Genomic DNA, 70,124 nt, shown 5'->3' with positions numbered 1-70,124 from the left:
AATCTGAAAAATGGGTTAGGAAACTATAGTGGAGAAGTGAAAAGCAAAAGGTGATACATTCTTATATTTCTGTTTTTACTTCTAGCGTAAGAAGTCTTTTTAGGCCTGAGAATTTTAAGATCATAGATTTAAAAAAAATTTTTTTTTTCAATATGAACTGGTTCAATAAGAAGTAGCTTCTTTTTTTAAAAAAAAGATTTATTTATTTTTATTGGAAAGTCAGATATACAGAGAGGAGGAGAGACAGAGGAAGATCTTCCATCCAATGATTCACTCCCCAAGTGACTGCAATGACCGATGCTGCGCCGATCCGAAGCCAGGAGCCAGGAACTTCCTCCAGGTCTCCCATGTGGGTGCAGGGTGCCAAGGCTTTGGGCCATCCTCGACTGCTTTCCCAAGCCACAAGCAGGGAGCTGGATGGGAAGTGGGGCTGCTGGGATTAGAACCAGCACCCATATAAGATCCCGGTGGGTTCAAGGTGAGTACTTTAGCTGCCAGGCCACGCCTGCCTGGCCCTCTTTTTTCTTTTTAAAGATTTCTTTATTTGAAAGAGTTACAGAGAAAGAGGGAGAGCCAGAGATCTCTGGTTGGGATATTTTGCTCCTCAATTGGCCACTTTGGGCTGAGCCGGGCTGAAGCCAGAAGCCCAGAACTTCCTCTGCTGCTCTCCCGTGTGTGGCAGGGGCTCAAGAATTTGGGCCATCTTCAACCACTTTCCCTGGCACATCAGCAGGGCACTGTATCAGAGCTGTGGTGTCCAGGACTTGAACCTGTGCTGACATGGTAAGTTAGCATTGCACGTAGCAGCTCAACTTGCTGCACCACAGCTGGCATCAGGAAGAAGCTTTGTTTTTTTTTTTAAACATTTACTTATTTGAAAGGTAGAGTTAGAGGGAGAGAGAGATTGATCTTTCATCTTTTGATTTACTGCCATAGCGCTTGGCCTGATCAGGAGCCCGGAGCCCATGTGTGTGCAAGGACTCGAGGGCTTGGGCCCGCCTCACTGGCTTCCCCTGGGCGGGAGCGTGGAGCTTATTTGGAAGTGGAGCAGCTGACGCTTGAGTTGGTGTGCATAGGGGATGTTGGTGCTAGTGGTACTTTACCCACTATGCCACAGCACCAGCTCCCAAGAAGTAGTTTAAAAAACAGGCTTGGTTGTTTTGTGTAAGAATAAACCCTGATATTAAACAAATTTTCTGGGTGTGGCAGTTAATTAGATTTGATTTTACTTAAATTCTGTGAATTTCTTGTTTAGTATTTGTGTCTGAGGCCTGGGTTAGAATGTGAATCCCACAGCCACAGGAACTGAGTTAGTGACGTTACTCACACATCCCTGCTGTCCTTGCCCTGCCTGAGTTATCCCTGGGTCACGCGGGGGCTCCTGCTGTCTGCGCTAGCATGTGGAAAGCTCCTTCCTGGGGCTTCGTTCCTGTCGGGCCAGGGCCACTGTCCTGTTTTAAAGGCTTTGGCTCGTTGATGAAGGGTGATGAACTGTCATCTGAGAGTATTCCTTTCCAAACTTTACTTTTTTCCTCCTCATTTGGATTTTTGTTCTCCCCCTAATGTGCATTGGAAGAGTTTGAGAAGACTGAGGTAGACTCATTGGAACGTGCAATACTGACTTGACTTGCCGTGGTTGTAGGAGGAGGCCAAGCAGATTCAGAATCTGCAGAAAGCCGGCACCCGCACAGACTCCAGGGAAGATGAAATCTCTCCTCCTCCCCCCAACCCGGTGGTGAAGGGGCGGCGGCGGCGGGGGGCCATCAGCGCTGAAGTCTACACGGAGGAGGACGCAGCGTCGTACGTCAGAAAGGTAGCTGATGTCTGAAATGAGGGGATGCTGTGTACTGGCGCGGGAGTCGTCTGCCAGTGGGTGACTGGATGCCTCTGACCCGCGGGGCAGGCTGTTCTCGGTCCTGGAGCTCAGGCCTTGTAGTCTGTTGTCAGAGGACGTCACTAGGATCAACAGCAGGTCTACCCTGTGGCAGCTGCAGGCAGAGCCCCTTTCGAACTGTCCCGTTGTGGCTTTTAGACCTTTGTCCTGTATTCCGGTGAGCTTGGTTTTCCTCAGTCCACTCTGTGTCAGAGTTAGCGTGAGGAGCCTTAAGGGAGAACTCCATCATCCTGGCACTTAGAGCTACCACAGTCTCAAAAAGGACTCACTAGTTCAAAATGCTTAGTTTTGCAGTAAAATAATGACCCGGTCAAAGTGTTTTTGGTTTCTAGTTGTTAGTTGGGAACTAATTACCATTCTTTTTTTTGTTTAAAGATTTATTTAGTTTTATTGGAAAGTCAAATATACAGAGAGGAGGAGAGACAGAGAGGAAGATCTTCGACCTGTTGATTCACTCCCTAAGTGACCACAATAGTCGAAGCTGCGCCGATCCAAAGCCTGGAGCCAGGATCCTCTTCTGGGTCTCCCACATGGGTGCAGGGTCCCAATGCTTTGGACTGTCCTCGATTGCTTTCCCATGGAGCTGGATGGGAAGTGGGGCTGCTGGGATTAGAACTGGACCCATATGGGATTCGGTGCATGTAAGGCGAGGACTTAAGCTGCTAGGCTACTGCGTTTGGCCCCCCCCAGTTACCAGTCTTTAAATTCGGGCTGACTGTAGGTGCGGAGATTAATTAGTCAATATTTAATGGACCTTTGCAGATCAAAGGATATTGTAAGTGTGTTATAGTGAAAATATTTAGTCAAAGCAGATCTGTTTAAAAAGAATAATGTGACTTGGCATTTAATGGAAATACAGGTTCTTGGAGTAAACATGAAATGTTTTTGGTTTACAGAATTGCCGTTTGACCTTCAATTCTGTTCTAGGTTATACCGAAAGATTATAAGACAATGGCTGCTTTGGCCAAAGCCATCGAAAAGAATGTGCTCTTCTCGCATCTGGATGACAACGAGAGAAGGTAGGTATGGGTTCTTCTCGCACGGTTTTTCTAGCAAGGCTGTGGTCCTGCTACTCGCACCGTTGCCTTTTCTTCCCCTTGTTTGTTGAAAGGCAGAGTTACAGGGAAGTGGGGAAACTTGAGCTTTCATCTGGTGGTGTACTCCCCCAATGGCTGCACCAGCTGGTGGCGGCCAGGAGCTTCTGCTGAGTCTCCTACCTGGGCTGTTTGCTGCTGCTTTCCATGGCCAGTATCAGGGACCTGGAGAGGAAGTGGAACAGCTGGGACTTTAATCATTGTCTCAGGGAGTGGCTTGACCTGTTATGCCACAGGGCCAGCCCATTGTGAATTTGAAGGCTCTTAATGACTTTTCTCTTGTCTTGCAGTGATATTTTTGATGCCATGTTTCCAGTCTCCTTTATTGCTGGAGAGACTGTCATCCAGCAAGGTACGGGCAAGCATTGTGCTTACGGGAGAGCAAGATCTCCTGGGAGCTTCCTCTGGTTTTGTTGTTTTGAAGTTTGTTGGCCTCTTTGAGTGTAACGTTTCCTCCTGTTAACATCACTGAGGGTGAACCAGATATCTGCATTCCTCATCACGCAGCCCGTCTGTCAAGTTCTGGCTTCTGTGAAGGCTGACCTTTCCGCACACAGACACTGACATGGGTTTGATCTTTTGGGTATCAGTCCTCTTTTATTCTTCTTGACATTTCCATAGGTCTTGTATATAAACAGTATGTTTTGCAATTTTGTGATACTCTTTTACTTTAAACTTTTTCTAGTGTTGTAGAGGCCATAGCAGTTAGTAACTCTGTGTACAGTGTAAGGCTTTTTTGTAAGATTTACTTTATTTGAAAGACATATTTACAGAGAGAAGGAGAGACAGAGAGAAAGATCTTCCATCTGCTGGTTTACTCACCAAATGGCCATCCAGCTGAGCCGAGCTGGATCCAGGAGCTGCGTCCACATCTCCCGTGTGGGTGCAGGGTCCCCAGGACTTGGGCTGTGCTTCGCTGCTTTCCCAGGCCAGAGTAGGGAGCTGGATGGGCAGCGAAGCAGCCAGGACTTGGAAACAGTTGGCACTCTGAGTTGAGTTAAGATGGCTTGACCACTTGGGTCACAGAACCAACCCCTGGCTTTTTTTCTTCCTAGAGATATTCTTCACTGAGATGCCTAAAACACTGATCAGTTTTCTTTTCTGGCTTTTAAAATATGTTATATTTTGTTTTCTGGGAAGTTTGTGTAAGTTTATAGCACTGTTCTCGCAACAGTAATATAAAATGAGTATTTGTACTGATTTGAGGATTTGACTTAGTTCCGTTTGAAATATGCTTCTAACATTTTTTTACTTTCCTTTAGGTGATGAAGGGGATAACTTCTATGTGATTGATCAAGGAGAGATGGATGTAAGATTTAATAGTGGCAAAAATACATAGATAATCTTTAAAAATATATAAATAATAAAAATGTGTAGCACAGTGCACAAAGCATAGAATTTTTTTTTTGAAGATTTGTTTTTATTGGAAAGTCAGATACACAAAGAAGAGGAGAGACAGAGAGGAAAGTCTTCCGTCCGTTGATTCACTCCCCAAGCGGCCACAATGGCTGGAGCTGAGCCGATTTGAAGCCAGGAGCCCAGAGCCTTTTCCAGGTCTCCCATGCTGGTGCAGGGTCCCAAGGCTTTGGGCCGTCCTCGACTGCTTTCCCAGGCCACAAGCAGGGAGCTGGATGGGAAGTGGAGCAGCTGGGATTAGAACCAGCACCCATATGGGATCCTGGTGCATGCAAGGCAAAAACTTCAGCTGCTAGGCTGCAGTGCCAGGCTCCGAAGCACAGTATTTTTGAATATGTAGTATTAGTATTATATTACCTGTTACCTTATCTAGTGATAATTAGACCAGGTAGACCATAGGCACCCTTCTTTCACCTAACTCAACTCTTAGAAGTCAGCTGTTTTGCCCTGCTGTGTACCAAGAACGTGTGTGTGTATGTGTGTGTGTATGTTGCATTTTCAAAGCAAAGTCTAGGATTCTGATCCTGTTAAAGAGATTTAAGGATTTTTGATTCTTAAATGTTTATGTATGTGGAATAAAAGCACCTTGCTGACAGCAGTCATTTGCTTTTAGGTCTATGTCAACAACGAATGGGCAACCAGTGTTGGGGAAGGAGGGAGCTTTGGGGAACTCGCTTTGATTTATGGGACACCTAGAGCAGCCACCGTCAAAGCCAAGACTAACGTGAAGTTGTGGGGCATTGACCGGGACAGCTATAGGAGGATCCTGATGGTAAGATCCGTTCTGGTCTGTGGAACTAATATTTGACTGTCACTAAATGAAAATGAGAATATTCCTTGCTTTTTTAATTAAAAGATTTGTTTATTCTTATTTAAAAGATTTTAGAGAGAGAGAGAGATCTCCCATTCCCCAAATGACCACAGTAGCCAGAGCTGGACTGTCTGAAGCTGGTGGCCAGCAGTTTCTTCTGGGTTTCCCACATTGGTGCAGAGGTCCAAGGTCTTAGGGCCATCTTTGCCTTCCCAGGCGCATTAGTAGGGAGCTTGATTGAAGTGGTACAGCCAGGATTCCTGAACTGGTGCCCATATTGTATGTTGACATTGCAGGAGGAGGCTTGACCTACTATGCCATGGTACCAGCCCCTATTTCTTGCTTTTGATGGTGGAATATTTTGCATTACGTTCAGGTCAGCATTATTCATCGTGTCATTTTAGTAAAAGACGAAAGATTTATACGATCTGAAGAGAAACCAGAGTATATCATCGTGTCATTTTAGACAGTTATATTTTGGCTAGAAATAACATGGCAAACAAAATGTGTGCATGTAGAGAGCCATTCATGTTTAGAAGCTGAAAGAAGCATCTTTCCTGACTTTACCCCTTAGGGAGAGCCTTGTAAGTGTAGAGTGTTACTTAGGCCTTTGAAGTGGCAGATGGCCTCAACTGTGAAAGTGGATTGGCAGCATGGCGCGTGTCCTCTTGTTAGATGAAGAAGTAAAAGAATGAAACAATTGAAATGTTCTTAATTTAATTTGACTGTGGATATTTAAGTCCCATCTAATGACATTGGGCACTTTGAAGAGTTTTCTTAAATTTATGCAGTGGCCATTTTAAAGGACAGTTTTGAGTGCCCTGTGTTCTTTTCTTTTGTATTTGAAATGTATGTGTGCGTGCATGTATGTACATTTTGAAGTCTTCTGTACATCTATCCCAAATATAAATAAATTTGAAGAATGGGTGGGTAAATGGATGGAGGTCTTTCAAATTCACAGAAAATGTTGTTTTGGTAAAGCTGCATAGATTTCACAATTTTTTGCACTTTTAATTCTGTTGTTCCATGAATTTTTGAAGTTTCCTGTATACCTAGTCATCCTCTGGGCTGCATGAGGAATTGGTTCTAGGTCCCGTCCCTACACTCTGCTGTCAGATACCACAGTCGTCAGGTATCAAGTCCCACGTAGGGCGATGCAGCATTTGCTTGTCAACTGCATTCTCCTGTAGATTCCCGAGCATCACCGTCTTAGTGTAGGTATAGGGTTACTTACACACAGTCAGTGTGAAGAACATGTGGGTAGTTAGGTTGTAGTGTTGAGGGAATAATGACAAAAAGTATGTTTCAGAGAAGATCTTAAAAATATCTTACTATTTTTGAACCACAGATGTGGGACTGCAGATAGGGAAGGCCAGCGGTGTTTACATCCTTGTTTACACATGTGGGTGTGTATGATTTGTTGGAAGGGGTGTTGGGTGCTAAGGCAGTTTGAAAGCAAGGGAAAGTGGTTCTAAGAGAACAGCTTGTCCTTGTTGGTTTCCTCCCAGGTGCATTTAACAGTTTGTGGGTGAGACAGCTTAGCTAGGTTTGGGACCTTGCGGTGCTTGTTGGGGAGGGGGTTGTACAAGCAGCTGTAGTGTTCTTCCTGTCGGTGGGGATTGGTGCTGCAGGGGAGGATTCTAGCGCAGTCACATTTACTGCTTGGTGGTATTTTGGAGAATTGATCATTTGCTTGATAACTTCAGCAGTTGCTCGTATAACTTCACTTTGGTGATACACCGATTGCATGCTACAGGCAAGGTGCTAAGAACTTTTACAGAGCTGACCTCACTGTCTTCAGCAAGAAGACAAGTAGTCAGAAATGAGGAAGCAGAGGAAGCAGCAGCCAGCTTTGGCTTGTCTACTTTTAAATAGATTTGAAACTTGATCTGGATTACTCTGCGGCATTACCTGGCACTGCACGTTTTGGAGCTATGAGTTGTGTTATCTGTCACTTGCAGGGAAGTACACTGAGAAAGCGGAAGATGTATGAAGAGTTCCTTAGCAAAGTATCCATTTTAGGTGAGTTTTGGAAAATTGAATGCAAAATTTTTACATCGAAATGTTAACAGTGAGAACCTGTGGTGTTTTATAGAAATTCTAGTTACTCATGTTTTTGTTTATTCACAGTGCTGAAAAACTAATGGAATTTTTATTTGACAGCATTAGGACGTTTTTAAGTTAAAATGATTTTAAGAGAATAATTTATGGTGATTTGGAAGGCAGGTTTACAGAGAAGGAGCGTTCATTGTCTTCCCAGCTGCTTGTTCACTCCCTAAATGGCTTCAACAGCCAAAGCGGGCCATTCTGAAGCCAGGTGTCTGGAGCTGCTTCCAGGTCTCCCTTTTAGGTGCAGAGTCCCAAGCACTTGGGCCATCTGCTGCTGCTTTTCCAGGCACATTAGCAAGAAGCTGGATGGGAAGTGGAGCAGCCAGTGCCCATATGGACGCCAGCACTGCAGGCTGAGTGAGGCTGAAGCTACTACACCACGGCGCCAACACCTAAAAACAGTTGAGAAGTGTTAGCTTTGCTAGAATATGACATAGCTCAAAGTAGAAATGATTGGTTTAAGGAAAAGCTTTTTGAGAATGTAGGTGCTTTTCATTCTTCCTGGAGAGAAGGAGAGACTGAAGGTATCCTTCCTGACCAGATGTTCACAGTTGTTCTCTGTGTGACTCTGTCCTTGATGTTTTATGGTTGTGCATCCTGATTCTGGGAAGTGTCTGCAAGCTTCCTTTGAACAGTGACCCCTGTGTTGAAATTCCCAGTGAAAGGCAGATTCATAGGATCTAGTCTGTGACTCTGTTACTAAACACTTGGATTGACTGAGCCTGTGCATGAGAAGCAGCAATGATGGCTTCGTAAGGTAACAGTCTTCTGCCATTGCTTTGTTACAATGAGTTAATTTGGCCTTTGCTAGTAAAAGTAATTTTCTAGCTTTATGTAGTTCCAAAAATAAATTGAGCTAAGGATTTAAGCAGGTAAGTTCCTTCTGTAATCTATGGAAGAGACAGGCAGTGATCTGTTACTTGTAGGCTTGATTGCATGGGCCATTTTTGCCACTGGGTACAATTGTTAAGCTGGCTGGTGGACCAATGGGGTAAGGGTGTAAGGGCCGTCTGCAGGTCCCGGGAGGATGCTGCTGAGACTAGAAGTAGTAGAAGACAGGTGCCGTGCTGCGTCTGAGACACGTGTGCATGTCCATGAGCGTGGCCGTTAGCATGAATCCCTGCATGGTTTTGGTTGCGACATTGTTAGCACTAAGCAGTAGAGTCATTCTCCTGATTGTTGTCTTTCAGAATCCCTGGACAAATGGGAACGTCTCACTGTAGCTGATGCCCTGGAGCCTGTCCAGTTTGAAGATGGGGAGAAGATCGTAGTGCAGGGAGAACCGGGAGATGAGTTCTTCATTATCTTAGAAGTAATGACTCTGCATTTAATTCTTTTGAAAAGTGTACTTTAGAGGGGAGAAGAGGGCTAATTCTGATGTGTAGTTTTAGTCTTAAAGATTATCTGAAGTTTTATTTTAAAATTAAATCTTTTACTTTGAAATGCATGTGCTCGGTTTTGTGCTAGGCCTCTCTACCTTTTAAATGAGTTGAATCAGAATTCTAGATGTGCATGTCTGGTGAAAGCTAATGGCTTCAATTCTGAAAGTCACTTTTTTTATCCTCACAAGCCTTGGGACTGTACAACAGCTCCTCTGGTCTGCCAAGCAGATCCAAGTCGTAGATTTCTGTGGGTATGACTTTCTCATTGCTGATTGACTGTTTAACTTCAGAGGTTGGAAGTCCCTTAAAGTGGTAAATAAATTAGCCTTTGTGGCTCTGCTGTTTCTCTTGCAGAGGGGCCGGAGGACAGTAGGTAAATGAATGGGTGTGGTAGTCCTCAAAAATGTTATTTATGGAGCAGGCAGTCAGCTTGACTTTGCCTGTTTGCAGCTTGCCAGCCTGCGTTGAACCTCATTAATGCTAGCTCAGCGCAGACTGTTTGCAGGGGAATGCTTGCTCCGTCCCGGTCAGGGCTGCTGTAGTGACTGGTGTTCAGTCATCCTTTATCTAGGGACATGGGTGAATGAGATAGCCACTGAACCCGTCCTCATTGTGGAGAGTAACTGAACTGCACAGGAGATTTAAATTGCCACCCCGCGTTTGAAAGTACCCCCTTAATCAGCTTTTCTGGTGGTGTTTTTTTAGGGGTCAGCTGCCGTGCTACAGCGCCGGTCAGAAAATGAAGAATTTGTTGAAGTGGGAAGATTGGGGCCTTCTGACTATTTTGGTATGTGTGGATTTTCTCACAATAAATATATAATTTCTGAAAAGATTTATTTTATCGGAAAGTCAGGTTTACAGAGGGGGAGAGACAGGAAGATCTTCCTTCCGCTGGTTCACTCCCCAACTGGTCGCAGTGGCTGGAGCTGAGCCAGTCTGAAACTCGGAGCCTGGAGCCTCTTCTGGGTCTCCCACGTGAGCGGGTGCAGGGTCCCAAGGCTTTGGGCTGTCCTTGACTGCTTTCCCAGGCCCCAAGCAGAGAGTTGGATGGGAAGTGGAGCAGCTGCGATATGAACTGGCATCCATATGGGATCCTGGGCACGTGCAAGGCCAGGACTTCAGCCACTAGGCTACTGTGCCGGGCCCAAATACAAAAGTTTCTTTAAGTTACTTCTCACTGAGATAACTACTGTCTTTCATAAGTTTGTCTTTCCCCCCAAATTTTATGTTTTAATTATAGCTGTTTTGGCTTTCAGAGCTAAGTCCAGTTTTGACCCCCTACTCAGTTTGTTATTAATTCTCATATTTCTTACAGATTAGTTGGTTTTATGTTTTCTGTGGGAGTGGTGTGGCCTGTGTTACTAGAGATATACCTACTTGGTATCCCTCTGGCTTTGTGGCCCTCTCTGAGCTGTGGCCCCTGTGTTCCCCAGTCTTGGTCCCTGTGGCCTCCAGCCAGCTCCTGACGGCCCTGTCCCTTCCCCAGGTGAAATCGCACTTCTCATGAATCGTCCTCGCGCTGCCACCGTGGTCGCCCGTGGGCCCTTGAAGTGTGTGAAGCTGGACCGACCGAGGTTTGAACGTGTTCTCGGCCCATGCTCAGATATCCTCAAGCGAAACATCCAGCAGTACAACAGTTTTGTGTCACTGTCTGTCTGAGATTTGCCTCCTGTCCCCCCCTTCTCCTCCCCAAGCCGAGCTTTCTCTTGCAGACTGCTTTCTCCCTGTTGGCAGCGCCAAGTGGCCACTGGCATTGCAGCTTCTTGTCTCTTTATATTAAAGTTGCTGTTACCGCACCATTTTTCATTTGGGGCATTACCTGAATGCTCAGATACAAATAAATAGAAAGACTTCTCTTGGAGATTTTGCTGTTCCTGCTTCTCTCTGTGCAATGTTCGTAGTATTCAACCTGGGCCGTGAGTGCCATGCTTTTTTGGTGAGGGGAGATCCCAGCACCAATTGAATTATCTTAGAGTAATAACGTCACAGTGCAAGTTTTTTTTGTTAAGTGACATAATTTTCCAGTTGTAAGCATACTTAGACTGTGGCCACATGTGCTGTATTTCTTTATAGAATAAATGATTTCTCATTAAATGCTAAGGATTAAGAAAAATGGTTATAGAAAAATCTTAGTATAGTAGAAAAGAGGTTTGACTGAAGTTAAAGTAGCTTAAGGACAGAGAAATGCCCATCTGGCTAATTATGAGATGGGTGTGATCAGTCAGGCTTCCCACTTTTAGCCAGGTTTTGTGTTTGCCGAGCTCCTTTGCCTGGTTTTGTTTGTACCTTGTTACTGTTTCCTCTCCAGTTCTGAAAGCTTTTTCAGTGTGGCTGTCTATGCCTGCCTTTCAGAAAGCAAACCGAATCATCGACTGCTGATACAAGGTTGTGATTTAACTACAGCTGCCTCACTCAGAAATTCTGATCAGACACTGATTTACCTAGCTGGTGCCAAAATGCTGACCATCAGATGCTGAGTTGGGAGAAGGAACTTGAGGTCTACACCTAGGGTTGTTAGCTTAGAACTTCTCATTAAATTATGACCTTCAATTCACTCCCTTGAGTGTTTAGTTAAATTCTGATTCCAGGAGATGGAATCGGTTCAAAGTGGAAGCAGATGAACAAACATCCCAACAAAGATGGAGGTGATGTTGCTAACGGGAGAAGCCAGGTGACAAAGTTCAGTGTCAGGAACTTCCCCCATTCAGTTTTCTGGGCCACAAAATTTGGAAAGACTTTTTTACTTGTTCTAACCTCTTGTCTCTGTGTCAGAATTTCTGGGGCGCTGGGGCGTGGTAGAGCGTGTCTGTGCCGTGTCACGTTGGTCTTCAGGGCCGTCCTCGCAAAGTCTGAGGTTGACTTGTCTGGTTGATTCCTTTTTTCTTTTTTTTTTTAAGCTAGAGTTTTGAGTCTTAACTGTGTTTCAGTATTTTTCAACCTTATGTGTTACATTATTCCAATGATACTTAACACTGTATTTTTTGTTATTGTTATTTTTTGAAACAAAAGTTCAGCAGTTCCATAAATAATAGGCACTTTGTTTTCTTTGAGCTTTATGTAGACTGTAAAGGGTTACATTAGGGAAGACTGCAAACTTGCTCTGGTTAGTAACCCCTCCCCCACTCTCTCCTAGGTGGTTTGAATTGGTCATAGTTTTTATTTTATTTTTTTCCCTGTAGAGTCAGAAAGCTTTTAGAGTGCTACTAAGTGCAGAGTAAAATCTGGGAAAAAAGGTTTTATTTGCATTTCAGTTTGAGATAGAAAGCCACTGTGTTACAGAATTTTTAATTTCCAAGGTAATCTACATTGAGGATTTTCTGATTTGTACTTTGTGTTTAGCTGTCTTTTTATATTTGAAAATTAAAATCAAGTTCTGTTCTTATTCACTTAAAGCTCAATTTGATATTTGTTTAAATGCCAAAAATGTACTTAAATGAGTTATTTAGAATGCCATATAATTGCACAGTTTCATATATGTATATGATCATGTCCATGTATATTTAATAGATACATATACTGCTTTCTAAATGAGTTTAACTCAGAAATCATTTGGCTTGCTGTTTACTCCTTTTTGTAGTTTTAAGCTAAGATGTTTAATGATAAGTCTAATTTGAAAATGATCACATTTAAAGCTTTATCTTTGTGCAGTCGAAGTCTATGTGAGACCTCCCTGTTGGCATACTTTGATATTCAGGGTTTAGAAGTCATTGTTCTGGGCTTGGTAAGTGAATTACAAGATCTCCTGCTCTGGAAAGTATCGATGGCCAAAGGACCATTTTGTAATGTTTCCTGGTTACCAGTCTGATTATACTGTGTGCTAATATGCTCTTCTGTTATAGATTTCCTAATGGTAGGTCACATAATAAAAAGGTTAAATGGTTTAAATTCTTGAACGAATCAGTTTTTCTTCCTAATCTTCTTTTCATCACCTGTCTCCCTCTAACGGTTCTCGTAACGGTGAGAATGAAAAGTGAAGTCCAGGATCATTGCTTTGAAAGAGTACTTGGCGTTGTTGTTGCTTTCAGTTCAGTTGATCGAAGAATGAATCATGTAGCAGATTTATCTACTGAGTCGTGGAGGGAAAGATACAAATGAAAACTAAAAGGTAAAATCTGGTTTTATTTTTATGTGTAGATACACTGAGTAGTAAATTTTATTAGAAAATTAAGTTTGTAAGATAGCATCAAAAATGACAAAATTGGGGTAAAATAAGCTTTTATTGGTCTCACCAAGCGTAATATCCATAATTTTTTAAGCAGTTGGCAATCAAGCTTTGATTAATATCTTAGTCCATAATTTTTTGTCTTATCAATGGAGAATTTAATCCACTGGTATTTAATTAACAGTATATTTGATTAAGTGTACCTTTAAAAAAAAAGGTTGTATGTATTTTTTCTGCATGTTTAACATTCTGTTAGTTAATGATACCAACAAGGGACAGGTTAGAAGATGATAGAGAATAGAAAAGAAATAAACAAGAGACCTGTTGTTCCTGGAGTATAAACAAAGGTTGTACACAAGAATCAGATTCTAGCCTCACTCTTGTACCTATAGGTTACATTTTTTGTGCTGTGTGTGTTGTAAGAGGACAACTGATTGGAGGACAGTGGATTAAATATACAAAACAGAGGCTTCCAGGCAGGGATGTGGAAACAATTGATACGGGTTCAGTAGCTAGGCTTAGGGGAACTCCCGTAGTTTCAAGTCAACTTCCACTCTTTGTTGAGATGTAAATATCTCAATCCCACCTCCCTTGTGCCTACAGGACAGTCTAAAAAGTCTGAGGTTGTTAATAAACCTAGGCTATTGACAGTAGTCCACACGTGTTGTTACTGTTATTGGCTCTGTGCGCCAAGTCCATCGTTGCTGGATAGTGAACGGTGTGTTATCACAGATTATAGAAAAAATATATTTGTTTTACTAGACTTGACTTATTTCGCTAAGCATAATGATTTCCAGTTGTGCCCACTTAGTTGCAAAAGACAAGACCTCATTCATTTTTCTGGCTGAGTGGTATTCCACCGAGTAAATGTGCCAGATTTTCTTTATCCAGTCATCCATCGATGGGAAAACATGGTTGATTCCATTTCTTTGCTATTATGAATTGAGCTGCTATAAACATAGGGGTAGGAAGTAGACTGTGATGTGCTGATTTCATTCTGTTTGGATGAATTTCTAGGAGTTGGGATGCCTGGCTGCTATGGAATGTATTTTTAGATGTCTGTGGGATCTCCATGCTGTCTCCCGTAATGGTTTCACTGCTTTACAATCTCACTCAGCGGTGGATTAGAATGCATTTCTGCCACATCCTCACCGGTATTTGTTGTTGGTTTTCTTTTTTTTTTTTTTTTTAAAGATTTATTTATTTTTCGTTACAAAGTCAGATATACAGAGAGGAGGAGAGACAGAGAGGAAGATCTTCTATCCAATGATTCACTCCCCAGGTGAGCCGCAACGGCCAGTACTGCGCCGATCCAAAGCCAGGAGCTAGGAACCTCCTCCAGGTCTCCCACACAGGTGCAGGGTCCCAAAGCATTGGGCCATCCTCGACTGCTTTCCCAGGCCACAAGCAGGGAGCTGGATGGGAAGTGGAGCAGCCGGGGTTAGAACTGGTGCTCATATGGGATCCCGGCATGTTCAAGGCGAGGACTTTAGCCGCTAGGCCACGCTGCCGGGCCCTGTTGTTTTCATGATAGCCATTCTTACTGGGGTGAGATGAAACCTCATTGTGGTTTTAATTTGATTTCTCTGGTGGTTAGAGATTCTGTGCATTTTTCTTAAATCTGTTGGCCATTTGAATTTTATCCTTTGGAAAAAAACTTCACATCCTTTTCCCATTTCTTAACTGTTTGTTTTGAGGTTGAGTCTCTTCACTTCTTTACAATCCTGGATATTAGTCTTCTGTATAGACTGTGAATATTTTCTCCCCTGCTGTTGACTGCCTCTTTTGTTGGTAGTTTCCATTGCGGTGCAGAAATGTCTTAGTTTGATGTAATCCCGTTTGTTTCTGTTTGGATTTTCTGTGCTGTCGCAGTCTTTTCCAAGAAGTCTTTGCTTACGCCTGTGTCTTGAAGAGTGTCTTCGATATCTCCATTTTGTGCTGTTAGGATGTGGGGCTAGATCCTTGATCTATTTAGAACTGATATTTGTAAAACATGTGAGGCAGGGGTCTTGTTTTATAGTCAACAGGTAGATCCAGTATTCCCAGCCCTAACCTATTCACTGGTTCACTCCCCATGGAGCTGCAGTGGCTGGAGCTGAGCTGGTCAGGAGCCAGGAGCTTCTTGGTCCCTCATGTGGGTGCAGGGTCCCAAGGTCCTCCACTCCCAGGCCACAGCAGGGAGCTGGATGGGAAGTAGAGCAGCTGGGACACGAACTTGCGCCCACATGGGACCCTGGTGCATCCAAGGCGAAGATTTCAGCCATTGGGCCATCATTCAGGGCTCATTAAGAATGGCTTAGATATTGAAATTTTAAGAGTGGAATGACGTAATGTCAGTTTTGAAAATATTGCTCTTGTCTCCAACCTGCAAGTCATGGCTGTAGTTTTGTTGTACTCTGGCAGTGTTTCTGTAGGTGAGCTAAGAGAATGTCGAGGAGCAATGGCTTGTTGACCATTTGGCTTGTCCCCAAAGCCATGTGTCCTAAGCTGCCAGCGCAGGAGAAGTCTTCAGTCTCTCCCTTAGCTAGAGGATGTCAGTGTAGAAAACTGAGATCGTTGTACAAAGACAGCTAACACTGGTTTTGTTACGTAACTTTTTTTTTTTTTAAAGATTTATTTATTTTTATTGGAAAGGCGGATATACATAGAGGAGGAGAGACAGAGAGGAAGGTCTTCCATTCGATGATTCACTCCCCAAGTGAGCCGCAACGGCCAGTGCTGCGCCGATCCAAAGCCAGGAACCTGGAACCTCCTCCAGGTCTCCCACACGGGTGCAGAGTCCCAAGGCTTTGGGCCGTCCTCAACTGCTTTCCCAGGCCACAAGCAGGGAGCTGGATGGGAAGTGGAGCAGCCGGGATTAGAACCCGCGTTCATATGGGATCCCGGCATGTTCAAGGCGAGGACTTTAGCCACTAGGCCACGCTGCTGGGCCCTGTTACGTAACTTCTGAGCTCTGACTTCATCATAGCTCTGCCTCAAAACCATAGGAGTAATTTAATTTTGTTCTGTGAAAAGCTCCGTGTTGCTCAAGTAACTTCGTTGTTTAAAAATCTGTAGCTGTGTCGTCACCGCTTCGCCGCGCCCCGCCCTTTGTCAGTCCTTGGCAGGCGAGAGCAGGGAAGGGGAGACCTGAGGCCTACAGTGCCTTACAGTGAGTGCATGTCCTTGCGGAGGCTGGTCTCAGTGCCACTTCCCCCCGTTTTGTGCTGTCAGTGATGTTGCTATTTAAAAGGCCTCGGTTATACTGCCGAAGTGCTGACTGTCCGTAGCACGCGTGAGAAGGTGGTGACGTGTTGAAGGTGAGAAACGTACATGTTAGTTTCATCCAGGCCTGAGTTACGCCGTCAGTTTATTACTGATCATGCATCTCAGTGATTTAAGGTATCTATGCAGGGATGTAAAGCAAGGTGATGTATTGATTGGTTGATGGAAATGTGACTCTGGGCCCCCAGGCCTTCATGAACCTTCCATCTTGTATTTTCCCTGTACATTGTACTCCAATGTTTGCTAATTTTGTGTCTGTGACTTTTAAGAATGTGTAATTACCGCATGCAAAGGAATTAATGGTATTTTTCAGTCTTCAGACTGAATTGGCTTCCTGACGCTATGGGAGGCCGATGGACTTTGCCAGACCGTGTCCCCGCGTACGTACTGCACATTTCCCTTTCATTTTCAGTTTGCTGTCAGTAGTCACATGAAACATTTTCATGTAGAGTTGTTTTAAAAATAATTTATTTTGAAAATGCGCCCTGGCATCACAGCCAGCTGTTTTACGTGCTGTGCCACAACGGTGATCCCAAGAAAAATTACATTTTTTTTATCAGAAAGGAGGAGAGACAGGAAAATCTGCCTCATCCACTGGTTCACTCCTCCAAATGGCTGCAAGGCTGGAGCTGAGCCAATCCAAAGCCAGGAGCCAGGAACCTCCTCTGGGTCTCCCATGTGGGTACAGGGTCCCAAGGCTTTGGGCCGTCCTCTACTGCTTTCCCAGGCCACAAGCAGGGAGCTGGATGGGAGGGAAGTGGAGCAGCTGTGACACAAACCAGTGCCCATCTGGGATCCTGATGCATTCAAGACAAGGATTGAGCCACTAAGCTATTGCTCTGGGCCCGGGCAGCAAGGTGTAATGGAGTAGGGCCCCTCTCCAGACAGTCTCAGCTGGAATGCCTAGTTTACTTTCACACTGGGTTTTCTAAGGGAGGGAGGGAGGCTGAGAGCACCTGTCGAGTTACCAGGGGTGCGCACAGGGTTTTGTAGTGTGAAATTTGGGGCTGCTTCTGAAGCATGATTAGATTCCTTTCTTTTCTTTTTTTTTTTTTAAAGATTTATTTTATTTTTATTACAAAGTCAGATATACTGAGAGGAGGAGGGATAGAGAGGAAGTGGAGCTGCCGGGATTAGAACCAGTGGCCATATGGGATCAAGGCGAGGACCTTAGCCACTAGGCCACGCCGCCAAGCCCTTAGATTCCTTTCTAAAGAAACTTGCCCTGAGGCCCCTCATGCACACATAGGCTAGATTTCTAACTTCCTAACATGACTAAAGCACCTTGCACAGGTAAACAGTCAGTGGTGGTGGTGTTATCCCAGAGACACTGTGTTCCAGGACTGTGTACCAGGACTGGGGGGAGCAGAGTAGGTGAGAAGTATGTATTTATTAAAAATATATATATATATTGGTTTGTTTGAAAATGTATGTTCCCCAGAATGGGCCAAGCTGAAACCAGGAGCCAGGAGCTCCATCCAGGACTCCTCCCGGAGTGCGCATCAGCAGGAAGCTTGATTGGAAGCGGTAGTGGGCCCTGATCCCCGTCCTTAGAGGATTCACCTTGCCTTGTCCCAGTAGCTGTCCTGAATACTGTGGGGATGCCTTGGGTGACTTTTCTAGCCCTTGTCCTCATCCAGCTTTCTCTAGTCCCATCTCACCGTGGTTATTAAAGAGAAGCTGGTCTGATGAAATCAGGGGGTTTTGCTGGTTTGTTAGTCACTCCAGTGAAGGAGCAGGTTGGTGTCATTTGTGTCATGCTGTGAAGGAAGTTTTAAATGGTAACAAGTCAGGAGGAGGAAGATGGAGGAGACGGGCAGGTGTCCACGTGATGTCCTTTTATTTGATTAGATGCAGTTAAAACCTCTCCTGGGAATTGAACTCTCCAAGTTTGACCCGTATCCAGACCTCCAAGTTGTTTAGGAGACAGCCTGCACCCTTGATGAAATGAAGGATTTCTGGGAAAGGTGGAGCCCTGGCAAGTTGCTGTGGAAGTAGTGCACCAAGGAGCGAAGGTCAAGTTCAGTGCTCCCACGTGCTGTTTCAGACCATGCCCTACCTCCTTCCTGAGTTTGTGACTTGAGTCCCAGCATTGAGAGATAACTTCCTCAAGGAAGTGCACCCTGGGGGCCACCACTGGCTTCAGGTGGATTTCTGAAATTTGGCTTCAGCCCTTAGCTTGCCAAATTTGCCTGGCCAGAGCCTCAGGCTGATTGTTCGGCTGGGCTGTCGGCTATGACATTCTGCTCTCCATGGGCCTCGACACACTGCTCCACTGTCTTTAGGATGGTTTGGAGTCTGCGGTCCAGGGCGAGCAGGTGGGGTTCTGTGAGGATGGGGGCAAGCTGGTCGTCTAGCAGCGACTCTCGCATGACGTCACTGAGTCTGTAGTCGGCCTGGGCAAGCAGCTGCAGGTGCAGAAGTGTTTTCCTCTTTATCCTGAGAAGACAAAGGCAGCGCCAAATAAGCAAATGTAAAGGACAGAATTCCCTGCAGCTGCATGAGGCTCGTGCCACTTCTCAAGGCCATTCACCTGGGAGTCAGGGAGGGGAGGGAATGGATAGGTGACATCCAGTGTTGAGCAGTTCTTTGCTGTCATTAGGCAGGACCCTCCCTGCTGGGCCATTTGTAACAGTGACAGGGTCATCTGGTGGTGCCGGGTGTTTTCCCGGACATGGCTAAGGGAATCAAAGCTGAAGTGACACCAGTCTTTCAAAAAGATAATCAGGCGGACAGGAAGTATTTCTGGTAGGTGAGCGGATGAGGCTGTCTGCTATCTCAGAAGCCCTGGGTACCACCAGCCTCTGTGTCAGGTGCTCAGATTACGGGGATGCAAACAGGGTGGCCCCGATCACCACTACAAGACTTCTGGTTTCTGCTCAGGTATGTCAGCAGCTGAGTGGTCTGGCTTCTGTCTGACACAGCACTATTGCTCATCCAGCTTAGGAGCGAGGGAGGAGAGACTGTTTCAGGGAATTCAAGGTGTTGGTGAAGACTGTCCGTCCTTGGCCTTCCAGCCTCCTGTTGGAAGGAAACCCAGTGCTCCTGCCGAGTGGGAAGTACCTGTTTGTAACTAGCTGTGAATAGTGCATGTGGGCAGGCTGACAGCTTGATCACCTGGTCAAGACGCTGGAAAGACAGGGAGGAGGAGGGCCCATGTCCTCCAGAGTAGTGGCTAGGCAAAGGCCTTAGTGCCATCTGAATGGCTTCTGGGGCTTTAATTAGGACCAGGCAGTCACACTGCTGAGCTCATTAAGGCTGGGCAGAGCAGAAGTCTGCTTTACTAAGGTCTGCCTTACAAGGTCAGGGCTTGTCTGGCCCTGCAGGAGCGGGTAAGGTTCTGAGCAGGTTCAAGAGAAAAGGTAGTGATTGAGGGCTTAAAAGATGACATCCTAATTTGTCCCACTCTGGAGGAGGGTAGATGCCACCTGCAGAGCGCTGAGTCATAAGCGAAAAGGTTCCTTCCCATCAAACCACCACCAGGCACGTCCAGACTGGTGAAAACTGCCTGCAGGCGTCCAAGTTTGTCTGCCAAGCAGGCTGGAGGCCACAGCTGCCCCTGCCCTGTTACCTGCGCGCTGGACACTCACATGCAGCACTGGGAGAGAGGCGCGAGGATGGACAGCTCATCGTGGGAGTGTCGGCCAAACCTGAGGGGAGAGATGTGCGTCTGCGTGGTGCCAGGCAGCATCATTCATGTGCCTTTGTTATTGCTGCTTCTCTGCCACAGCTCTTTGTTTTTGAATCCGTGATTGGGGTAAAATGCCAGGGACTAAGAGATTGTGGCAGCTGCTTCTCCAGCCCACCTCTGTAGGGTCATAAAAACCTTTCCAAAGAGGCAAACGGCAGCCTCGCAGGGCCAGCTGTGAGCCTCTGGAAGTGTGCGCTGGGGAACCAAAACATACAGACGGCTTCCACCTGCCTCACTTGCGGGAAGTCAGGTGGCACTCAGCAATGATGAGGACAAAAAGGCAAGAAGGAGGCAACACAAACGGGAGGGCCATAGGCCTCGGTTCTGTCCCCCCTTAGGGTGTGGCTGGTGCCAACAGTGTTGGTTGCTGGGCGGCACTCACCCTCTGGCATTGTCAAGGTGAATAAGGAAGCCATCGTCCCCGAATTTGGTGAACATCTCATAATGGTGGCGATCCATATTGCCTGTGGAAGCGGGGCAGGGCATGAGAGCCTGGGCCAGCATGCAGGTCCTCCCACCCTCCCGAGCCCTTTCTGGGGAGGGAGGGAGGGAGGGAGGCTAAACGAGCAGTTCCATGACAGGAGTCAGAGCCTTAACCACAGGCTGCCTGTGCCCCAGGGATGATAGCTAAGCAGCCAACCCTGAAGGAGTGCTCTGTGATCTGAGGCGTTCGGCTCCTGGCCAGGGATTCTAACAGGCAGAAGTGTGTCTTGGTTCTCTTGGACACTGAGTGTGGAGGGCAGTGGAGGCGTGTGCTGGCCACCTTTGCCTCCGTAACTGCTCCTCTCCCAAGGCTGGCTTGGGCTTGGCCGCTCAGGTCTGCAAGCCTAAATCTCCATTCTCCTGGTCCCTGTCAGTCAGATGAATGATTTCGTCTCACTCAAGCTTTGTGGCAGGCGAGGGTGTTTGCCTTATAAATGTTGACCCCTAACGATTGCCTCTGGTTCCCCAAAACAGGGCCCTTGTGGGAGTTGTAGGCTGTCCTCATAAGCCAGTTTGTGACTTTGCACTCAAGTCAAGGAGAGTCCCAGGCCAAGAGGGGAGCCAACTTCCACCAGGTGCCCCGAGCACCAGGACCTACCTATCAGGAAGTCGAAGATGGCCATGTCGATGATGTTGAGCAGCCGCCTGCTGCCGTTGTAGGGGTAGATCTGCTTCACTGTGTCACAGTAGCGAGGGTTGAGCTCCCACCTGGGGTGAAAGAAGTCCTGGGCTGGGAACGCCAAGACAACAAGGAGTCGGAGGCCCATCCCTGCATCCCCACCCCCCTGAACATGCCTCGACTCGGGACAGTCTCTGAGCATGCTGGATCATTTGGGAGGACCCTGGGCAGGGTCACATGGATGGCTGTAAAATCCATGTGGGGAGAAGTTTCTGGAATTCTCAGTTTGTTGGCATTGACCTGATGGCTTGGGTACCATGTGCCAGAGGGGAGGCCACAGGATGGTGGGAGGAATGCACCACAGTCCCCGTCCCAGGACATCCTCCACTGATGTTTCTAGTTCGTGTTCTTCGGAGGGAATGGCTCTTCCTGGACCCTCACAAAACCCTTTAGCATCTGTCACTTTCTCCCGAAGTTCTTCCTTGCTTATTATTCTTACCACTTGCCGGTTTGTCCAATCACCTTTACTAAGGACCTGCGATGGGTCCTAAAGTGGGCCAGGCCCTGGGGCTGAGCAAGGGGTCTTGCTCAGGGGAGCCAGTGACCTGACCCACAGGCTCTTCCTCTGAGGGGACTGTGTATTCGTGGTCTGCTGCTTTGGCTGCCGTTACAGACCGCTGAGCTGCTTTAGGAGGCAGCCTGTATCTATGTCCTGATTCATCAGCACTTTGTGTGAACTAAACAAAGAGATTCAATCCAGGCTACTTCGTTCCAGCATCAGTATGAAAGGAGGCCATGGGAGAACTGCCCCAAGAAGCACACGCTGCTGGCTGGAGGTTGGGAGAGGGGACGGGAGCGGAATAAGGGCAAAAAGGCATGGGGGGTGTGCCATCTTTCTGTCCCAGGAGATCCACTGGGGATGGGGGTTGGGCAGAGGCAGCAGGCGGGAGCATTGCCTTTTCCAGGGGTGGGCTGCTGAGTGCTGCTCAGCTGAGCCTCCTGCCACCAGTTTTCAAATATGTCCATATGACAGGGAGGCAAAAGTACATTGAGGCAGCTTCCGGGGTCCCAAGGCCAGGCCAGCTACAGTTCTTGGGTCTAGGGACCATGGCCACTCTCAAGGACTGCACTCGCAGGGCCGTGGGCACAGTATCGTGGCCAGGGGACCAACTCACTCCTCTTTTCCTGCCAGCGTGTAGGAGCGGATCCAGGGGTTGGGTACAGACAGCCTGGGGGCCAGGTTGAGGGACGGCAGGAAGGCAGAGAGGGAGCCCTCCAGCAGGTGCGGGTTGCCACAGACGGCGTACTCGGTCTTGCACATGTACGGACACTTGGCGAAGAAGCACACGTTGCTGGCTGGAGGGTGCGAGAGGAGATGGGAGAGGCATGAGAGGGAGATCGGGCTTGGAGGTGCGCCATCTTCCTGCCCTGAGAAATCCCGAACTCAACACCTTGGGAAAAGGCAGAGGAGGGAACATTGCCTTTTCCAGAAGTGGGGCTAGTTGGGTGCTGCCAGCCAACTCTCACGTGGAACAGAGAAAGGTTGGGACCTGGCGCTCTGCCTCCTGGCCATACAATGAAAACATTCTTCATTGCTCTGGGTGGGCTGATGCCTGAGTGCACAGAGGCCAGCTCTGTAGGTTTGGTCCCCCAACAGGCTGGTCAGCTCTCGCAGCCTTACCCCATCCACAGTTCCTCTGGTGTGATCTTCAGGCATACCAGGCTGGGAGTGTGTGATGTCTGCATCTGCCCATCCAGCAGTGCACCTGCTCCTGGCAGTGGTTAGACCACTGCTGCACGTACCTGACATTGGCCATGTGGCCTCACCAGGTCCTCCCTGCCCGGGACTGTTACCTGGAGAGACGAAGAATACACTCTGCAGAATCTCATTCTTGGTCACCTCTAGTATTTCCTTGGTGACATTGACCAGCCTCCCCACAGTTGGTGGTACTCGCCGGAAGTCCAGGATCCTGAAAGAGAGGGACCCTTGTTGGCATTTTGGGGCACAGTCAGAGAGTGGGATGGGGGGGGAGGAGAGGACCCTCACCGAGGCTGAAGCACACTGGCAACTGGCTGGCATTCCTGGCTGCCCAGCAGGATGGCCCTGATAGAGATTTCCTGCACTGTGTGGGACCAGGAGTGCCCAGGGCAGGCCTAGGACTAGCAAGGTGGAGGAGGAATCCTTCCCCCATTAAGCCTCCTGGGCTTCTCACCACCCACGATGTGGGGTAGGTCCACACTCCTTTGCGTTGAGGTGCGTGGGGATCCTGTTCACGCATAGGCGCTGATTGAATGGGTCTAGGTTGAGGCCGAGACCCTCCGTTTCTGGAAAGCTTACAGTCTGCACTTGGAGCAGCTGAGACTGAGCATGTGGGAGGTGCTAATTTGTTGAGGGATGTGGTTTCACCTGCTAATCAACTCACCTGAAGACCCCTTGCACCAATGGGAGCAGGTGCCTTCTCATTATCAGATCAGGCAATGCCAAGCCCAAGCTGGCACCCTGAGCGGCAGGGCAGGGTTAGTATTCTTCATAAAATAATGGTTCTTATTACATTGAGATGCTATGGTTGAGTTCCATGGGATGGGATGGGAAGATTGGGTTAGGAGGACCACACTGGAGTAGGAAGAGGATGGCAAGTGAGGGGCAGGTGTTTGGCACTGTGGTGAAGATGCATCCCATGTCGGAGTTCCCAGGTTCAAGTCCTTGCTCAGCTTCCAATTCCAGCTTCCTACTGACATACACCCTGGGAGGCAACAGCTGATTTCTTAAGTGCTTGGGTCCTTGCCATCCATGTGGGAGGCCTGGATGGAGTTTTCAGGCTCTTGCCCTGCACCTTACCCAGCTTTGGCTGTTGAGAGCATCTGGGGAGTGAGCCAGTGGATCTGTGATATTTACACACTCTAGCGTATGCGCACTCGGTCTCTCTCAAAACAATAAACTTAGGGATTTTTAAAAAGTGGGAAGCCAGAAGGAGCAGATGCCAGGGAGCTTCCTCCTGGACGGCTGTCCAGCACGCCTCCCCGGTGCCGGTGCTTTGAGTGGACGTCCTCCCCGTGGGGCCGGACCCTACCTGTCTAGGTGGAACGCTGCAATCTCGGCGTTGTGTCTCTGAAAGTCAATGAAATAGAAGAAGTCTGCGGGCGTCTCTTCATCTCGCTGCTGTCTGGAAGGAAGAAGGAGTCAGCACCTGGACTCAGACCTCAGCTGCGAGCCCAAGACCAGAGCTGTTGGGCCTGGTGGGGTGGTGCTGACATTGTTCGCATCCACAGCAGTGCCGCAGCCCACGCCCAGAGCGCTGCTTGGCTCCCCGGGCTCTCGGCCAGCCCAGTGTCCGCTGTTGGGGTGACAGTGGAAATCCAGCTGTTGCGAGGGCAGAAGCACACACAGAGGCTCTGCCCATGTGGACAGGAGAGACTGCTTAGCAGGACCAGAACTCAGGCAGACCGATGCCCAAGGCCCGACAAGAGTAGGGCGTGAGCCTGCCGGGATTGCATCATGGCAAAGTGCCCTGGGGATGCGATTCCCTGTGACCGAGGCTTAGGGAACAGCTGAGCTCTGGATCTTAGCATGACTTGGGCATACAACATGGGACCGTCTGTGCAGGGTCAGCTGGGTGGCAAGAGTGGGCCCAGCCAGAGAGGGTTGCCAGAGGCTACAGTAGCAGATGCTGATTTATGTGCAGGCTCAACTCGAATGGCTTCCTGGAAAGCGCCAGCCTGCCCAGGTGTGCACGGGGTCGTCTCTGTATGTGTGTGTGTGTGCGCACACACATGCGTGCATACTTCAGGACGGTGTTTCCTGATCACTGTCATGGGCTGACTTGGGTTGCCTTTTGTCTTGACAAACACACAAGAATACGGATCTGGACTAATTTTATAACCCACCACGTGGGATGGTTAGGAGGATTTACAAAAACAACTCCAAGTGTAAATAAACATCACGTGGCAGAAACCTGTCGGTAAATAGCACTGGCCGTTGAGGTGCGGATGCACACTTTGCCGGAAAACACAGGCTGGTCCCGGAAACCACAGTGAGGTGCCTGCCCAAAGCACAGGTTCTATTTTCAGAGCCGCAGCCACGTGGAGAGCGCAGCCTGCCTCACTCGGGCCTCCCCCTTAGAGCGTTGCTGCGTGCCCCTGAGCCTGAACCACCAGACATGTCCCCCATCTCGCTCTGAGTCCCGCGTTCCATCCACAGGGATATGACACATCATGTTCAAGGAAGATGCAGTGAGAAATGATAGTTGGGGGCAAGAAAAGTTTGAAATCCATAAAAGGGCTCAGCAAAAAGTGCACAAGCAATGCATGCTGTGACACAAAGCTCCTGCGTATGAAATGCAACATTTCTTTGCACCCAAATCAACTTTTGCCTTCTCCTTTTCACGAACTTTCTGGAGTTCCTTTGAATATACTCTTTCAGACCTCTCTTAGGGCTTTCAAAACCCATCATTTCCTCATTTTGCAAGGCACGTGATAGAAGAGATTTTAAATTGGAAAAATTTCTGCTTCACTTCCATGCTTCTACTTTGGGAAATGATTACTTCCGCCTCCTCGTGTATTGCATTTAAAGAGTAACCTGTAATTAAGCTCACAAGGTATATTTCCCAAAGATAGGTTTCTATGTTACCCTCTTTAGACAAGGAGGAAAAAAGTGCTGTCCACTTTAAGTTACAGATAAGAAAACAAGCATGTCAGGAAAAGCATGATTTTTCAAGAAGCACATTTTACGGTGACATCATCTTGATCTGGAACTACATTTGAGAAAACGGGAGATTCAACCCTGTGATGGCCCAAGAAGTGGACAAGTGACGTCACTCACAGCTCTGGCTGCTGGTGGCCCTGCAGCTGTCCCCGAGGAAGTGGCTGGTGGCGGGAACAACCAGGCCTAGAGGTGATGGACTTGACTTTCCAATAATTGAAATACCCACAATTCCCGTGGCCTTGCCTTTCCTGGCACTGCCAAACAAAACAGCAGCTCTTCCATGCAGCACCGTTCTCAACAACAGGGACTGTGGATGTGCCTGGCACTCGACTCGGGCACCCGGGCAGTCGTGTTGAATCTGCAGACTCCTCAGCATTGCCAGGCTTCTGAGCTTGGCGCTCTCTGCATCCACATTCTCTACACAGTCTCTCTATAACCAGCGCTCCCTTAGGCGCACGCTGCACTCCTGAATGAAAACTTAGGCTGCTGTCTGCTGGGTCCTGCCGCCTGCTGCCGAACCTCCCCTGCACTCCGCATAGCTCCCGCTGGACAGCACCACGAGGGAGTAGGGGTTGGTTTTAGTCCTCTTTACGCCTGAACAGAAAATACCGGGTCTCTGGAAACTGCCCAGATGGTCTTGTTTTGTTTCTCAGAGGATGACGGCCCCTCTTAGCCCCTCTGTCTTGTTTGGGGAAGACGCGGGGACCCACAGTGACTTTGCTGGGTGCTGGCTTTAGGACCTGCTGGAGCTGCTAGTAAAACAGGTGGCTGGTGGTGATGGAGCGGTGGGGAGGAGTGGAGACTTTGAAATTAACTCAAGACTTGATGTGGACATGGTATCCAAGGTCAAAAATGTTTTAGCATGTGAAGTATGAGAGTTGGTGGTGGGGAAGCTGCGTGTGTAAATCTGTATGTCACTTAATTTTTGATGAGATTTTTGAGAATCAACAACCATAAGCACACATTTGATTGTCTCAGTGTTCATCTTTGGGAGGTTATGTATTTAAATTGATCAAGAAACTGATTCGTACATCAGAAAAATGGGCCAGGGGAGGGACTGATTGCAGGGCCACCGGGGTACCTTGTGCGGGTGGAACGTGGCCAGCAGGATTATTGAAGGTTGCCCCGGCGAATCCAACGTGCAGCCCGTCCCCTCCAACTCTTTCTTCAGCAAGTGCTTTTGCCAGAGTAGTTCAGGGGCTACGGCACTATTCGGGGTCCTTTTGGTCGGCCCCGCCACCTGCCATGGGTGGGCAGGAAGTTGGACTCTGAGTGGTCCCAAGTGAAGACTCACCCCAAGGTGGCCCCGGTGGGCGTGGTGGTGAGGAAGGCGCTCTTACCTCATGGGTTTGAACATGGCCTTCCCAAAGTCCGAGAACCGCAGCACCAGCTTGAGGTGGACCCCACTGGGTTTCACAACTGTGAGGAGGTAGAGGGGCACGTTAGCCTCCATAAGCCCAGCTAACTCCCTTCCTTTCTCCTCTCCCAACTTATGTTGCTTGAATGAACATGTAATACTTACACATGTTATTGGGGTACAATTTCTTTATGGCTTCCCATTTTTGTCATTGTGTGTGAGAGAAAAGTGAGAGAGAGAGAGGGGTTTGGACACAGAGATGGAGGAAGATTCTGCGTCAGCCAGGCTACTCCCCAAATGCCCACAACATCTGGGACTGGGCCGGACCAAAGCCAGGAGCCGGGAACTCCACCCAGGTCTCCCCATGTATGGCAGGGAGCCATGTCCCGAAGCCAGCCACACTGGGTACACATGAACAGGAAGCTGGAATCAGAGTGGATTCCCTTCTCAAAGCCTGCGGGGTCAAGGCCGTGGGGTCAGACCAAGGAGTGTGTGGCCAGGGGTTCAAGATAGTATTCTCTTCTGCCAGTATCCAGGCAAATGGTGCAAGTTTCCCCAGAAAGATGCTTAACGAAAACCCCCAGGAACATTGTGTTTTCACTGTACCCTTGGAAGACCCTGGTTATGGCTTTGCAGACTAGCTTATCTTGCCAGCCAAGCGCACCTGGGCTGGGACCTTGGGTGTGGTGAGTACTGCCTCCTGACATCTTGGCAGAGGGTGGGGAAGGCATTTAGCCCAGCGCTTGGGACACACACAGCACATGGATTAGGTATCCAGCGTTGGTCTTCCAGCTCCCTGCTAATGCCCATCCTGAGAGGCACCAGTGAGGGTTCAAGTATCGGGTCCCTTTGGGGAGGTCTGGACTGAGCTCCCATCTCTTGGTTTTGCCTAGCTGTTGTGGCTCTCTCTGCTTCTCATATAAATAAATAACACACATATATATATATAAAAGAGAACTATTTTCATCTGGGTCACCTCACTGGCCTCATCCTGCTCTGTCCCTTAGCAAGTCCTGCCTTGCTTTGTGTTCTGTGGCATAGTACATAGCAGGTGTTTAGCGAAAGGAAAAGGGATGCAGGGCCCTCTAGACTTTTATCTTTCACACCTCTGATACATCGTGTCACTTGCAGAAACGTTTCCCATGTCCAACAAAACAGAGGTAAACAAATGGAGGCTAATTGTGGCTACAGGTGGCCTGCTGGGGGGTCTCAGTGTCCAGGGCCACCTGTAACCGGTTCACAGTGTCCCCAGCAGGGAACTTGGCTACACTCGCCTTCCTTTTTGATTCTATTAATCATTTGTCCCTGAGGGATTCAAGCTGCATTAGAACTGTACAGTATTTAAAAACCACAGATGCCTGGGCCTCACCTGGGGAGGTGATGCTAATAAAAGCTTCCCCGGTGTTCCTGGCCTTGCAGAACTACTGTCTTGTACACAATTGTTTCTTCAATTTGAAATGGCACTCACTACTTCATGTTAAAATCCAGATTGTTGAGTCAGAAAATCAGTGTGGAGATTGGATTTACCCATTTCTAAGAAGTTCCTTGGGGTGCCCGGACCAGCAGCTTCTGCTGATGGGGTGTGTTAGTGTGCCCTATACATGTCTTTGCTTTTTGTACTGCTGCTGGGTGGGGTGGAGGTGGGGGGTTGGGAGAAGGGCTCAGAGGAGGAAGCGTGAAATCCCAGAGATTAGGCAGAATAGAGCAGTTCTTTTCCATCTTCAATTCCTGGCCAGGACCCCACTGGGAACTAATGCTGTGATGGTGAGGTGCTGGAAGCAGGTGAGGGTGAGGACACTTACTTTGGGTGCAGTCACAGGCCCCCAGCAAGGCTTTCTCATCCTGACTGTAATCTGTGAAGGAGGAGAGAGGCAATGAGTTCTCCCAGCCCTGGCCGTAGGGGAGCCAACCACACCGGCACCCTCAATTTTCACTCACTAGGGTGGGCGACTGGAATGTCACCTGGGCCTTTAACCCTTTGCTAGCAGCTCTCCTGTAGCCCAAGGTGGGTGCAGCCTCCCACTCAGCTCCAACCCGGGGCCCACACTCCAGTCCTTGGGTGGACTTTGCAACAGGTCTAGGAGACCAAGAATGGGAGACCAATTCCAGTTTCTTCCTTGCTAAGAATTTGCTGTGTCAGCGCACACACTCATACCACTTCCGGGCACAGATGTGGAGACTTGAGTCCCAGCCTCCTCCCTGGCTCCTTCAGCAAGTTATCTCCTATCTCTGAATCTCAGCTTTTCCATCTGTGAAATGGCAACCATAGCATCATGGTGCCTGTGGTCCTGTGTGAGACAGGACACGCCTCCCGGCTCAAAAAGAAACTCAACGATGAACAGTAGGAGTCGCCCTTCTCCAAGGGAGCAGAACCCCTCCAGTGCTTCTGGTAATGAAATCTTGATGAGGTTAGAGTTACAAGATCTCTTTCAAAGGGAATAGAGCCACAATCCTCCATCCTCCCTCTGGCCCAACGCGGTCCAGCCAGCCTCTTTTGGGAAAGCTCAGCCTCCCTTGCCTGACTCCAGGAACCAACCGCACCGGCGCTGATGGTGGGGAAGTGCCTCATGTCGTGTAGGAGGTCGCTGACCACACGACTGGATGGAGAGTAGAGCCCGCGGCTGTTGATGCCCAGGTGGAATTGGACCCAGCTGGCCTCGAGTCGCAGCTGCAGCGGGGGCTCGGACGAGGTGAGGTTCATCTGCTCCCTGTATATCTTGTGTCGTCTGAAAGAGCCCGGGAGTTTGTTTTTGTTAGTTTTTCCCTTTTTTTAATTGGAGGAAGCAGTAGCAGACACCTGCTGGAGTGCCTCCTCTGCCTTCCACACACTCCTTTCACTCAGTGCTGGTATGTGCCAGGCTTTAAGCTGTGTTTGGGGTACCGTGGGGGAGGGAAGCAGTCCTGCCTGCCTTCTCCCTCCCGCGTCCTCCCAGCAAAGAGGCACATGCAATCCATCCGCAACTCGCACGCTCTGGGAAGGAAAGAGGCAGGTTGGGCCTTGTTCGATCTGTGCCACAGCCTCCGCGTGCACTCCCCTGCCCCAAATCTGCATCCTTGGTATTGTGTCTATTAATATTTCATGTGTTGAGGAGTTGCGAAGTAATAGGTGAGAATGGAAAGAATGGAGAATAGGGACCTCAGTGGGCTTGAAGCTGAATTGGTGCGTCATCGAGGAAACGAACAATTCATCAGCCACCCTGCTCCGAAGCCAAAAGCCAAGATCGAAATCAAAATGCAAAAACACGGCCCTGCCATTTTGCAACATTGCATCTAGGTTGGGAGACAGGTGGCATGTCTCTGAAATAATTAGAGCAAAATATAAGGCCGCTGTAAATCAACTGCCAGGCATGTGGTTCACATGGCAACGCCTGAGGACTGGAGAAGGGAAGGATGCTGGATGATGAAGTAGACACAGGACTGTGGACGGGGGAAGCAGCAACTGCACTGCTCCCTAAAGGATCATCGTGTTTGAACCAAAGGATGGGGCAGGTGCTGCTGGACCCTGGACGAACTGAAGAGACGGGCTGAGGAACACCCCGTTACGGTCAGATCTGGAGAGCAGGTATCCTTCCAGCTTGGGACTGAGTTAAAGGAACTGTAGCCTGCCTCATTTGCCCTTGAAGATCAATAGCCGCTCCATCAATCCAGCCACCTGCTATCCCCGCCTGGACAAAGGAGCCATTTTTGTTAAACTACTTCAAACCCAGCATTATATGAAAATCAAGAGAAAGGCCAAATTGTTGACCGGATCTGTAGCCTCCAACCAGCCTTTCCTTACTCTGAGTGCTTATTTTCACTTAAAAACAAAACCAATGCAGGCCAGACTCTGGTTCCCAAGGCTGCTCCGGAGCTAAGGATGCTGAGCTAAGGAAGTGGGCAGTTCCCCTGGGAGTCTGCTGGGAAGAGTGGGAAGTCATTAGCTAAGTCAGTCACCCTGAACCGGGTCAGTTCAGCAAACCAGTTAGGCAGGATCAGGAGGAACCACTACACTAGCCAGGCAGGGTTTGGGGAGGAGGTGGAGTTTTCTGAAGTGGGGCTGAGAGCTAATGGATTCCAGCTACAACCGCAGCTGGGGACACAGCATCCAAAGCCAAAAGCAAATGTGGCAAATGGATGCAACTTCTGGACGGGAGCAGACCGCTGCTTAGCTCAATCACAGTGACTGTTAGGGGCGGCGAGGGAACCCGTGGCTCTGGGGTGCTCTTCTGGGCGCCCTTCCCGTTTTTTGCTGTCATAGTCTGGGGAGCCTCTCTCATCAACTTCTCTGGCTTGCCCTCTGCTTCCTCAGGGGCGGCCAGCAGGGGCACGGCTACCGTGGGCATGGACAGGCAGCTATGGTGGGCATATTGACACCACAGGAATGAGCAAATATTACAAACCCGAGCTTTTCCCCCTGCCTTGGGAGGGCTGATTTCCACCACATCACTGGCCTGTTCTTTGATGATCGCTGTGTACTTGTAGGTATAAAAAGGTTTTCTCTCTTGCTTGTTATGCATAAGGGGGAAAAAAATCTAAGACAGTAGCTCATTGTGACAACAGTAAAAATCATGCTATTTTAAATGGATGTATAAAATGTATTTGTGTCTGTAGTGGCATTATCAGCTAAGAAAATGCTGATTTTTTTTTTTTTTTTTGGTTAAAGCAGAGTTTGTTTCTCAAGACAAAAGCAAAACAGAATGCTGATGGCTGCCGCTTCCATCGATACAAATAAAACCTGAGCTGTCTAAGCCACGTGAGTTTGAGGGTGGATCATGCTGCTTTCTGCTTGCGTTTGCTTCACAAATTGTTTTCTAAAACGAACGGCACCTCTTTTAGACAAGCTGCTTTCGTTGTTGATTTCCACCATTATTTTTCTTGTTGATAAACTTTAGTTTTTAAGGCGTTGATTTGACAGGCAGACAGACCCAGAGAAAGAGGGGAGAGAAACTTGTTTCTATCCGTTGGTTCACTCAGCAAAACTCAACAGCAGCCGCAGCTGGGCTAGTGACACTGGTCTCCCACGTGGGTGGTGAGAGCCCAGTTACTTGAGCCATTCAAGGGTCTTTATGAGCAAGCAACTAGAGTTGGCAACTTGTAAGGGATTCCAAAAGCAGGATCTCTGCTCTGGGGCCTGAGTGTCTGTCCAGCATCTTAACCGCTGGGCCAAATGCTGCCTCACCTGCGTCTCCCACATGCGTTCTATAAAATCCACCCCGGCATGGAATCTAATTATCTTGTCAGTAGGTTTTGATGACTTTTCCAATTTGACACCTGGAAGACTCATTTTTAAAGACCACGTAATTTTCCCGTGCATGGAAATCACAGAATTAACGGGTGACAACCTGAATGATCTAAATGTTTGCTTCCCTACCTTCCTATGAAGAAATCTTTGGGAAGCCCTTCAGCAAAGACCTCACGAGTGAGGCTGGTTCACTCCCCAAGTGCCTGCAACAGGCAGGAGCTGGGCACTCAATGCTGAGGCTTGAGACACCTGCAGAGCTCGCTTGGGCCTCCAGCGCAGGAGGACATTGTGAGAAGATGGCTGTCTACGAACGGGAGACAAGTGCTCCGCAGACACCAAGCCTGCTGGCGGTGCTCCCATCATGGACCACCCGGCCTCCAGGCAGCAGAACACAAAGCTCTGCTCTTTCGTAAGCTGTCCAGTCTTACGGTAGTCTGTTGTAGCAGCCCGAATGCACTAAGACCTGGTGAAATTCTCCGTTGAGGTCTTTTGTCCTGACAAATGTTATTATGATGTTTCATGGTATGGGGGTGTTTCCTAAATGTGGGAGTGCATTTGTGGGATAGAGTCCTTTGAGGGCTGTGGGTGGGCTGATGTTGCAGATACTACAACCGCTCTCTGCTGAGCCTGGCCTCTTGCCCTCCAGGCACTGGTATGAGGCCATGTTCCTGCACTCTTGTTCTCCACAGTACTCACGTTTGATCTTATTCAGTCTAATTGTGCGAACAGTGTGGTTTTTTAAAATTTATTTTTTATCATTTTTATTTTCCATAAAGGTTTATTTATTTTTATTGGAAAGGCATATTTCCAGAGAGAAGGAGAAAACAGAGAAAAGATTTTCCATCCAGTGGTTCACTCCCTAAGTGGCTGTGGTAAGTAGAGCTGAGCTGATTCAAAGCCAGGAGCTTCTTCCGGATCTCCCACGTGGGTACAGAGTCCCAAGGCTTTGGGCCATCCTTATCTGCTTTTCCAGGCCACAAGCAGGGAGCTGGATGAAAAGTGGAGCAGCTGGGACACGAACCAGAGTACATATGGGATCCCAGTGCAAGCAAGGTGATGACTTTAGCCACTAGGCTACTGTGCTGGGCCCCCACTGTATTTTGCTTTAAACAAAATCCTTTCAAATATTTTATTTGAAATGCAGAGGAAGGGACAGTGGGGGAGAGAGACATTTTCCACATGCTGGTTTGCTCTCAAACGTCTGTTATAGCAGGGACTGAACCAGGCCCGGGAGAGGTTGAAGCTGGGAGCCTAGAACTCAGTCACTTACACTGTGTGGTATATAGACTCAGGTATTTGAACCATGGCTTGCTGCCCACCCAAAGTGTGCCATAGCAGGAAGAACTAGGACACAGGCACCCCAATACAGAATGTCTGCATCTTAACTGATGTACCAAGTGCCCACTCTATTCATTTAAAAGACAAAGATACAGAGACAGTCGGAGCTCTCCCTCTGCTGGTTCACTCCCCAAACGCATGCAACAGGCAGGAGCTGGGAACTCAGTGCCCAGGTAGTCGAGCCCTGTATGCTTGGTACCACCTGCTGTACCCCAGGTTGTATGCCAGCAGAAAGCTGCAATCAGGAATGGAATGATGACTTGAATGCAGGTACTGCAGTCTGTGATATGTGAGAGAACCAGGCTGGCTCTTAACTGGTAGGCAAATGCCTGCAACTTGGTATATTTGAAGTTACATGTCTATTCTTGTTCAAATGTGTTTGCATCTCTTGCCCGTGTTAGTACTGGGTGGTTAGTCCTTCTCCCATCGCTTTTCTACGTTGAAGAAATGACTCAATTTCTGTATGACTTGTGAATAACTTGCCCCAGTTTGTTGTGAATCTTTTGGTGATTTTTTTTTTCCTCATGCAAAAAATGTTTATTTGTATAAGTTTGAAATATTGCATCTTTTCCTTGTGGCTTTGACTTCTTAGAAAGAGTTGTCTCATTTTGAAATTACAAGGATATAAAAAGAAACCAAAGCACGGTGGCTTCATTTTTTTCTTCCATTTAAATAACTGCTAAATCTGAGCTTTGCCTAGGTTAAAGGTCTCAACGTGAGCTTGTCCTTTTTTCTCCCAGATGACCAGCCAGTTCTTTGCATGTCATTCATTAAACAATCCATCTGTTAATCTTATGGGTGTGAAGTATTATCCTATGACAAACTTCCATTTATATTTGGCTCTGTTTCTTTTCTTAACCTTTTATTTATTTACTTAATTTCTTTGAAAAAGTACAGTGACAGAGAACAGGATCTCATATTTACTAACCCACTGCCCAAATGGCAGCAGAATTGATGCCTGACTCCAGGTACTTAGACATGGGACCGGAATCCCGACTGGTATCCCGACCGGTGTGTCAGCTGCTGTGCCAAACGCCTACTCTGGAATCTAGTTTTAAAAAAGATTTATTGATTTGGGTCTAGTTCTGGCATCTGCTTTTTGTTGCTTGTTCTCTCTGACCCATTCTTCAGTATGATACTGTTTGGAATTCTTCAGCTTTTTCTTTTTAAAATCTATTTGAAAGGCAAAGTTATGGAGACAGAGGGAGAGACAGAGTGAGATCTGCCTTCTGTTGGTTCACTCCCCAGATGGCTTCAGCGGACAGGGCTAAGCCAGGAACTTTAAACTTCCTTCAGGTCTCTCACATTGGTCCAGGATCCAACCGTTTGGGCCATCCTCTGCTGCTTTTTCAGGCATATTAGCAGGGAACCAGATCAGAAGTGGAGCAGCCACATCTTGAGCCAGGATCCATACAGAATGCCTGTGTTGCAGGTGGAGCTTAATGCTGGCCCCTTTTTAGATTTCTTTATAAAATAGTTTAACAGCTAGTAGGACTAGTTCCACTTATTGCTCTCTTAAAAGTTTTAATTAACTAATTAATTGGCTTTAAGGGGTGAAAAAGAGAAAAGGAGAGAGGCAAAGATTTTCCATCCTTGGGGTCTGGCGGCATGGCCTAGTGGCTGAAGTCCTCGCCTTGAATGCGCCGGGATCCCGTATGGGAGCCAGTTCTAATCCCGGCTGCTCCACTTCCCATCCAGCTCCCTGCTTGTGGCCTGGAAAGCAGGAGAGGACGGCCCAAAGCCTTGGGACACTGCACCCACGTGGGAGACCTGGAGGAAGTTCCTGGCTCCTGGCTTTGGATCAGCACAGTACTGGCCATTGCGATCACTTGGGGAGTGAATCATCGGATGGAAGATCTTCCTTTCTATCTCTCCTCCTCTCTGTATATATATGACTTTCCAATAAAAATAAAAATAAAAATAAATCTTAAAAAAAAGAAAAGATTTTCCATCCTTGGTTCACTACTCAAATGCTGGTAACAGTCAGGGCTAGACCAGGTTGAAGCCAGAAGCTAGGAACTCAGTCAGGGTCTCCCACAGGAAAGACAGAACCCCAAGTACTCGGACCATTCACCTGCTGCCTTTTAGGAAGCTGGTTTGGAAGCTAGGGTGCAAGTCAGGCACTGACTTACAAATTCGGTGATGGCAGGCCTGGCTTGGGGTGGGATGCATCTGACCCGTGGTCCTCATAAGGCCAGTGAAAACCTGGGTCTGGTGCTGCACAAAGCAACTGCAGGTGGGACTTGAGATGCAATACATCTAGAGCAGACTAGCTTTTAAGTTGATAATCTTCTATGGCTCACAAATGATGTTAGAAATACCCAAATGGCCCTTGGCAGAAGAAATGTCTCCCCACCCTGTTGAGAAGTAGCCTTCATATTTTACTTTAAACATTTCCTCTTTACTTTATACACTGTGTCTCCTTGACCTGGCACGACCACCTAGGTGGTTTGTGACTTAACAACTGTAAATTGCAATTCTCCCATCCCTTTGGCTCCAGGGGTTAGTTCAGGCATTTGCCAATGCCCCAAGTGGTCCCAATCCGAGGATTTCTAGAAACTTCTCAGGGACTACCTGAGAAGAGCAATTCTCTTTTCCTGGGACTCTCAGCTCCAAGAAACCCATAAATGTGGGGCTGCTGGCTGCCAGCAAGCTCAACGTGAAGAAAGCAGAGGACTGGAAACAACCCAGCACATGTGCCCAGTGGCATCCTTTAGTGTCTGGATGCCGGACTTCTCAGATATCTGAACAAAACACACTCTCTCCCTCTTGCTGTCAGGACTGGCTGGCTGTCAGGTGCCTTGGATCATGGATTCTACAAGCCGGTGTCAGCGCCTGTGTTACACAGCCCGTACCATGGGGAAGGGAGCCTGCCATCTTTCTGAGACCCACAGCGTCCAGGCAAAAGTGAAAAATCATTCCCCATGTCCATAATTATTAAGGATGTTGATTCTTTTTTTTAACTTATTATTTTATTTTGATAATCTTTACATAGTTGATCAGGGCACAAAGGGTCAAGGGCTACAGGAAAGTGGGTAAGATCATTATGTGCACATTCTCTCTAGGGACTTGGATTCGTAAACAAGCAGCACCACTTCCCCAGAATCAGACGAGATTGGGCGCGTTCAGGGTGGCATGGCCGTGGACAACTTCCCCAGAATCCAAATGACAGGTCCCCTTCCTAAGAGTCTTTGTTGTCAGTGTTTAATTAAACCCTTGTTTCATCTCCACACTGAACTAGAATCACTGGTCTCTCTCTCTATCTCTCTCTTCCTTTCTCCCTCCCTCCCTCCCTCCCTCCCTCCCTCCCTCTCTCTCCTCCGCTCCCTCTCTCCCCCCCCCCCCCCACTACATCTTTGTCTTGGGAACCTTCCCGAGATTCAGTCTTGATGCTGGTCCTCCCCCACACAGCTCCTCCAGGGACCATCTCAAGTACTCCCAGCTCCAGCAAGCGCCTTCTGTTTATCTTCCCCCAATCAAGAAGAAACATCCCAAAGGCAGGCACAAGGTGTGGCTGTGACGACAGTGATGACAGACACACAGCTTGACCTCTGCTGGAATGAGGTGAGCGTGTCACAGAGTGCACAGTGATTGGACAAGACCCAATCGGGAGTACAATCAGGAGAAAGTCCATGGAGTTTGTGTTACAGAGACCTGCCTGGGCCTCTTCCCAGTGGGGTGACCTTGGCTTTTAGCTCTGTGCACCAGACCTGTGGTCTTAGCCACACGGAGGGCAAAGCAATGACCTTCGAGATGCTTTAAGCCCTATGAGCCTCAGTTTACCCAGCATGGAGAATGAGGATCCTTGCAATGACCTCATTAAAGGCCATGAGAACTCAGTGCAGGGGGTTAAGGCACTGCTGGGGACACTCACATCCCATATCCAAGTGCCTGGGTTCAAGTCCCCATTCTGCGTTTGAACCTGGCTTCCTGGGAGACAGACAATAGGTAGTGATTCCAGTGTCGAAGTCCCTGCCACCCACCTGGAGGCCCCGCTGGAGTCACAGGCTCCTGGCTTTGGCCAGGCCCCGCTGTTCTCAGCATTAGGGAAGTGAGCCAGTGGGTGGATCTCTCTCTGTCTCTTTGTTGGTCTACCCTTCAAATACATAAAATAAATATTTAAAAACAATTTAACTGCAGTAGTATCCAGCTAAAGATTAGACCTCCAAGAATGGTTGCTCTTTTTATTTCATTTTATTTCAGAGGTCAAGAGAGGAGAGAGAGTGCAAGAGAGAGAATCTTACGGTGTGCTGGTTCATACCTCAAATGCCCTAGGCCAAGGCAATGCCAGGAGCCAGGAACTCAACCCACATCTCCCACGTGTGTGGCAGGGACCTTATCCCTTGGTTGTTATTTTTAGCTGTTATTTTTACTGTTTGTGAGGCTAGAGCTCGGGTGGATGAGTTTTCAAAAGCACTGGTCTCCTGGATAATTCGAAACAGTCATCATTGCAAGCCAGAGAAGAATGCTGTGGAACATTCCAGAAACAAGGAAAGATATCTGTGTCACACTGCTGCTTTAGCGCCATCTGCTTGCTTTGGCAGGTCTGCATGGTTACAGATCAGTCACAGGCCTTGGGACCTTGCTGTAGCTTGTCCCTATGGTCTTTGGGTGTGCATAGCAAGCAGAGACCAAGTGATGTAGGCATTAGAGAGAGATCCTTGGGCGGGTCTGACTGGGGCGTGGGAGCAGGAGTCTGCTGAGTAAGGAGAGGTACAGGGCCTGCAGCGGGCACTCAGATGGGCTAAGTGGGGGGCCTGGGTCCTCTTCTGCTTCCTGGAATTCAGGGAGCAGAGTGTGTGGAGGGTGTCAGTCCATGCCTGGTCCCTTGTGGGATCCCAAAGGGTGGAGTTGCTAGGGGGAACAGCATGAACTTGCCAAGTGCTGTGAGTGCCTCGGGCGAGGAGCGGAGACAGCTGTGACTCAGACGGAAGGTTCCGGAAGGATCCAGAGCCTTTTTAGAGGTTTGGCCTGGCTCCCAACACTCCCAGTCTTTGACCCATGGCTTCAGGTCTGAAAACTCCCTTGCTGTCTGCATTTCCTTGTTTTAGCGAAATAGAAAGGACAGAATAAGACTTCCCACTTAGTTTTAGGGCAGAGATGTGTTTGTTATATTTGTGTGTTCCTGGGAAGTTGGGGTCAGGCCCTTGTGGAATAATTTTGGTATTAGACAAAACAAAGAGAGACACGATATTCTCTGATGGCTGTGAATGTGGGGTGGCTGGCATAGGATTGGAAGGGAAGTTGGTAACTGTGTGTTCTCCAAAACCACAGAGCTCACCGTTCATTCCAGAGTTTTCCCAGCTGCAAAGCATGGATAAACCTTGCTTTCTTTTCCTTCTCAATCATTCCCGAATTCAGTAGCTCTTCCTTTCCAATTTTCCTTTTTCTTTCTGATGTTTGTGCCTGAGCTTGACACTCTTACCAAGACATTGGATTATACTCTTAACTGACAGGCGTGACCTGGCTCTTTGACTCTCTTCATTCCAGGTTCATTGTCAAGTTGACCATCCCATGCAGAGCTCCAAGACTGTGTGTCCGTCTAACAAAGTCCTCAGGAGGTTCTCATGGATCAGGAACTCCAGTCCGGATTTTGTTCGTGTTCCCTGAGATGGCCTCTTTGACTCCATAGTGTCCTGTCAGCATTTCCCTTGCACCCCAGTTCCGTGCTTAATGTTCCCACACTTCCCTCCCTGTATCCTGTTGCTCCTTCACCTCAAAATTTCCTTTGTCCCCATTTGCATTTCCAGTAACCCATCCTGGCCGCCAGGGCTGACCTCCCCTGGAAGTTCCTCTTTGAACATTTTCCCATCCTTCCTCCAGGTCCAGCATAGCTCCAGTTTCTTCCATTGATCTGGCCATAGTCCCAGTTACAATAATTTAGGCACTTGTCTCATTCCTCCTGACAAACGGTAGGCAAAGGAATGTCTTGTTCATCTTTGTACCTCTAGCAAAACTTAACATTTCAGCATGAATATAGAATATATTTATAGTCCTCAAATGCTAAATGTTAACAGTTGGGGTTGGTCTAGGTCAGGACCAGGCGTTGGAAATGTCAGCCAGGCTCCCACATGGGTGGCAGGGACCCAATTACTTGAGCCATTGTCTGCTGCCTTCTGGGGTATGCATTAATGGGAAGCTTCGGTTGGAAGTTGGGTAGTTGTGGCACAGTTAGCTAAGCTGCTACTTGGGCTGCCTGAATCCTGACCTGAGTACCTGGGAGAGAGTCCCGCCTTTGCTTCCAGTCTTGTGTTCTGCTGAGGAGCACCCTGGGAGGCGGCCACTGATGGTTCAAGTACTTGGATCCTGGCAACCCATGTGGGATACCTGGTGGAGTGCTTGGCTCCTCGTTTTGGCTAAGTTCAGCCCTAGCTGTTGGCAGGTGTTTGGAAAGTGGCCCAGGAGGTGGAAGAGCTCTCTCTCTGTTATTATGTATTCCAAATAAATAAATCTTAAAGAACTTAAGAGATCCAAGCTGTCCAATAGAGAACATGGGCATTTTAAAAAAAGATTTATTCATTTTTATTGGAAAGTCAGATATACAGAGAGAAGAGACAGAGAGGAAGATCCTCCACCTCCTGATTCACTCCCCAAGTGGTTGCAATGGCTGGAGCTGAGCCGATCTGAAGCCAGGAGCTTCGTCTGGGACTCCCCTGGGGTACAGGGTTCCAAGGCTTTTTGCTGTGCACTACAGCTGTTCCAGGCCACAAGCAGGGAGCTGGGTGGGAAGTGGACACAAACCAGCACCCATATGGAATCCTGGCATGCTCAAGATGAGGACTTTAGTTGCAAGGCCACCGTGCCTGGCCCCAGAACACAGGCATTTTTGATCAATGGAATACTTACATTTACTACAGAAAAAAACAGGGAGCACTCAATGAATACCAGCGCTAGCAACTGCTGTGGTTTGATAATATTTCTGAGTGTTAAAGTGCGAGTGTGTTGCAGAGCTCATATGTTGGAACCTTAATTCCTCAGTGTAGCAGAGTTGGGAGGTGGAGTCCAGCAGGTGGGGGGCATTTTGGCATGGGGGTGGATTCCCCCAGAAGGAATTAATGCTTTTCTTGTTGGAACAATTTAGCTATTCTGAAAATTTAACTCTGTTTTCTTATTAAGTATTTACTTGTTTTTATTGGAAAGTCAGATATACAAAGAGGAGGAGAGACAGAGAGGAAGGTCTTTCATCCACTGATTCACTCCCCAAGTGGCAGCAAATGACTGGAGCTGCGCCTAGCTGAAACCAGAAGTCAGGAGCCTCCTCCAGGTCTTCCATGCTGGTGCAGGGTCCCAAGGCCTTGGGCCATCCTCGACTGCTTTCCCAGGCCACAAGCAGGGAGCTGGATGGGAAGCGGGGCTGCCGGAATTAGAACCAGTCAGTGCCCACAGGGGATCCTGGCACGTGCAAAGGCGAGGACTTTAGCTGCAAAGCTACCACACCGGGTCCTTAACTCTGTTTTCTATGCACTGATTCCCTTTCTGCATCCTACTAATGTCCATAATAGCTGGTGATGTTGGGCCAGCCAGAAGCCAGAAGCCCTGGATCCCAAATGAATCTCCTCTCTTGAGTGGCGAGAACCCAAGTGTTTGAGCCATCACCTGCTGCCTTCCAAGGTGCACATTAGCAGGAAGCTGGAATCGGAAACAGGGCTGGGACTTGAACCCAGGCACTGCTATAGGATGTTGGCATTGAAAAGGGCATATTAACTCTTGTGCCAAACACTTGCCCGTGGTCTTTCAAAAATTTTTTTTTCTAAGACTTTATTTTTATTTGCAAGGCAGATACACACACACACTTGAGAGACAGAGAGAGAAAGAGAAAGAGAGAGAGAGATTGGTCCTCTATCTGCTGGTTCACTCCCCAAATGGCCACAATGGCTAGAGCTAGGCTGGTCTGAAGCCAGGAGCCTGGAGCTTCTTCCGAATCTCTCACTTGGGTGCAGGGGCCCAAAGACTTGGCCCGTTTTCTGCTGTTTTCCCAGGTGTATTACAGGGAGCTGGATTGAAAGTGGGGCAGTTGGGACTTGAATGGGTATCCATATGGGATCTTGGCTCTGTAAGTGGTGGCTTAGTTTCCTATACCAGGGCACCTGCCCGGGTCTTTGAAATTTGAAGGAATACTCCCACATCTCTGGCTTCTTTGTCTCTGTCTCGCATTCTGTCTTCCTTGACCCACCGCAGGACGCCAGCAATCCTGAGGTTCACGCTTGCTCTGCTCCTCCTCCCCGTAGCCTCACTTCTAACTGATCCCATTTATCAAGTGTATGCCCAAGGTTCACAACTCAATACCTTTGTGATGCAGATCCATATTTCCAGCTGCTTATTTCTCTGAAGGACAAGGTAGTAAATATTCTAGCCTTTGTGTGCCCTACAGACTATCTTTTTTGCCACTGTGGCTGAAAAAACCAGCTTTAGGCAATGTGCAGACGAATGAGCAAGGCTGTTCCCACATAGCTTGACTTAAGAAGCAGATGTTTCACAGCTGGCCAACACCTGTTTGAAGAGCACTTGCATCCAGCATGTTGAAAACCGAACTCATAATCTGCCCTTCACACTTGGGCCTCAGCTGTGGTTTCCACCTGGTGAAAGTCACTTGGCCTTGCTGGTTGGCACGGGTACTTTATCAGGGAAACTGATAAGAAAGAGGGTGAAGCCGACAGTGGGAGAAGTCAGATGAAGTGGACTTCGGGGGAAGCGTCAGCCTTAGCAAGACAGACTCTTGAGCTTTCTACACCTAAATTTTTTAAAAAAATTATTTATACTGACAGTGCACGAAAGAATTTTTCATCTGCTGCTTCACTTCCTAAGTGGTTGCAACAAGCAACAGCCAGGGCTAAGTCAGGTTAAAGCCAGGACACATCTGGCTTAAAATTCAGAACCTAGGAACCAGCACAATGGCTCAACGGACTGATTCTCTGTCTGCAGGGGTCACCATCCCATATGGGTGCTTATTCATGTCCTGGCTGCTCTGCTCCCCATCCGGTTCTCTGCATATGGCCCGCGATGGAAGCAGAGGATGGCCCCAAGCCTTGTAACCTGAAAGATGCGCCTGGTTTTGAATGAGCTCAGCTCTAGCCATTGTGGTCACGTGGGAGTAAATGAGCAGATGGAAGATCTCTCTTTCTCTGTAAATTTTCCTTTCCAATAAGGATAAATAAATCTCCAAAAAATAGTTCAGAGCCTCAGGCATGCCAGTGTAGTAGCTCCACGGGATCCCTGCTACCCTTTTCGACAGTGTTGGTTATAGAACACTCCCGTCGCTGAGGACTCATTGCTCTAGACCCATGCGCTCCCATTCCAGCCACCAAGGCAATGCTCCACCCACCCGGCCTTTCCTCCGCCCCTTGTCCTTTCCATCCTTCCTGTCTACCTGCTCAAGGTCCAGCTCCTTGGAAGTCTGCAGTGGGCCCTGGACGGGTAGATGGGCCGCATCTTCCTGTTTCTATGTCCCATCATGTGATGCATCTGTCTCTCACACAAGTTTGCATTTGCTTCTGTTTATCCATCAGGTGAAGTATTTCCACGTTATCTTAACACTAGGTCCTCAGGACTGGTACACAAGAGATGCTCAGTGAATACTTGTTAGGTTGAGCCTGGCACTATGGCTTAGTGGGCCAGATCTTCAACTCGCAGGCTCCAGGATCCCATGTGGGTGCTGCCAATTTGTGTCCTGGCTATCCTACATCCCATCCAGCTCCCTGCTTGTGGCCTGGGAAAGCAGCAGAGGATTGGCCAAAGCCTTGGGACCCTGCACCCGCATGGGAGTCCTGCACGAAGCTCCTGTCTCCTGGCTTCAGATTGTGTCAGCTCCAGCCATTGTGGTCACTTGGGTAGTGAACCAGTGGATGGAAGATCTGTCTCTCCATACACCTTCTCTCTGTAAATCTGCCTTTTCAATCAAAATAGATAACTCTTTAAAAAAAATACTTGTCTGGTAAAGGAAAGTGTTCTCGACATGAGAAGCGCCTCTGTTTTTTCTGGAAAGGCAGCTAGTGGGGCCCCCGGGCACAGCACAAGAGACACTGGTTTTGATTTTGAGATGTCTGCTCTCATGTTAGGATTTCCATAAATCTTCAAAATAGTCAAGATATGGAATCCACCTAGATGTCCATTGATCAATGAATTGACAAAGAAGATATGGGACACACATACGCAAACTGGGATGTTGGCATCAGAGGACACATGATTAAATGAACTAACTCGGGCTCAGAAAGTTGAAGCTGATCTCAAAGAAGTGGAGAATAGAGAAGTGGCTACCCACACTTGGGAAGGGAGGGAGGGACAGAGATGGTTAGTGGGCACAGAGGTGTGGTTGGATAAGAGGAATGACATCCAACATTGTATACCACAGTAGTATACAGGGTATGCTGTGATTGACAAGAGAATGTCCTGAGTACAAAGCAACAATAAATATTTAGGGGACAAGATACCAATTACTCCCATCTGATCATTATTACATTGCACACATGTATTGTTTGTCACAGTGCACTCCATAAACTGGTACAGTTCCTACCTCTGTTAAGATGAAAATGTGGTCAAAACAGTTCCAGAAATCCTCCTTCCCATCCACCCTTCTTTATAGTTGGGTCATCTCTTCACTGCCCTGCTTTCCCAAAGTCAGTGTGGACAGAGTGACAATGGGAGATAGCACCTGTCCTTTGTGTGGGGACACGGGTGTGGGAACGGAGCTCCCTCTGGGATCTGGCCAAAGTCTCTTCCAAAAGCAACACGGCCGAGTCATGTTCAATTGCATGCCATAGAAGTTATGTTTTCCAAAAATCCCTGGTTACTAAGCTGTCAGGAGCATTGCCTCCCTCTGTTGTGAGGGTTCACCTGGGTTCCATGGGGTGGAATCCCATGATAATCCACTACTTCTTGTTTAATTGCTTGGACCCTGAGCCATTTCCTGGGGCAACTCATTCATGTCAGTTCTAGGAGGTGCTGTGCTGGGTAGGGAGGAGCGCTGGGCTCCTTGCTGCCCATCACCTGGGTTAGGATGGGTGGCCTTTACAGACCCATGGAGCTCTTGCTGCTTGGAATCCTACACAACAGGAGGAGAGTGGGAATGGAGCTAGCAGGCACTCAGGCCAAACTCTCTTTATTGGAAACTCAGCTTATTGGTCACTGTGCCTCTGCAGCAGGAGAGACATGGAGAAGTGGGGAGAGATGCAAAGCTGTGTCTTTTCTTCTCAACCAAGCCCTGAGCTTCCTGTGAGGACCTGCCTTGGGTTTCTTTAGCATCCTCTTCAGTGTTTGGCAAAATGCTCAGCATATCATAAATGCTCTACAAACGACCCACTCTTACATGCATGGACACATTTTCTGCTGCAAAAGCCCTATCACACTCCAAAATGCTACTCTCCTGGCACAGAGCACTTTCTCTAGAATTATATCGCTGGAGCTCATCAAGTTGGTCTTATTCATTTTAAGAATTTCTCATGAGTTGGGCACTGTGGTATAGTGGGTTAAGATGAGGCCTGCAGCACTGGCATCCCAGATAGGCCTTTTTTGAGACCTGGTCATTCCAATTATAAGTTAGCTTCCTGCTCATGTACTTGGACTTCAGCATCCATATGGGAGACCAGCAAAAAGCTCCTGGTTCCTGGCTTCAGCCTGGTCTAGCCCTGGCCATTGCAGCCATTGGGGAGTGAAGCAGTATATGGAAGACCTTGCTGTCTCTGCTCATCTCTTTCTCTGTAACACTACCTTTCAAATAAATAATTTAAAAAAATTCAGAATCAAGGCCTGGCATGATAGCCTAGTGGCTAAAGTTCTTGCCTCACATGCGCTGGGATCCCATATGGGCGCCAGTTCTAATCCCAGCATCGCTGCTTTCCATCCAGCTCCCTGCTTGTGGCCTGGGAAAGCAGACAAGGACAGCCCAAAGCCTTGGGACCCTGCACCCACGTGGGAGACCCGGAAGAAGTTCCTGGCTCCAGGCTTTGTATAGGCTCAGCTCCAGTCATTGTGGCTGCTTGGGGAGTGAACCATCAGACCTGCTGCTTATACAGTTTGGAGAAAGGCATCTTTAGTTAAGAAATGTACACAATTGTGAACACTAAGTCAATGTAAGACTGGAATGAGGAAAATACAACAAGTTACTGGTGGTTTGAAGACTCAGTGGCTTTTGCTCTGAGATCTCATACGTGTGTGGAAAAACCTGTTTGCAGCCTGACTCCTTTCTTTGCCTGGTTTCCAACTCTGCAGCTCCCAGCGCCCCCATAGGGGACATGATGGACACTGGGCTGAGGCCTGATCCAAGTCACAACCCAGAAATAACCCCTCAACACCTGGCACGTCACGTCCAGGCACCATCTTTTAGAGAAGGACAGGGCCCTTACCTAACAGGCCTTCCTGACTCTGCTAGCTGGCTCTATCTCTGAGAAGGTTAAGTGTCACACTGAGCGCAAGGGGTTGGGCTGAGAAGCACACAGGCTTTTGAGATGGATTTTCTGGCAGTCACTGTTTCAGGGGGCTTTATTCCCAGGACTGCAGGCATTGGGTGAGTCCCTGCTGGCTCCCCGTATTCATTGCAGAATTGCGTAGAGTGACTTACTATCTTCCAAATGCATCTTCCTCAGGACTGGTTGACTCCCAACCCAGAAAGCCGTGGGTTGTCAGGTTGAAGACTGCTGATGTGTCCTCCCCACTCCATCCGTGGACTTAAATAGCACATTGCCCTTTTTAGCTGCTGGTGTTCATCCTGCTTCTCACCCATTTATCTCAGTTCTCCTGAGCCCAAAGAAGTCCAGCAAGAGCTCCGAGCCATGCTGGTGAGCTGGGGCTTCAGTCACCAACCAGACCTCAGACAAGGATGCCATGCCTCCGCTCTGCATTTTGTGTTCTAAGACAGAAGTGCACCTGCTTTTGGCGTTTCCTTTAGCTCACGGTCAACAGTTTTAGGGGCAGGAGATGGGTGGAAGCAATGCTGAGTCACTGTTTGGGATGAATCAGCAAATCAGCTTGAGTTGGGAAGACAGGAAAATCTCTGATCTTGAGTCCTGGCTCTGTCACTTGTTTCTGTGGGGCCTGAGCAAGATGACTGACTTCTCTGTGTCTCTGCCCATGTAAAAAGTAGACATAATAAACCCACCTACCTTATTAGTGAGCATTAAATGAGCTAATGGCGGTTTGGGTGAGTTATGAACAATATGATTGTTAGACCTCCACGTGCAGGGTGTGCATACGCCCCTTGTGGGAAAGAAGGGCTCTGAAAGATGTGCAGCCTCCTAGTGACCTGGGCTCTGCTTACCGGGATGAAGTCTTGTTTTACATCTTCTGGGATGGGCTGACCAAAGGGACCTCTGAATGGTATGTCACCTGTTCAAGGGGACTGGCAGAGATGAGGAAGGCTCCTAAAGTGCAGAGATAACCCTAGATTATCTGGGCTCACCCTGAAAATAAGCTCGCCATCATTCTCAGAGAAGACAGAAAGAAGAGGAAGAGATTGGTGTGAAGTGACCAGAAGCCAAGAGATGCCAGGAGTCACCAAAGCTGGAATGGACAAGAAACAGAGTCTCCTCTAGGACTTGCGGGGAAGCATGGCCTTGAAGCACTCTTAGGTTTGGACTTCTGGCCACTAGAAATGTCAGAGGATACATTTCTGCTGTTTAAAACCACCCAGGTTGTGGCCATTTGTTACGGTGGCACAATGAATACAAGGTACAGCAGATGGAGCCATGGGACACTGCCAAGCATTGCATTGGTCCTTGGATATTGCTGTTCTTGAGAGCCACATCAAAAGGGGTTTCCTAAGAGCCACCTCTTCAATGCCTAGGGGCTGTCCTTGTGAGAACTGGGTGGTTAGGAGTGAAAAGAGACGATTGTTTCTCTCATGCCAAATCCTGAAACTCATCTACAGATTGAATCTGTTAACAGACCTGGTCAACCAATGAAACAAGTTCTCCTTAGAACACAAAAGCCCAGAGAGGGGCAACACCTAAGTGGTTGGCCAGATGCACAGTCACATGGCTTTGCCCTTCTACTCTGCCTCTCTAGCTGGTGCCCATCCCTTCCTCTTGACTTTCACCTTACACACACACACACACACACACCCTGGTAAGAGTCAACACTGATGGAACTTTGTTCCATACCAACACTTTGACTGAAGTACTTGGTGTACATAGCTTGTTACTCATTAGACAATCCAATGAGGTAAGTCTGCTGTTAGCCCCCTTTCCACACGAGGAAACTGCAGCTGGAGCAATGATTAGAATCTGGCCAATTGACTTCAGGTCATGTTTGCCATCATTGCTTCTTCCAATGCTGATTGCGTCCTGGTCTTTTGCCACCTCAGACTCCTCCCTTTGAAGTTCTGAGCCCTTCCTGACTGTCCCATCTTTCTTTCCATGCAGAGGATTCTGCAGGCCCATCATGCTGTATGGAGACTCAGGCTAGGTGGGGAGGTCCTCTCTGAGGACACTTTCCAGACACTTGGTGGAGGAATCCCAATAAATGGTAGTTACATGCAGTGGAGGACTAAGGTCGAGTGACTTGCCTGATATAGAAAATCATGATAAATTAGGAATGCTACTCCTTGTGTCCTAAGATGTGTCTTTCTCACACACACACACACACTTTTCATGGTTTTACTCATTTGACTCAGACCATGTTGGTTTTGGATGACCTCACAGTTCTGAGTCTAGAGGACTCCAGATTGAGTGAGATGACTACAGTAAGCTAGGAGAGACATTTCATGAGATAGGCCTATGACTCTTACGAAAAACTACATCTCCACCTTCACAACTTTCAGGCTGATCATCAAACTCGTGGGTGGATTGGATGCCCTGGAGAAGGAAAGTTGGATCTCTCACCTAATTGATCTCCTGGCCCAAGTCAGGGCAACAGTGGACACCTTCTAGTTGGGATTCTAGTCTTGAGCACAGAGCTAAGCACCAAGGTGGTTATTAAGCATCCCTGGCTCCACACAAATAACATTTGGAAAGAGCTGCATTAGGGACTCCTCTGGGAGGGGGCCAGTGTAGTCCAGTCTTGGAGAAGTGCCACGGTCATTTCCACAGAACATTTATGAACCCAGTTCCTCATAGTGTCCATGTTAACACCCTGGATTTGTGTCACATACAGTGCATGTTTGGGAAACATGAACCTTGGAGTAAGGAGTATTTCAGCCTGATGGGATGTGATGCTCCCTAGCTCAAGGGCACCACAGTCTTAGGTTCTTCCTCTCCATGGGCTCCCAGCTCCCAGCGGAGACCTGTGCTTCTCAACTAGCGGTGATTTCACCCGCAGGGGCAGTGTCTGGACATTTTTACTCATTGGCGTTGGTAGAAGGAGTGTTAAGGAAGGCTGCAAATATTCTACCTAGCCAAGGACACCCCTGCACAACAGAAGAGTATCTGGTCTCCAGTGTATGAAATGCTAAGTTTGCAAACCCCGGGCTAGGGCCATAGAACTGTGAGCAAATGTAGCACTTAATCCTCTGATGATGGTCTGCAAAGTCCTCTGCCTGATTTTGGACCTGGTGCGACTTAATAGTTTTCAAAGCATAAAAGCCTTCTTCAAAGCCCCTACACTCCTGGCATGCCTTCTGCACAGCAACATTTAGAATGTTACTATATTTACTAAAAGCAAATTTGAGTCAGCAAGCATTTGGTGGTCAAACATACACATAACTTGCAGAAGATGCAATATTGATATACTTAAATGTCACACTTTTGGTTGCTTTCATCCTCAGACTGTGCAACCTTGAAATAAAGAAATCTGTGTTTCATACACACACATACACACACTGTTGGCAGAGGACCCTGACACTGGATGAACCCACATCCTCTTCTCTTTTGTTTGTGAGCGCAGAAAGTTGTTAAAAATCCATACCCTGAGTCTCCTAGTGAGCAATTTACAGAATCCATTTATTTTTCAGAGTGGCAGGGTGGTTTGCCCTACTGCTAATTCCACAGGCTTGGGCATTTGAAGGAGACAAGCGTTTAATCACAGGGGTATCTGAATGTCGAAGGTTACAAGAATGATTAGACTTTGGGGCATGTATTTTCCTGGTTTATTGACAAATTTCCTTGTGGCTCTCCAGATGAAATTCTTTCAAGTTTTTGACCTATGAGCTTGTGCTCATTTCTAGGGTATTAATTTTCCACCTGATTTACAAACAGAGGTGGATTGTGATTTGGGCCCATTTCCTCCTCTGCTTGAGCAGTGACCCATGTGGTAAGATAATTGATTGAGATACTAATGTGGTTTCTGTGCTTCCAGAAGCTTACCTCCCCTGTTCTAGGAGGGCAGCACAGGGGGTCTTTGTGCCTCCTTGTCTTAGAGGGCAGCTGTGACTGAGGCGTACGTGGATTCAGGACTAAGTGGAAGTTTCATCACTTTCACAGGCTTCCATTATGCCTTCCTTGGAGTGCAAGAGGAAGCACAAAATTTTGGGGAAGCAGGAAGAACTTCCAAGACTGGGAAAGGAATGTTGACCAAGTTCCTGTGTCTGGCCTGTTTCCTGGAGGTGATCCAAGGTGGTGGGCAATTGCTGGCTGGTACCTGGAAGCACTTGTTTGGAGCATCACAAAGCCTGTCTCAGCAAACAGTGACATGCTGGAGTTTGACACAGACGCGACCATGCCAATCCCCTGCATGGTGTCACCGATGGAACATGGAGAGGTATACCTCACAGGTTGTGCCAAAGGCTAAGGAGTTTGGGGGAAAGGGGATGACTAATGGTGAATTTCCAACCAGTCTAATAGGAAAGGGGGCCTAGAGTTTCATTTGATCTGATTTTCAAATAGTAATGCTGCCTTTCTTTCATGCCAGAGTTTGTGGAGCAACATCCATCTGCCCTCATTTACCTGCTGTGTTAGAGTAGGCTGAGTTCTGCCGGGGTAACCATTGAATCTGAAACCTCACTGGTTTAATACAAAAGGCTAAATTTCTCCTACATTCTGTGTATCTAAGCAAGGTCAGCTGGAAGTCGGCTACACAGCTTAATGGATGCACCAAGGATCCAACATGTGAACTCCAGAGACAGCAGGGCAACAAGAGGGGTGAAGTAGGTTTAGTACTGGCTGGTATACGCTTTCACAGGAAGTGACGGTCACTTCAACTGACAGCCCATTCGCTACAGCTAGTACCATGCCCCATGCAAAAGAGCTGGGCCACCCATGAGAACGTGTGCATATCATTGAACAATAAATACCTCTATCACAGTATCACAGTCTCTTGCTACTCACTGAACGTGGAATGTGTCTTTTTGCTTAATACTATCACTCATTTGCATTTAGATAGTGCTGAGTCCGATGATTCTCTGGGATTTCATTCATAAATGAGAAGTGTTATTCTAGTCCGCTCTAACCCTGTGAATTAGGGACGTGAATGACTACAAGGGAGAAGTGACAACACTGCAAGTACAGGTGGAAGACGATAAGTCAGGCTTTTTACCTGAGTCTATGATGCTTTGCCACGGTAGCCACAGGGAAAGCCATGTCCTGGCGGGGATTTAACCTGAACTAGCGTGGAGCTTCTTTAGAGTCTGTGGTGGTGAAGGTGGCAGTGGTAGGTAAACACTGAATCTGAGTATCTGTTGGCTGTTGAGAAAGCAAAGACCTTATCAAGGTTTTAGCCAGATTTTGCCTGGTCCTTGATGTTCCAACACAAACTCCTCCCCTCCTGGTTAAAACTTAATTGCTTCTACTTCTTGGAGCTGGTTTCAGGCACTATAGCAACGAATCACTTGTTTTCATTCCCTGCTAACTGGCCCACCCCCCACCGCACCCTTTGACCTCTCAGAGCCATGGGCTGGCTGTGCGGTTGAGTAATCTCATCCAGTATGTAGGACGTGGGACCAGCACATCACAGATGTCTCCAGGATTGGAAAACATGTGGACTTCCATCCCAGTGAGCCAACATGAGCTACAAGAGCAACCAGTGAGGCAAAAAATGGGTGCATTGCTCTGAATTAATGGATTTTATGGAAAGTGGCTAGCACACAGAGTGCTTGCACTGTTTGAAGCACTTTGCAGTTTTCATTTTTTAAAAAGATTATTTTATTGTAAAGACATTAGAGAGAAAGATCTTCCACCTGCTGGTTCACTCCCCAAACGGCTGCAGTGGCCGGAGCTGGGTTGATCTGAAGCCAGCAGCCCAGAGTTTCTTCCTGGCCTCCCATGTGGGTACAGGATCCCAAGGACTTGAACTTTTTCCCACTACTTTCCCAGGCTGTAAGCAGGGAGCTGGATAGTAAGTAGGGAAGTTGGGACCTAAACTGGTGCCCATGTGAGATGCTGGCCATCGCATCAACCCCTCATGAAGTGTCTTACCAATCACTGCTATTTCCTCCTTTCTAAAGGTAGAGAGGCAGGTAGAAATGGCACATGCAACTTGCCCGAGGTGGCATTCCTAGGAAGTGGCAGCATTATAATGAGACCCAAGCATGACAGATTCCTCCAACACTGACATCCCCCCTAATTACAGAAGCTAAAAAAATCTGGGATAAATTAAAAAAATGCATATGTATGGTATATAAGGAGTTGGACCATTTAAAATATTCTACATTTTTAGATACTTATTTACTTGGAAGGCAGAACAAATAGGAGAAAGAGAGAGAGAAGGAGGGACAAAGTGAAGACGTTCCATCTGCTGGTTCATGCCTCAAATGACTGTAACAACCAATACTGGGCGAGGCTGAGACCAGAAAGCAGCAACTTCATCCCAGTCCACCACATGGCTGTCAGGGGCCCAGTTACTTGGGCCATTAGCTGCTGCCTTTCTAGAAGCTTCAGCAGCAAGCTGGGTTGAATGTAGAATAGGTGGGACTGGAACAGTTGCTCCAGTGTGGGGCATTACAAGTAGCAGCTTGGCCCACTGTGACACAACACCAGCCCTAAATTTCTATTTTTATTCTATTTGGAAAGCAGAGAGGCCAAGACAGCCAGAGAGATACTGCATCTGCAGGTTCATTCTCCAAATGCCCATGAAGTAGCTGTGGTCTGGGCCACACCAAGGGCAGGAGTTGGGAACTCAATCCAAAATTCCTTGTGGGTGGTAGGACCAAAGCATCTGAGTCATTCACTGTTGCCTTCCAGGGTGCACATTAGCAGGACGCTGGAATTGAAAGTGGAGTCAGGAGTCTAACCCATGAACTCTAGTATGGTTTGTGGGTATCAACTGCTGCGCCAAATGTCAGGAAGGAGTTGGAGCATTTCTTACGCTTTTGATGCAGATGGCCAATTACCTTCCACAAAGGCCATAGCAATCTGTTGCTTCACACAATGTGTTGAAAATAGTCCTCCCAAGCTCATTGCTGGGCCTTCTGGGGAATTGCCCAAGAGCACTGGCCACCGACCTTCCTGAGCGGACATCTCATCTCAGATGTGTGTCCCAGATAGGAAACAAGGTCAAACTCGGGGCTAGATTTTGGTTGTGGAGTGAAAAGTCAGTCTCTGGTGCTGTCCAACCTTCCTGTCCAACCTTCCTTCCTCACTTGAAAATGTGGACAAACACTGTTCCTATTGATGAGACGGTTGTTAGGGTTCAGTGGCACCACACAGAAGCTGATCGGCACTATGCTGCACAAAGAGCCGAGTAGGTCAGCCGCCATCCCTGTTGTCAGCGCACACCAAAGGCAGTGTTTGAAGGAAAAGGTCTCCACTGAGCAGAGATGAGCCTGTTTAGGTGGCTTCACACAGGCTTTGCTCTGAAAGAAGAAAAGGGTGTGTGTGTGTGTGTGTGTGTGTGTGTGTCTGTGTGTCTGTGTGATGGGATAAGGCTTCTCCATCAGGCCGTCTCACTGCAGTCGGATTCCAGTCCACGCCTTCTTCCCATTTGCAAGCACCAGGTGTCTGTCTCGCATCCAAGTGATGCAGGAGAGACCGATATGTGTATTTTCTTCTCTGCAGAAGCTACAGACATGGCTAAATCAGGCGAGGGTGATGACTTGCCTGAAATCCTCGTTGCTTTCTCTAGCAATGGGAGACTGCAAAAATTGTGTCTCCATCACTATCAACCTGAGCATTGAAAATATACGAAAAAGGGGATTATTGCTGAGAGCCGAATAACCTCTGAGGAGTGTTAAAGAATAATCAAGCAGGGGTCCTTCTCTCATGGGTGGCTCAAATGCCAAAGGAACCAGGCACCTGCTCAGAGTATTATATGCCTGAGTGGGCTCCGTCCTTCCGGCAGCCTCCACTTTACAGACCAGGAAAGGAGCCTCAGATCTCCCAGAGCAGAGCTAGGACTGAAGCTCAGAGTGGTTGGTGTAACGACAACATCTCATAAGTATACCCTTCGATTCATTAATTTCCCACACATTGATGAAAGGGCTACTGTCTGGGCTCTCAGTGCCAAGGAAACATGCTTCCTTCCTTCTTGTGGCTGCTGAAGGAAATGACATTGAATTTGGTGGCTTCAAACAATGGACGGGTACGACTTCACAGTTCTGTAGTCCATGAACTTGAAATCAAGGAGTCAGCAGAACTTGCCCTTCTGGGAAGGTTGGAAAAGCCAATCCTTGGTCCCACCAGTCTCCGCTGGCCGTCATGGCTCCTTGGCTCCAGCCGCCAGTCTCTAGGTCACACTGCCTCCTGTTTCTGGTCTCCCCACACCTCCCTCCAATCAGAGCATTTGCCGTGATAAGACAAGGTGACCGCCTGCTCGCATGATTCCCGATTACATCCACAAAGACCTTTGTTTTCCCTGGAGAAGGTAGCAGAGCTTCATGGGACTCACACATGCAGGTGTCTTTTTGATCAGCTCAACACAATCCTTCAAGAGCTTTTAACTCATGGGAGGTTTTTTTACACTGAACAAATCAATAAACTGCAAGGTATTAAGTCATGATGGGAGCCTCAGTGAAATGACTTGGTGCTTGGTGAAGGGCAGCAATCTAATGTCCCTTTGAGTGGGTAGGACATGAGATCCTAGGATTTCTGTTTGCAAGGAAGACGTGGAGGACACAAAGAAGTCGGCTGATCCTCTCCCAGGAGCGTCCAACCGCTCTGTTCCATCGGCTTGTTAATGGATACCTTAACAAGTAAATTATACTTTTGGATGAGTCTGACCCACCATCCCCTGCCTGGAGAGGGAGGGAAAAGCATTTTCCTATAAAGTAGATAAAATGGCTTTTAGATCACAAATTACAGGTGTCTTTGATAGGCGACTGGCTCTGTGGTTGCCAGGAAGCAGGGCAGCAGGTCGGTGACTATGGCCGCAGATCACCATTTTTGGCTGACTTCCCCAGTTTTTAAATGATTACAGTTAATAACATAACTGAATATCATCTCATTCAGTAGCTGGGTTTTAGCAGTGTTTTGCATTACATTTAACCTGCAGGCCACTGAAGAGTTACAATGCCCAAATGCCCACATTTTAGGTGGTTGCTGAATGGATGACTTTCACTTAGCTCCAATCGACTGGACCAATCACACTGCCCCAAAGATGGTAGCCACTCTCCACAGCAAAAGACTTGTCCATCATAGACCCATTGTAGGCTAAGCTTTCACCTGCAGCATAGGCATCTCTCATGGGCACCGATTCATGTCCTGGCTGCTCCACCTGCAATCCAGCTCTCTGCTAAAGGTCTGGGAAAGCAGCAGTGGATGGCTCAAATCCTTGGATCCCTACATAGAAGGCCTGGAAAAAATTCCCAGCTCCTGATTTTGGATCAGCTCAACTCCAACCATTGTGCGTATTTGGACAGTGAACCAGCAGATGTAAGATCTTTCTCTCTTGCCTCTCTGTAACTCTGCCTTTCAAGTAAGATAGAATGAATCTTTAAAAAGCAGCAGCACTGCCTTCCCCTTGAATGGAGTCTGGTGGATTTGAGTTCACCTGTTTCTCCTTGACCTTCATCAAGAGCCTGTGTTTTCCATCTTTGAGTTCAGCTGCTTATCAAGTCTTTCTCTGAAAAGCTGCACATGTGATGTTGCTTGGAGTTTTATCCTAAATGTCCCACCTCTCAGTGCTGATCTGAAAGCCTGCTAAAAATGAAAGAATGCCTGAAGGAAGCACCTGCTGCCTGGGGTGCTGGGATTTCAAGGCATTCACTCCTGTCCTGGGATGAGACATGGCAGTGGGCCTCCATAGCCTGCTGGTTTGTGTCATTAAAGGAGAAAATTTTTGGCAGCCTGGGGCCTGTGTGGATATCATTGCATGAACTCGCTCTGGTGTACCATACCACCTGTTTATGCTGAGGGATGCACATGGAGCCACCACTGGGCCATCCCCCTCTGCAGGCAGGGGCAGACACCACCCTCTTTCTGCCAGGAATGACTGTACCCTCCCTGGGCCACTGGCTAGTTTTCACCTTATGGAGAAGCTGGCAGCCAACCCCAGCAGAGCCCCTTTTGTCAGGGCGGGCTAGGTGTGCGGGGAAAGCACCCGAGGAGATCCTCACTCTTGCTCCCATGGGGCTTGGGTCTGCTTGTTTATCCCTTTTGATTCACTTTTCTCAACTATTTTATGTTAATTTGATGGTTACCATAATCATGTTATCATTTATCAAAGAGCTTTAAAAATCCTTTAAAAATTAAAATAAATGGCACCTATGTAATCTTTTAGTTGCAATGGAACATGATGTAATGGGCTTAAGGGTGCTCCCTCAAATGCTACCGAATGGAGAGAACCTATGGAGGGACTTTTTTGTAACACAAAATGTTGTCAATGGTGCCAAATTCCATGAGCAGTATCCTTTCAGGAGAGACAGACACACACAATCAGGAAGCAGAGATGAGGTGTCTGCGGAGGCAGACACTGGAGTGTAGGCGCCAGAAGCCAAGAGCTGCCATCAGGCACTGACCATCAAAAGAGGCCAAGGACGGCTTCTTCCTAGGGCTTCTGGAAGGAGGGCTGTCCTGCTGATCTGCTGACCCCGAGGCTGCCTTCCTCCTAAGAGCTACTTCTCTTGTTTAGAGCCACTTAGCAAGGGCACCCAATTGGTGACTGCAGCCCAAGGAATCGGAGACAAAGGCAATGCCAGAATTTCCTTCCCAACTTCTCTCAGGAAACATTAAGAGCTCTGAGAGCCTGAAGGCTGCCTGATGTTTAACTTTGTAGAGCATGACATCTCAGATGCCCAGCCATGGTCATGCAGGTGACAGAGGACTCCCTGGCAGGGTCCAGACTAACGAGGCAGAAACGCTGGCGGTCCAGAGTCCATCCTTGAAGATGTCTATGATTTTCTGATAACAGACTGTGATAGAAGATCTATTCTCAGTCTCTCACCACGACCTAATAATAACACTATTATAGCAACAGTCCCAGACTTACAATGGTTTAACTAACGATGCTTTGACTCCATTGTGAAAGTGATTTGCTTTCAGCAAACGCAGTGCTTGGAATTTTGAACTGTCATCCTCTCCTGGGCTAGCCATGTACACTGTGAGATCCTTTCCTGCTGTTCCAAGTGGCAGTGAGCTACAGCTGCCGCTCAGCCACAGCTGCACTACCTTAAAGTATACTCCTGCCAAGCAAAAACTTCATTCTTAACTGACAGGGCCCGTGAAGAACTTTCCAGAACCTTGCTAGTTGAGGATGCACATTTGGAAAACCGATTGTCTTGGGTGTCACTTGTACTGACACAGAGGAGGACATTCTGGCTGAAGTCATGTAAAGCCAGACTCCTTCATTCATCTCAGAAGGAAAATTTGGGCCCTGGGAAGTAAAGTGCCTTTCTCAGGATGAATGCACAGCCGTCTTGATTCTTAGCCGAGTTCTCGTTCTCAAAGCAGAGACTGGAGTTGATGAAAGACTAGGTTCCTGTTGATTTCTTTTGAGGGAGCTCAAGAAAGAAAATGCCCAATGAATTGAAGATTCTGTTGCTTGAGAGGATTTTTTTAAAAAAAATATTTCTTTCAAAAGCTGAGTGACACAGAGAGAGAGTGAAGGAGGGAGAGACAGAGAATCTCTGGTTCCCTCCTCCCCAAATGCACACGATAGGCTGGGCCAGGTGAGGCGAGAGCAGGACCGCCACTGGGGTCTTCCATGGGGGTATCAGGGACTCAAGTACTTCAGCCACCACCTGGTGCTTCCCGGAGCATCCGCAGGAAGCAAGATGAGAACTGGAGTAGCTGGGGCCAGGCAGTCGGGATGCCGGCATCCTAGTTAGAGCTCAATCCACTGAGACGTGATGACTGTCTGCCTTGGGGGCGGGGGAGGATTTTAACGGTTGTTATGCAAACTGCACACGTGGGGATTCGTTAGTGACCTACTTTGTTAAAGAGCGGTGTCTACAGGGGTCCCTGCAGTGGACACTAAGTTGAGAGGCATTCCAACATCACTCTGGTCACCACAACTCCTCCACTTCCCTTGCAGCTTGCGCCCCAGCCCTGTTTTGGATTTGGGGGAACTGTTCTTTCCAATAGCCGAGTCAAAAAGCTGTTTCGAATGACTGTCTCTAGTGCCAGTGATTGGTTGAGGGGTGGGGATCGGCTTCAAGCTAGGCCAGTCACAGTTCTCGGAAGCCTGACTGTATTCTCAGATCTGGCCAATGAACTCCTTGACCACGACCTTGGTTTTCAGAAATCAGAGAGGCCACCACCCTCCTCTTGCAGAGCTGTCAGCATGTGGCTCATGGGAAGGGATGAAGACCCGCAGGTGAGCTTCAGAGAGGGAGGGTCAGAGAGAATCTAAAGCTGTTTTTAGTTGTGAAAGGTCATCTCCTCCTGCCCTTATTGAGATTTGTCATGTAAAACCAGTGTCCTGATGAATGTGAGGGAATACTTTGCAAATATAATGAAGCACTCCCCTGGGGAAGCACGTATACACACCAAGTGCAAGTTTTATGTGAAGGTTAAGGGCAACATGGACCTCCTAACCTGAACTCCATGATATCAAACCCCAGCTTAAAAAGCCCTACAGTGAAACATTGCTTAACAACGGTTTTAAGCTGGAGCTTGTATATCTGATTTTCTCTAGTATCCCCGAGTGCTCAGGGCAATTCAGGAAGCCAAACTGAGTAGCTACTTGCGATGGGTAAATGTTAATTCTGGGTCAAGAGATGTGAGTCGAGCTATGGCAGCAGCCAGAGCTGCTTCCCCTAAGCAGTCAGAAGCCCGAGTATATTGAAATGGAATTAGAGGATAAGTTTATTTTGGTCCAAAAATCTAGAAATCTGTGCCTAGTTCTTTTTTCATGGTATGTGCTTCTATGAACTTTCTGAAGATACGCTGTATGTGTGAAGTTCACTTTGCGCACCAAAACAAATTACCTTCTAAGTTCATTTTCCATGAGCTTTTTGAAGTGCCCTCATCTAAAAATCCCACCTTAGTAACTGAATATGAAGCCTGTGGGCCACTTGAGTGAGCCAGAAGAGACAATCTGTCTCTCCCTATAGGTTCTGTTTTGATTAGCATCGTCAACAATATTTACTTATGATGTAGGGAGCTTGACCCAGAGGTTGACAACGGAAGGCGAATTTGCTACCTGAGACCTGGACTTGGTTTTCCAGGGTTGAACAGCTCTGTTTTTCTTGTGTGGGCATCACTTCTATCCCCCAACTGTAACTCCAGGTGCTTAAATCCCATCTCTTTGTAGGCCACCTTGCTTTTTAAGCTCTAGCATCTCGGAGCAAACACTGTTTACTCTGTTACCAGCTCTCACATCGGAGGCACCAGAGTTTTCCACTCTGTTCCACTTCCTGGTGCTGCCCAAATTTATTATCTGTTTTATTACTAATGGAATCCAATGAAACAGGCCTGTTTCTGGGACTTCACTTTGCCTTTTGCTCAAGCCAGATTCTCCTGGCTCTGCCCGGTGCTTTGGCCTCCAACACCAGCCTCTGGGGATGGAAAGTGTTGGATGCTAGCATCTCCTAAACACTCACACTCAGTTTAGTGCTGATTTCACGTTTCAACTGTGGGACATTCTGCCAAGTCACAGGGCAGCAAAACAGCCACTTTTTTCTTTCTTTTTTTTTTCCATACTGTGGTTTTCATTAGACACATATGTACATGTCTGCCTATAATAACAGGTCTAACTTATACCCTAGTAACTTCTACTCCATGATGGCCACAGCTATTTAGAATGGTATCCCCACTCGGCTTTCAGCCATGCGTAAGCTACTTCAGCAAAATCTAGAGGCTCTCTACAGCCTCCAGCTTAACGGATAATCAAAGGGAAAATGCAGGTGAGCACCTGCCAAGCGCCGGTGTGCAGGCTGCCTTGGCTCAGCCAAGGTCTCTGCGTTTCCCATTTTTCCTTTGACACAGGACTTGTTGGCTGCTCTGCCTCTGACGGCACAAGAAGCTGCAGAATTCCTCTTCTTGGCAAATGACAGTTTCTCAACTTTCCATCCTGGCTTTGTGTGTGTGTGTGCATGTGTTTGAAATTGATTTTTTTTAAAGGCTACTGCAATAAGAAGAGCATCCCAGATGTAAATTTCAGATTGTCTCAGCTGGGTGATTTTGTTTGCACTAGACTATTACAGGCTGGAGTAGAGAAGTTATAGGTGAGGTGATTTTAAAGTTGAGATTGCTTTTGGTGGAGGCCTTTTTCATGAGAGACAATGGGCTGTTCACTGGCAGCCCCCAGTCTCAGTGTCATCTGTACCTAGTTATGGCTTCTGTGGATATTTGCTCTGCTTCTATCTGAAGGAAAGCCATGCAACAGATGTAGCAAGGTGACCACATGAAGCTGGGGCACTTTGCTTCTCTTTAAGATTTATCTATTGTAATTGGAAAAACAGATCAGATTTTACAGAGAGAAGGAGAGACAAAGATCTTTCATCCACTGGGTCACTCCCCAGATGGCTTCAATGGCTGGAGCGGAGCCAAACCAAAGCCAGAAATCAGGAACCAGGAGCTTCTTTGGGGTCTCCCATGCGGGTGTAGGGTCCCAAGGCTTTGGGCCATCCTGGATGGGAAATGGAGCAGCCAGGACATGAACTGGCTCCCATATGGGATGCTGGCATTTGCAAGGTGAGGATTTAGCTATTGAGCCATCACGCCAGGCCCATCTGGGGGCTTTTCATGATGAGGTTAGATGGCCATTCTTTCTCTCACATGCAACTCTATAGACAGTGGCCATGAGATGTTAGCTGGACAGAGAGGATGGTGATGAAAAATACAGTACATGTCAGACAATACACACAGTCAACGGGAGGCCAGCACGGGCAGGAGCAGGGTCAGGAGAATTGACAGAGTACAGGCAAGGCCTGGAAGTACACAGGGTGGTGTGGCAGGTAGTTCAGAATGGAGATTCTGGAGCCAGCCCCTCTGTTGCAAGCCTTGCTGTGCTTTGCCACCTGCTGAACTTTGGCGAAGCTGTATAGCCTTCTCTGTCTCAGTTTCCTCTACTACACAGAGCAGGCATCAGTGCCAAATTCACTTTGTATTACTGTGCAGCCAGTCACCACTAACTCAGCAGCTGGAAACATGGTCTCGCTGCACAGTGCCCAGGAAGTTAACGTGAAGGTGTTGGGTAGGATGGATTCTCATTAGGAGCTTCTGGGATGGGGAGAGCCAGTCTTGCTGATTCTTGCTCATTCTTGCTGGTGACAGGATTCAGTCCTTTGTGCTCATACAACTGAGGTCCTTGTTTTCTGGCTGGCTGTCAGCTGGGACCAATCCCAGCTCTTCTCTCATTCCCGTACCATCTCTTTCATCTTCAAATTAGCCGGCAGTGGGACACCAACTCTTTATCGTATTTGGACTCTCTGGTTTCTTCTTCCACCAGCTGGCAAAGTTCTCTGCTTTAAGGGCTAATGTGATGTTCAGCTCACTGGGCAATCTCCTCGTCCCAGGAGCAGCCCCTGTGGGATTTCAATCACATTGGAAAAGCTCCTTTTCAGTAGAATCCACAGCATCATTTGACTTCAGAGTTAGGATAGAGATGCGTGTGTGTGGAACTGGATGTCTGGGAGGCCCTCCTGGAATTCTTGTTTACCACATGCATCTATTTCTGTAGAAGTGGTGAGGCCTAAATTAATCAGTGTAGGTAAAGTAGCTGGCACATACAACTGCGTTTCAGGTAGGAGGATTCACTTGTGAAAATGTAGCCACTGTATTCCTAGCATTGATGAGAACTTGGTTGGGGACAATAGGGAGAATATTCAGGTTGGAAATGATGGAGCTACTTGGAAACAGGACCTGCCTCTCCTCATTGGGTGAACAAGGCTGGTTTTGTCTCTGGTTTAGAAGTTTGCTGGGTAATGGCAATGGGGGGACCAGGTTTTAGGATGAGGGAATAGGAACCTGAAATGGCCTGCTTGGAGCTTTTGATTCTAAGAAAGGGTGATGGTGGTGGTAGGGGGGAGGATTCCTTTAGCTGTAAATCCAAGAATTCAGAAATTACTGAAAAAAAGTGTTTCCAAAACCAACCAAGTAAGAGTATGATTGGGAGGAAGGGGGATATGGAAGTTAGGGTCTCCGCTCTCTGCTTGCCCCCACATAGACCAGGTTTGCAGTCTATCTTCATACAGCAGGATGCTATCTCCTTTCCTTTTAGTCTGGCAGAACCAGACAAGGAGTCAAGGTCATGTTGGTTCTGGGAGGAAGGCATGTGGGCACCAGCCCCAAGTAGGAATCTGGACTTCTTTCTATGCTGTGACTAAACTGCTCCCAAGAAGTCTACAATCTTGGAAATGGCATCATGGCACTGGAGGTTAATTACTGCCTATGATGCCAGCATCCCCTATGAGCTCAGGTTCAAGTTCTGGCTGCTATACTCCTGATGCAGCTTCCTGCTAATGCACCTGGGAAAGCAGCAGAAGATGGCCCGTACTGGCCCAAAGTGACCCCCTCAATGGGAAACCCAGGTGGAGTTCCTGGCTTCAGCCTGGCCTAGCCCCAACCACTGTGGCCATTTGGTGGGGTGGATATTGGATGGAAGATTTCCCTTACACCCTCTCTCTCTGCAATTCTGTCTTTTAAATTAATAAATACATTATTTGAAAAAAGAGATATCTACATTCTAAATGATACAGGGGCAGGTAAGAGATGAGCAGAAAAGAGATAATAAGATGGAGGCAAAGAGAGAAGAGATGACGAAGAGATGACGAAGAGATGCTCTTGTTCATTCCATTGACGTCACAGGGTGAGGGTGAACTTTCAAAAACTCCCAGATAAGACAGTTCCGATTTCTGGCTGACTTCTTTGTCATCTCTCGTGGCTTTTTTTCCTCTCACTCCTTTATCTGTCCCAGTGCCTGCATCTGCTCAAAGCATCCCCAGAAAAACTTTATCCAGTATACTCCCCTTGAACAACTGTCATGTTTTGAAAAGCTGCCTGGCTTCTGAGCTGTGATTTTTAAAGCGAGACTCAGAGCTAGGCTTGCTTTCAGTGACACGAAACAGGTAGGGGGAGAGGGAGAAGATAGAACTTCCGATGGGGAGTGGTGTGGGTGCATGTGCGTGCACACACACACACACACACACACACGTGCGCAGTTTTGTCTTTGCAGCACCATGTAACCTCAAGAACCCAGAGAGAACCCCCAGAGAGAGAAACGCAGAGTAGGGAGCTCAGCTTTGTGTCGCAGCTGTAGGGCTTTTGACCTTGTCTGACCTTGTCTGTTAGACAGCAACCCACCGGGCAGAAGGCCAGGACAGGCAGATTAGCAATGACATCAGAGGACAGATGTTATCCGCCTTGGGCCCTCTTCGGGCCAGAGAAATGGCAGCTCTGTGTCTAACAGTGTGAAGATGGCCTTGGCTTGAGGCATCACTGTGCTCCAGGTAAGCCTGGCTGACGTCACTGCAGTAGCCCCGTTCTGGCTTGTGGGTGGATGGCCTGCCTGGAAGAGTGAGTGAAACATTTCCCTTAGGTCCCGTGCGCTCTCTTCTTCACTATTCAAGACAGGTGCCCAAGGTGTCACCGCGTCTGATGGAGCCCGGCGTTGGCTGACTCTGAGCGGCGGCTGACTACCTGACAGGAACACTTTCCCTGATTACATTTTAAACTTGGGTTGTGCCACTCTTGGTCATATTCCAAAGGAGAAAAGACAGACAGGAAGGGAAGGAAGCAGAGCAGATTAAGGAGCTTTGCCAGAAACTTCAGGGTCGGGTAGCACATGGATAGTTCACCCCACAGACCATGTGGCTTCCACATTTCAACATCATGGAATATTGACATCTAATTAAGCAAATCTTGATAGAAAACCAGAAACATTCAAAGCAGCCTGCAAGCTCTCTCTTCTAGTGTGTGAAAACAAAAATGAATCTGCCCATTACCTCTGGGTAATGAAGTTGAGTTGGTAGAAAGACCAGAGCTGGTATTAATGGTCTTTTTTGGACCAGGGTTGAGGCATGCTGATTTAGCTGATTCTGGAACCTGCGCCTCTCCGGTGCGTGTACTGATGCACTTCCTTTGGGGTAGCAGTTAATGGTAGGTAATTACTGGTATGGAAGCTTCCACATACGCACAATCATTAATTTTAAAACCCTGGTAGACTTGTGGCTACCAATAAGGAGGGCATGTCCATGCACGAGCAAAACAATTAGCCAGGTTGTCCTTCGTTTCTAATTAGTTGATGTCCACTGTAATGATCCGAATGCCATGCAGCCTGGGGGCCTTGCTCGGCCTGCACGTGTGGCGGGTGCTCAGGTTTTCTCAGCACACCCACGGGTGCCTCTTATCACCAAGGCATGCAGTTCCTCACCAGGGATCTCTGTAAAAGCACACTGGTTAATGACTTTTCTAAGTTCCGCATTTAATTCTGACCCAAGCAAGACCACCACCTCTGGTTGGCATCTGTATCGCAGCTGGGGAGAGATGAGCTCTTGCTGGTGGAGGGGAACTCTTTTTAACCTCTGAGGTCTGGTTCAATGTTGGGAAGTGCAGCTGACCCTCATACTAGATGAGCCCACACACTTCACATGGAAACTGTCACTTTCAACCAATCACACGCAACTACTCTGACCCCTGAGAACAGTCAGGTCACCGACTTCCACTGACCGGCTATTTAATATAATTCAGATTAGTGCATGCGTTTGTAGGTTTTCCTTCCTCCCTCCCTCCCTCCATCCCTTTTTATTTATTTATTTTTTGGACAGATAATGGTGTAGAAATCAAACTTAAAACTGATGTAGGACAGGTTGGAGAGAAAAAAGCTATCTTACTCCTCTATCAAAACATTCCCCTGGACTTTCCTCCAGGAACAAAGGGACATAGAGAAGTTTAAGGCTGTAGAAACGTGACTAAGTGGACAGCAATCTGCATTGGCAAGAACAGGTGACTTTTCCCATAATCCCTCACTCTCAAGCCCACAACAGATGTTTAGCTAATTGTCCTGAAGGCCCAGATCCCCTAGTTCTCTGCCGCAGCTGCCCATGTGACGGATGAGATAAAGGGATTGCTGAAAACGACAGTGTCTGAAAAGCAATCCGAAGCTGCCTTTTATGGCACACAATTAGCAATGAAATTGACAATCACTTTCTTTCTCCTATAAAACCAGCAGCCATAGAGTTGCAATTAAAAATTGCCACTGTGATTTTAGCCCATGGCTGGACTTCCACCTCTTTTTATGTTCTGGAGGTTTTTTTTTTTCCCCTCCCTCATTCTAGGCACTACGGAAAAATGAGCAAACAGTCACATTGGGCGAGCTTTGAGTTTCAGCAGATTTACGGCCTGTTTCTCTTCCAGAGGGACCATAAAACCACCAGGCATCTCATTTTGAAATCTCTTACATTAAGCAGTGAGATGGGTGTGGCGTAAAAGGGAACTTGCATGGGGGTAGTAGAGCAATTCCATGCTTCCAGAGTCCAACCTCCTATGCAGGCTCCCATCTTCGCCAACGTCCCCCCGCCTCATGCCAACCTTATATAGATATCCTTGTTAATTTTATCCTAAGTATGTTCAATATCCACCCCCCTTCCACATTTTGCTTTGGGGGAGTTTTTAAGCATTCCCAAGCAGGTGTTTTAAGTCTCTGCAGCAACACCAAAGTTCAGGTCCAAGTCAGCTCAAACCATCAGGATAGCAAAAGTTGTACCAGAGGGGCAGTGAGTGGCATGTCTAAGGATCGGCCGCCGGCTTCCTTGCTCCGGCCAACTCGTGTTAACTGTGGACACCAGCGAGGGATAAAGAAAGGGTCAGGGCTGGGATATGGGGGCAGCAGGGAATAGCAGGTCTTCTGTAAAGTGCCCAGGTTTGTTCTAACAGCATTAAAGGGTGAAGCAGCGCTGCCACTACTGTGTTGGGCAACTTCCTCCTGGAAAACCAAAGTCCAGCAGCGGCTTTCCACATCACGACAAAGAAAACGGGTGTGGGGATGAGCCAGGGGCCAGGAACGGAACTAAGCCGAGCACAGCCAGCCGCTCTGGAAAAGGGGTTCAGCGCATTTCTTCGTGGGAACTTTTTCTCGCGCTGGGATCCTATTCGGGGCTGCACTCCTGAGGTCCGCCAGGGCTGGCTGGGGGCCTGTCGGGGATCACCCGGTTAAACCCACCTCTAGGCTTCAGGTGCGCGGGCAGCCGCCGCAGGCCAGGGTCGCGCGCGGGCGGTGGGAGTCTCGGGCGGCGCGCGCGAGCCCCCGGGCCTCCGGGGCGCGGTCCTCACCTGTTCCAGCGGGCCACCTTCCTCCGGTAATACCGCAGCGCCTCCTGGCTGGCCACCAGCAAGTCTTCGGGCCCCAGGAGAGAGGGCTCCTCCGGGACGTTGTACAGAGGGTGGGCGAAAAGGGCCTGCAGTTTGGAGTCCGAGAAGCCGCGGCCGCCGCCCTCGGGCTCAGCCTTGGGCCCGGCTTGGGAAAAGTTGTGCGCGCCCTTGCCAGGGTCCGAGGAGGCTGCGGCCGAATCCCCCGGCGGGAAGGAGGCGCGGCTGGCGGCGCACGGGCAGACGGGCGGGTGTTCTCGCGACCGCAGCTGACGCTGCACCTGGGGCCAGAGGTGGAAGTAGAGGTCGGCCGAGAGCAGAGCGCCCAGCAGCAGCAGAGTCAGCAGGCGGTCCCGGCGCAGCCCCGGCATGGCCCAGCCCGGGCGGGCGCGGGGCAGCCAGGCGCGCGGGCCGAGGTCGGCGCCGGAGGCGAGCGGGCGGTCTCCGGGGACCCGGGTGGGCGCTGGGGCGCAGGCACTGGAGTCACCTGGAGTCCCCGTGGGTCAATCGGGTTCAGCAGGACCGGAATGCTCACCTAGTGGTAAAGCCTTCCTTTTGAGAGTGTCACCCCTGAACTTGGGCACCCGGTGTTGGCGGGCGTCGCTCGCTTCTCCGCGCCTAGAGGCGACGAGGCGACCAGGTCTCCCGGGTGCTCGTGTCTCGCGCCTTTTCTCCTCCGTGCCCTCTCGCCTGATCGGGTCCCTGCCGCAGGTGAAGGGCTAGGGGCGCAGGGGCTGGCTGTCAACACCCGGGTGGCGGCGCGGCGAGGGGCACGAGCGAAGGCGAGGAGGAGCGCAGAGAGCGGGCCGCGGCGCTCGCTCGCCCCCGGGAACAGGGGAGCGGCTGCGGAGTCTGGGGCGTCTCTCCCGCGGATGCTGCTGCTCGGCGCTGCAGCGGCTGCGCCCGCGGCTCCTTCTGCGGGCGGCGGGGACGACCGTGCCCCAGGCTGGCACAGACGGCGCAAGTGGGGAGTTGGCAAACCGGGGGGCGCCTCCTGGCGAGCTTGTGTGCGCGCCGGCACTCCTGGAGACAGAGGTAACGCGCCCTCCCCGCCCCCTCACCCCCCGCTGGCCTGGTGCCCGCACCTCCGCCCACTCTCAGCTGGCACCTGCCTCTGGCGCAGCTTGCCGGCCAAGTCCCGCTCTGCCCCTCCACCTTCTCACTCCGCCCGCCTCTCCAGTTCTCTTCCCTTCGCGCCCAGGCCACTTTCCCCGCTGGGGACTCACCCGGGAGGACTCCTGGGAGAGGTGACATTTTTACGTTTTAGAAGAAAGACATTGCAGTTCCCTAAAAGCTTTCTCCTGTGAGCTTTGCTGTGTGTGTGTGTGTGTGTGTGTGTGTGTGTACACGCGCACGCCTGCCCGTCCTTTCTTTAAAACCTCAGGGTAGCGTTAAATCTGCAACAACCGCGCGTCACGTTCCTAGCGCGTAGTAGGTGCACAGGAAACAATGACCCGGTGAGTGAGAAACTTGACCTTTGTAAAAATGGCACCAGTTTTACCCTAGAAACTTGGTGATTTCCTGTTTGGAAGGGGCTGCATTCCAACTCCGCCTGTACTCTAAAAAGAGGAAATGTTTCTTGCGTTGGAGGAGGGAGGGGTGCCTCTGGCCCCACCCTGACCTCTTGCATTTTGCTTAGTGTGAAAGGAGTCCACCCCATGAATCACTGGCCAGACACATGGAGGCCTTCTCAGCGTCATGGGTGAGGTCATCGCCTTCCCCTCCTGCCTTCCTGGGGAGAGGCCGGGAGCCAGGACTTCTGGCTCCCCCATTTGCTAGCCTGGTCCTAGAGCGAAGTGGCCTGCCCTGCTGGCTGTTCAGGAACGGGTGGCTGCCCAGGAGCTGCTTGGCTAGGCTGCAAAGCTTCCCCTGTTAATCCTCTCTTTAACCACCTCCCTTGTCTGGCTTGGCTGGACTCACTTGTTTCCTTCCTTTAAGAAAAAAAAAAAAAAAAAAGAATTGTTTATTTATTTGAAAGGCAGTCACAGCAGAAGATGCTCCTGAAAACCCCACAGTGGGGCTCATGGCCTCTGGATGAAGCCATTCCCCAGGACATGGCTCTGCTGGTAGGTTTTTCCCTCCGTGTCTGCATCGCCCCCGTCCTTCACCTGTGCCTCCCGCCTCTGAAGTCCACAGTCCTCCCTGCAGTTTCTCAAGTGCGTCACGCTCTCCTCCCTGGCTGTGCCTTTGATGAAAGCTCTCTTCCCTCTCATCGCTGGTGAACATACGTGTCTAGCCAGGCTTTGTCCATGTGTCTCATCTTCTCTCATGCTCGTGTGTACACAGGGTCCTGTGATCTCTTGTTTACCCCTAACTTCTCATATATCCCCTTATTGACTGTGTTGTATGAAGTTGCTAGTGTTGTAGGTTAAAGGATGTTCCTTCTTCCAAATATGCTGAAATCCTCATCTTGAATATCCCAGAAGGAGACCTGATTTGGAAGTAGAGTCAATGCAGGTACAACTCGGTAAGGTGAGACCATACTGGGGTAGGATGCACCCCCTACCCAATATGCCTGGCATCCTTATGGGCAGGGGGAACTTGGATACTTGGAACGTGCACACAGGGAGTGGGAGAAGCCATGAAGATGAAGAGAGAGATTGGTGCCCTCGCTACAAGCAGAGATTGCTGGAAGTTGCCGGAAAGTAGCAAAAAGCCAGCAGCAGCTTTTCTCCTCTACGACCTCAGCCAAGACCTTGGTCTTGGGTTTGTTGCTTCTGGAACTGTGAGTCAGTTGGTGCCTGTTGTTGCGTTGTGCTTAGCTACAGCAGCCGTTGCAACTGAGTACAGCATGTACGCTTGTTCTCGGTGGAACACCACTTCCTGAGTGTTCAGGGCGATCATTGCTCCTGTGTGTTCCTCGAGCTCTGGGCAGAGCTCTCTGAGTAAGGGTGGAGCAGTGGGCCATCCCAGCATGATCCCACACAGCGCCTAGTAAACAGTTGGGGCCTAATTGCTGGTCAAAAGAAAAGGACATAGTTTGGACCCTGTAGGAGACACAGAAGAGGTATATGACACATTCCTTCCTGCCCTGAGATGTGTTAGGATTGTACCCACAGCCGATGAAGCAAAAGCGGGGGCCCACGCAGTGCATGGATTAGCATGAGGAGGAGCAAGCACACACAAACTACACACATGCTCTCTGCCTCTAGGAATCAACCAGGAAGACAAGAATCCCATTTCAGCAAAAGAGTTCCTCACTCTGCAGTGGTTATGTTCAATTTCACTTTGTCCACCTTGTCGAAAGCACAGCTGGCCATTTTCCTGTGTGGCTGGTTTTGCACACAAGATTATAACTGCACCAGGACAAGTCTTTTTCCTTTGCCTTCACAGGCTCTCATCCATGGCAGGGCATATAGATAAGAACCGACAAATTCCTCTAGAGCAATCATGGATTTTGTGGATCTGTCTGTACAGACTCACTTATGGAGGTGAGAAGTGGTTTGCAGAAGATAAGTTCAATGACAGTATTGGTTTGTAAGACCTGGCCCTGAATAGTGTTAGCTATTATGCTTAGAGTATCTACAGGATCCGCAGTGACCTAGTGAAAGAGCAGTAGATAAGAAACTTATAAGAACGTATCTGTGCTAACTAGGGGCATCTATGTCCCCTCGTGTTTTTTATGACACTGTAGATGTGTGTGATGGCAATTGCAGCTTAGGCTGCTGGCTGTCCCCTTCCATCAGCAAGAGAGGAGAGAGGCAAGTGTGTAATGAAAGCCTAGAAACGTGATGCTCACTTGCTGTTGTACTCTGTGCCTTACTTTGAAGTGGGAAGTGTAGAATTTTCTACGCATGAACAAAACATCACGCTCCCTAGGCCAAATTCTCAAAGTACAACCTGTGGGTTGGAATTGCCTGGTGTGCTTATAAGCATGCAAATCCCAGGCTATACCCTAGATTTGGTGAATCACAGTGTTGGGAAGAGCATTTTCATTAAGCTGGTTTGGAGCAGCCCGTGAGATTCTGACACATTGAAGTTTGGGAGCCACTCGTGGAGGGGGCAGCGTGAATGGGTAGAAGGTCCTAGATGTAATGACACATGGTCCAGCAGAGAATCATTGACCAGCACTGACCTGAGCTATAGAGTCACAAGGCAGTT

At 48.4% G+C, this 70,124-nt stretch overlaps 2 protein-coding genes across 2 annotated transcripts in view; one reads left to right on the top strand and one right to left on the bottom strand.

The window, feature by feature from the left end:
- The window catches only part of PRKAR1A (protein kinase cAMP-dependent type I regulatory subunit alpha), a 16,100-nt gene extending 5,533 nt beyond the window's left edge, over positions 1 to 10,567 (top strand). The window contains exons 3-11 of the mRNA XM_004592957.3: positions 1,643 to 1,813; positions 2,822 to 2,913; positions 3,279 to 3,340; positions 4,251 to 4,297; positions 5,018 to 5,176; positions 7,177 to 7,237; positions 8,515 to 8,636; positions 9,412 to 9,493; positions 10,193 to 10,567. Coding sequence (XP_004593014.2) covers positions 1,643 to 1,813; positions 2,822 to 2,913; positions 3,279 to 3,340; positions 4,251 to 4,297; positions 5,018 to 5,176; positions 7,177 to 7,237; positions 8,515 to 8,636; positions 9,412 to 9,493; positions 10,193 to 10,365 — 969 coding nt within the window. The 3' untranslated portion in view covers positions 10,366 to 10,567. The remainder of the gene's footprint in view (positions 1 to 1,642; positions 1,814 to 2,821; positions 2,914 to 3,278; positions 3,341 to 4,250; positions 4,298 to 5,017; positions 5,177 to 7,176; positions 7,238 to 8,514; positions 8,637 to 9,411; positions 9,494 to 10,192) is intronic.
- Positions 10,568 to 18,309: 7,742 nt separating this feature from the next.
- Positions 18,310 to 67,685, bottom strand: FAM20A (FAM20A golgi associated secretory pathway pseudokinase). The gene is made up of 11 exons (XM_004593073.4): positions 65,988 to 67,685; positions 29,526 to 29,710; positions 28,787 to 28,837; positions 26,968 to 27,046; positions 23,997 to 24,089; positions 22,780 to 22,895; positions 22,101 to 22,281; positions 20,905 to 21,014; positions 20,206 to 20,287; positions 19,723 to 19,782; positions 18,310 to 18,571 (listed from the first exon to the last, which is right to left on the bottom strand). Exons 1-11 carry the CDS (start codon positions 66,392 to 66,394, stop codon positions 18,337 to 18,339), a joined length of 1,599 nt encoding a protein of 532 aa, XP_004593130.3. The 5' UTR covers positions 66,395 to 67,685; the 3' UTR covers positions 18,310 to 18,336.
- Between the last annotated feature and the right edge of the window lie 2,439 nt (positions 67,686 to 70,124).

The sequence above is a fragment of the Ochotona princeps genome, chromosome 17 (genome assembly GCF_030435755.1).
Source record: "Ochotona princeps isolate mOchPri1 chromosome 17, mOchPri1.hap1, whole genome shotgun sequence".
Lineage (NCBI taxonomy): Eukaryota > Metazoa > Chordata > Mammalia > Lagomorpha > Ochotonidae > Ochotona > Ochotona princeps.
The sequence above is the reverse complement of the archived record's forward strand: the minus strand, read 5'-3'. Positions and strand labels throughout refer to the sequence as shown.

Excerpts from the sequence above, each read along its gene's own strand:
- FAM20A (XM_004593073.4), bottom strand. The coding sequence starts at position 66,394 with ATGCCGGGGCTGCGCCGGGACCGCCTGCTGACTCTGCTGCTGCTGGGC. Across the intron at positions 28,838-29,525 it reads CTTCCCCACCATCAGCGCCG|ATTACAGTCAGGATGAGAAA; the intron begins GTGCGGTTGGTT and ends CCTCCTTCACAG. Across the intron at positions 19,783-20,205 it reads CACCTTGACAATGCCAGAGG|GTTTGGCCGACACTCCCACG; the intron begins GTGAGTGCCGCC and ends CTCTCCCCTCAG.